At 45.3% G+C, this 71,710-nt stretch overlaps 2 protein-coding genes across 7 annotated transcripts; both read left to right on the top strand.

The window, feature by feature from the left end:
* Positions 1 to 4,267: 4,267 nt before the first annotated feature.
* stard3 (StAR related lipid transfer domain containing 3) lies at positions 4,268 to 30,376 on the top strand. Of its 6 annotated transcripts, none has more exons than XM_060942326.1 (17): positions 5,186 to 5,248; positions 5,893 to 6,348; positions 8,171 to 8,280; positions 8,537 to 8,680; positions 8,812 to 8,889; positions 12,169 to 12,246; positions 12,344 to 12,397; positions 12,516 to 12,633; positions 17,104 to 17,205; positions 18,717 to 18,772; positions 19,103 to 19,195; positions 19,465 to 19,527; positions 19,651 to 19,746; positions 19,823 to 19,899; positions 20,025 to 20,129; positions 28,180 to 28,273; positions 28,389 to 30,376. In XM_060942326.1, the coding sequence occupies exons 3-17, from the start codon at positions 8,203 to 8,205 to the stop codon at positions 28,482 to 28,484; spliced, it is 1,332 nt and encodes a 443-aa protein (XP_060798309.1). In that variant the 5' UTR covers positions 5,186 to 5,248; positions 5,893 to 6,348; positions 8,171 to 8,202; the 3' UTR covers positions 28,485 to 30,376. The 6 variants fall into 6 exon arrangements, with proteins under 6 accessions (XP_060798310.1, XP_060798308.1, XP_060798309.1 ...); XM_060942324.1 differs by having other exon boundaries at positions 5,893 to 6,379; XM_060942327.1 differs by lacking the exons at positions 5,186 to 5,248; positions 5,893 to 6,348 and adding an exon at positions 4,268 to 4,353.
* A 17,965-nt stretch (positions 30,377 to 48,341) lies between these two features.
* mreg (melanoregulin) lies at positions 48,342 to 71,504 on the top strand. The gene is made up of 5 exons (XM_060941944.1): positions 48,342 to 48,451; positions 48,929 to 49,091; positions 50,343 to 50,433; positions 50,584 to 50,747; positions 70,632 to 71,504. Exons 1-5 carry the CDS (start codon positions 48,360 to 48,362, stop codon positions 70,830 to 70,832), a joined length of 711 nt encoding a protein of 236 aa, XP_060797927.1. The 5' UTR covers positions 48,342 to 48,359; the 3' UTR covers positions 70,833 to 71,504.
* The last annotated feature ends 206 nt before the right edge of the window (positions 71,505 to 71,710 follow it).

Raw genomic sequence — 71,710 nt, 5'->3', positions numbered from 1 at the left:
ATTCACTATATATCCAGGACATATAGGAGAATCAAAATGCTGTTTCTCTCTCACCTTAGTTGTAAAAACAGATAAAGATTACAAAATATATATATATATTTATATTAAGAAAAAAAATATATATATATATATATATATATATATATATATATATATATATATATATATATATATATATACATTCTAAAATCAATGTACAAAATAGCAGTAGTGCAATACACTACAATAACCGTAACGGAGGAGGTGCTAGAAGAGCAGCTTATGACGTGAATATGAACAGTAGTGCAAATGAGCAATAGCAGCAGATACAGGTGGTGTGATGTGCAAACGGATGAGGTGTGAATGAATGTGTTACAGTCCAGCGGTAGGAGGTAGGTAGTGGACAGAGTTCAGCATCCTGACAGCCTGGTGGATGAAGATGTTCAGCAGTCTTGTGGAACGGGCCCGGAGGCTCTTTTCCCTGAGGGCAGGAGGCTGAAAGGTGGGAGGTGTCACCAGCAATGCTGATGGCTCTGCGGGTGAGACGGGAGTGATAAATATCCGTAAGTGGGATAGATGTCCCCAGGCGCTCTAGTGTGGCTGCCCACTGCTCTGGGTGTGTGTGCATGTGTCCACTGCTTCAGATGGGTTGCTAACTTTAGGACTGCAGTTGTCATGAACAGTTTTGCACTCAAGTTTCCATTAATGAAGAGTTTATAACATCAACGAAACTGACTTCATGTTAAAACTGTTAATGTTATAGTCATGCTGTCTGTTGTTGCCCAAATGAGGATGGGTTCCCTTTTGAGTCTGGTTCCTCTCGAGGTTTCTTCCTCATGTCATCTGAGGGAGTTTTTCCTTGCCACCGTTGTCACAGGCTTCATCATTGGGGATAGATTAGGGATAAAATTAGCTCATGTCTTGAGTCATTCAGATTCTGTAAAGCTGCTTTGCGACAATGTTTATTGTTAAAAGCGCTGTACAAATAAACTTGACTTGACTTAAATGCAGAGGATGAATTTCACTGTGCTTGAAGTGTGCATGTGACAAATAAAGGTTTCTTCTTCTTCTTCTTCTAAGGGAGGGCTGAGGGGTACCGATGATCTTGCTGGCCGTGTTCACTATGCGTTGCAGAGTCTTCCGGCAGGAGGCATTGCAGCCTCCGTACCACGCAGTGATGCAGCCAGTGAGGACACTCTCAATGGTGCCCCTGTAGAATGAGCACATGCTGGGGGGTGGGACTCATGCACTCCTCAGTTTGTGAAGGAAGTAGAGGCGAGTTTGAGCCTTCTTGGCCAGCGATGCAGTGTTGTTGGACCAGGAGAGGTCCTCAGCGATGTGCACCCCTAAGAATTTGGTGCTGCTCACCCTCTCCACTGCAGCACCATCGATGGTCAGAGGGGGATGCTGTGAGTGACCTCTCCTGAAGTCGACTACACTCTCTTAGGTCTTCTCCATGTTCAGGAAGAGATTGTTGTCTTTACTCCACTAGACCAGTTGGCTCACCTCATTCCTGTAGTTGGCTTCATCATTGTTAGTGATGAGGCCCACCACAGTCATGTCATCTGCAAACTTGATGATGTGGTTGGTGCTGTAGATTGGTACACAGTCAGCAGGGTGAAGAGCAGCGGGCTGAGCACACACCCTTGTGGGGCCCCTGTGCTCAGCATGATGGTCCTGGAGGTGTTACTGCTGACCCGAACGTTCTGTGGCCTCCCTGTAAGAAAGTCCAGCACCCAGTTACAAAGAGAGGTGTTAGTTGAGTCCCAAATGTCCGAGTTTTTGTATTAGCTGCTGGGAAATGATTGTGTTGAATGCCGAACTGTAATCCAAGAACAGCATTCGCACATAGGTGTTCTTTGAGTCCAGGTGAGTGAGGGCTGGGTGGAGAGCAGTGGAGATAGCGTCCTCTATGGACCTGTTTGACCTATATGCAAACTGGAATGGGTCATGAGAGGGAGGGAGAATGGACTTGATGTTCTGCATGACCAGTCGCTCAAAGCACTTCATGATGATGGAAGTCAGTGCTACAGGCTGATAGTCATTATAGCTGGATGGGAGGGGCTTCTTTGGCACTGGTATTATGGTTGTAGCTTTGAAACACGTGGGGACAACGGCTTGGTTCAGGGAGATGTTAAAGATGTCAGCGAGGACATCCCTGAGCTCCATGGCACAGTCCTTCAGAACACGACCAGGTATGTTGTCTGGTCCAGCTGCCTTACGTGGGTTGATCCTGGAGAGGGTCCTCTCCACGCTGGCTGGATCCAGACATACGGCCTGTTCATCCAGGGGAGGAGTGGTCTTCTGTGCTGGTGTGTTTTGTGTTTCACAGTGTCCAAAGAAGTCATTTAGGCAGTTTAGCAATGTGATGTCACTCTCACAGGTCCGTGGTGGATAAAGAGAACCCAGTTAAACAAAGGAGACAAAAATATTATACTTGGTCATTTATTTATTGAGGAAAATGATCCAATATTACATATCTGTGAGTGGCAAAAGTATGTGAACCTCTAGGATTAGCAGTTAATTTGAAGGTGAAATTAGAGTCAGGTGTTTTCAGTCAATGGGATGACAATCAGGTGTGAGTGGGCACCCTGTTTTATTTAAAGAACAGGAATCTATCAAAGTCTGATCTTCACAACACGTATTTGTGGAAGTGTATCATGGCACGAAGAAAGGAGATTTCTGAGGACCTCAGAAAAAGCGTTGTTGATGCTCATCAGGCTGGAAAAGGTTACAAAACCATCTCTAAAGAGTTTGGACTCCACCAATCCACAGTCAGACAGATTGTGTACAAATGGAGGGAATTCAAGACCATTGTTACCCTCCCCAGGAGTGGTCGACCAATAAAGATCACCCCAAGAGCAAGGCGTGTAATAGTCTGCGAGGTCACAAAGGACCCCAGGGTAACTTCTAAAAACTGAAGGCCTCTCTCACATTGGCTAATGTTAATGTTCATGAGTCCACCATCAGGAGAACACTGAACAACAATGGTGTGCATGGCAGGGTTGCAAGGAGAAAGCCACTGCTCTCCAAAAAGAATATTGCTGCTCGTCTGCAGTTTGCTAAAGATCACGTGGACAAGCCAGAAGGCTATTGGAAAAATGTTTTGTGGACGGATGAGACCAAAATAGAACTTTTTGGTTTAAATGAGAAGCGTTATGTTTGGAGAAAGGAAAACACTGCATTCCAGCATAAGAACCTTATCCCATCTGTGAAACATGGTGGTGGTAGTATCATGGTTTGGGCCTGTTTTGCTGCATCTGGGCCAGGACGGCTTGCCATCATTGATGGAACAATGAATTCTGAATTATACCAGCAAATTCTAAAGGAAAATGTCAGGACATCTGTCCATGAACTGAATCTCAAGAGAAGGTGGGTCATGCAGCAAGACAACGACCCTAAGCACACAAGTCGTTCTACCAAAGAATGGTTAAAGAAGAATAAAGTGAATGTTTTGGAATGGCCAAGTCAAAGTCCTGACCTTAATCCAATGGAAATGTTGTGGAAGGACCTGAAGCGAGCAGTTCATGTGAGGAAACCCACCAACATCCCAGAGTTGAAGCTGTTCTGTACGGAGGAACGGGCTAAAATTCCTCCAAGCCGGTGTGCAGGACTGATCAACAGTTACCGCAAACGTTTAGTTGCAGTTATTGCTGCACAAGGGGGTCACACCAGATACTGAAAGCAAAGGGTCACATACTTTTGCCACTCACAGATATGTAATATTGGATCATTTTCCTCAATAAATAAATGACCAAGTATAATATTATTGTCTCATTTGTTTAACTGGGTTCTCTTTATCTACTTTTAGGACTTGTGTGAAAATCTGATGATGTTTTAGGTCATATTTATGCAGAAATATAGAAAATTCTAAAGGGTTCACAAACTTTCAAGCACCACTGTAGCTGCTGTAACGTCAGTGAGAACAGGAAGTAGCTCATTCCACAAAATTTAATGTAACTATAAATGGATAAAAAGTAAAACATTCCTGTGGTGTGAGAGGAATAAAACACTCAGGGTTGTGCTGTTAGAGGAAATTAATCAGCTTCAGGCTGTAACAGTGACTCTGCTTCATCACACCACCCTGTTGTTGATAATTTTCCAACCCCCCCCCCCCACACACACACAGTGTGTTACTCTTTCTGAAGCCTGTAACTACTGGGTTTATAAAGTGAATAAGAGCAGCAGCTGAGAGACTCAGCAGAGCTTCACTTCCTCTTTACACACTCAGTCTTCATGACTTTATTTATACATCTGCACTGATGTGTGGTTTCACTGAAACTCACCCTGTGTGTGTGTGTGTGTGTGTGTGTGTGTGAGGAAACTCCTGACCTTCTCACCGGTGTCTCGTGAACAGCTGCTGGAATCTCTGAGGTTTGTTTCGGTTTATTTGAATCAGATTCTTCATTTTCTGTTTCAGAAGAATTTAATTCCATATAAAGGTTGGATTAAATACTGGTTTAATAAATATGAGATATTTCTATAGAGGGATGATTATTATATCATTCCTGCACAGTTCAGTTTCCAGTTCGACTGTTTATTAATGTTATGGATGGTTTTGTTTTCTCCTCACCTCGACTTTATTCTTATTTAACTCAGTGTTTTGTAGAAGTGAAGAGTTTCACCTCAAATTTGATCATTTTTGTGTACAAACCTCAGTGTCACAACAAACTTCAATCGAAATCAGTAATCCACTGTTTTACTGTATTTTTATTAAAGCCACGAATTATTTCTAGTTATCTAGTAAATAAATAGATAGTAAAAACATTATTTTTGAATGAATTAATGAATGAGTTCTAATTACAACTATAAACAAACAAACAAATAATGTGGCAGAAAACCAGGAGGATTTTTCAAAAACCTACATTTATAGCTGAGATTTTTATTTAGTAAATAAGATTTTAATTCCTAAAACCAAATTTAATATTTATTTTTTGAAATTTAGTTCATTCCAGTATATTTATTTTAATAACATGTATTTATGTAATTATTAATATTATTAAATATAATTATTACTTAATAAATGTTAATTAATTTAATCGCATCAATACGTAATAAAAATACTTTCAGTAATTTGATTAAGTTCCAACCTCCCCTCGTGACTTGGTCTAACCAGCCAATCAGCACACAGGAGGAGGTCGTGTGAATCTAGCCATCCAATCATAGCTCGGGGGGCGGGGGTTGTCGGTATGAGAGAGGAAAATAAGGCGGAACTAGCGCGCGGAGGCTAACAGTCGGACAAAACAATGGCTTTATTAGGCTAATTCCGGTGAGTATGTTGTTTGTTTAAAGTGTTTTACGTGTTATAGGCAAACTTTCTGAGCGCGTTTAGGAATAAATGAGTTTCGTGCTGGTTGATGAACAGTATAAAGTCGGTTCGGGCGGGTTTGTTCCTCTCAGCCTGCCTGTGTGTTCGGAGCTTCGGCTCGAGCCGGCGCGCGCAGCCTCTCATTCTGACGTCACTGGTACCGGAAGTGGTAATGCGGTTCTGTGACCCGTGTCGCTGACGGTTCCGCGGTTTGTTTCGGTTCCGCGCTGTTCACGCTGCTGCTCGGCTCAGTGCGGCGTCACTCGGCTCATCAGCCGAGTCTGAAGGGCTGCAGAGAAAGCCCGGCACTGACTCGGGCAAAGTGCACTAGATAGGGTGCAGGAAGTGGAGTTTGTGCCCTCAGTAGGGAGCAGCCGGAAGTCTGGGATGTTTTTCAGAATTTCGACACCATCATGTGAACCACACGTGCTGAGGTTCTATTCCCTCTGATCGCTGAGGGAGTTTCTTCAGAATGTGTTTATTTATGCAAATGAGGCTCCATTAAAGCTCGTTAATTATGCATATTCATATTTTTAAAATACTTGAAATGAAAAGTGGTGGATTTTATGAATGAGTGAGTGATAATTCACGTGACTTTGTTCCAGTCGTGTCGCGAGTGACGTCACGGCGTGCAGTTGGCCTGCAGTGACGTCATACCGCGTGTGGCAGTGTGGAGGAGGTCTGAGTGAAGTCGGCTCTGGAGCACTCTAGTGTTTATTAGCATCTAAAAAAAGAACCCTTTATTCGTCACCTGCACACTTCAAGCACAGCAAGATTCATCCTCTGCATGTAACCCATCTGAAGCAGTGAACACACACACACACACACCCAGAGCAGTGGGCAGCCACGCCAGAGCGCCCGGGGAGCAGTCAGGGGTTCGGTACCTCACTCAAGGGCACCTCAGCCCAAGGCCGCCCCACGTCAACCTAACTGCATGTCTTTGGACTGTGGGGGAAACCGGAGCACCTGGAGGAAACCCACGCGGACACGGGGAGAACATGCAAACTCCGCACAGAAAGGCCCTCGCCAGCCATGGGGCTCGAACCCGGAACCTTCTTGCTGTGAGGCGACAGTGTGAACCATTACACCACCGTGTGTGTGGTTTTTGATTCTCATCATGTGCTGTCTGTTATTTCCCCTTTAAACACACTGTTTGATCACAGACTGTTTTTAAAGATTTATTACTGTATTGTCTCATGTTGTACTTCCTGTGTGTGTGTGTGAGAGAGAGAGATCAGGAGACTTGCCTCATGTTGTTAAAGGTTTATAAAGCCTGCAGTCAGGTTGCCAGGTCTGTGTTTTTCCTGTGATTGAGTTGTTAGTGATGTTTTCTCTCGTTACACTGAACCTCTTCGTGGTTTACACTCCCATCAGTGAATGAGGTTTAATTTAATGTAAATAACCAGTTACCTGTTACTCGTGCACATGAAGTGAACTCATGCTGGTTTGGTTTGAGTCCCCGCTCTTCTTTTTATCCTGTTGATTTGATTGTTTGGCTCGAGTCAGTTCTTTTGTTTTCATTTGTTTTGGATTCTTTTGGAAACTTCCAGTACGGTCTGAGTCATTTCTGTTTCTTACCTCTGAGTCATTGTTTGGTTTTTCACTATCAGGGTTTCTGGGTCGTCTCTATCACAGCGACAACTAGAGGGAACAGGAAGGAGGCAGAACAGAACTGAGGTCATGTGATAAATGAGGCAGAGGTGACAGGATGTGGAAGCGGAAGTGATCAAATCCCAGGACTCTGACTGTAACTGTTCATTTTCATCAGCACTGATTTAGACTTGTTTTCATGCCTCTGCCACCGTGCGTGCGTCCATCCCGAAACCTTGTGAACACGATATCTCAAAGGCTAATAAAAGGAATTTCACCAAACTTTCACCATTTGTGCGCTTTGGGACAAACATGAACTGATTAGATTTTGAGGTTAAAAGGTCACACGTCAAGATTACTGTGAGGTCAAATGTCCGTCCCCAAACTTTGTGAACACCATATCTCAAAGACTAATGAAAGGAATTTCACCAAACTTTCACTATTTGTGCACTTTGGGACCAAGATGAAATGATTAGATTTTGAGATCAAAAGGTCTAAGGTCAAGGTCACTGTGAGGTCAAATGTCTGTCCGAAAACCTTGTGAACACAATATCTCCAAGGCTAATGAAAGGAATTTCACCAAACTTTCACTATTTGTGCATTTGGGGACGAACATGAACTGATTAGATTTTGAGGTTAAAAGGTCACAGGTCAAGATTACTGTGAGGTCAAATGTCCATCCCCAAATCACAACTTAATAAGGCGTGTAGTCTACCGGGCGGAGGCGTTGGCATCGAGTTCTATCTAGTTTCATGTATGATACAGGACTCTCCACACGAATGTGTGTGTGTGTGTGTGTGTGTTTGGGAACAAAGAGCACTTGAAGAGACAAGTGTACCATGTGACTGATTTACTGAAACAGTGTGTGAACAGTGTTAAAGCTTTGAGCGCAGCTCCTTCCATCACCGCAACATCAACAACCAACAAAATAAATCCTCAACCAAACCTTTAATAATATTTACCAGTTTCCCCAGTGACGTCTGCACTGAGGTACAGAAAGGCAGAATTTAAACCAGTTGATTTGGTTCCGTTTCTCTGCAGCAGCTCTGCGGGGTTTTTAACTGTAAATGAAGACGATGGGGGAAGCACTGTTCACTGCTAAGTTAAGAGTGGGATTAAGATCAGTTTTGGGGTGGGGTTAAGGGAAGAGCAGATTTAGGGTGGGGGTAAGAGTGGGTTTGTGGGTGGGGCTAAGTGCTAGGTTACATTTTGTACCATTTCTAAAGGTTTAGTTTGGTGATGAGTTTCATTGTGTCACTCTGATTGTATAGGATATTTAAATTTTTTCCCCAGAATTCCTTGTGGTGTTGTTGCCGTGGTGAGGAATGCCGAGCGGTGTGGAGTACGGAGAGTTGGGGGAGAGTCTGCCTGCCATCTCCTCTCTCAACGCCTCATACTCACAAGTAACCACGCCCCCAAGGAGCACATTTATTATTCTTCATCATCATGGTGTAGCATTTCATCACCATTCATAAGATTATCATAACACTTACATTAATGTGTAACAGTATGAATTTAATAAATAAAAATAAACATTAAAAATAAATAAACAAGAAGTAAATGTGTGTAATAACACTGCTGATCCATAACCACACTCCCTGTTATATCATCGCTATACTGTATAACGCTGTGTGTGTGTGTGTGTGTGTGTCGGAGCAGGCGTCTCTGTCAGCTCACTCGAGTCGTTACCTCCCTCTGCCCCCCACTGAGAGGAGAAACATCTCGGACGTCCGCCGCACCTTCTGCCTCTTCGTGACCTTTGATCTCCTCTTCGTGTCTCTGCTCTGGATCATCGAGCTGAATGTGAGAGTTTTATAGCGATGTGGAAATAATTTCACAATGACTGACTGATTTACTCACATGCGTTCAGCCTGCTGTGTGTTTGTTCATAAGCGCTACCGTGTGTGTGTGTGTGTGTGTGTGTGTGTGTGTAGATTCATAAGAGTATCTGGCTGAATCTGGAGAGGGAAGTCGTTGACTACAATTTCAGATCCTCCTTCTTTGATATCTTTGTAAGTAAATTTATAGAAACTGTTTATTTTTTGTATTTTAATAAATAAACCCTGAAAGTGTTTCTGAAGCCGTAGTGCTGATATCGCTGGAGTGACTCCCGAAGGATGACTGACTGATCTAAAGCTCGTGAGTGTGGACCCGCCCGTTTTTCCCTGCAGTGTGTTGGCGCTCTGGGCTTCGAGCCTACAGGGTTACAGCTGAGATCCTGTGAAACTCATCTCCCTCTGTCCCAAATACAGACCACAGCTCAGCGTGTCCCACTGAATGACTGACAGGTGTTAACTAATCCCCTGGAAGCTCCGCCCCTTTCCCCTCTCTCAGCCTGACTTTCCTGCGCTGATGCGGCGTCCTCGCCGTCTCTCGCGCAGCGTGGAGAATGGTTTGAGTTCACTGTGAAATGAAGTCCATCAGTCACACGTGTGAGAGACGATATACAGCGAGTCGGTCGTTATAGTGAAATAAACCCCTGCAGCGTGAAGCAGTGTGATGCTGAGGGGCGGAGAATCAGCCTCGAAAGGTGTCGCTATGGCAACCGTCTCACTGTACATCACACTCAGTACATGGCGGATTACTACACAAATCAATCATTTGACGCAAAATATTGTTTTAAAAAAACTAGTTAATTGCTCACACGGGGAAAAAAATGGTTAGATTCTACAGTTGGAACTGTGTCCATGGCAACGTAAACTCTATCCGTTTTAAGATGACTCACTCAGCGTTTATAACTTGTGTTAAACTGAACATTAAAATTAACATTATTAAAATCTTCCATGAGTGGCACGGTGGTGTAGTGGTTAGCGCTGTCGCCTCACAGCAAGAAGGTCCTGGGTTCGAGCCCCGTGGCCGGCGAGGGCCTTTCTGTGCGGAGTTTGCATGTTCTCCCCGTGTCCGCGTGGGTTTCCTCCGGGTGCTCCGGTTTCCCCCACAGTCCAAAGACATGCAGGTTAGGTTAACTGGTGACTCTAAATTGAGCGTAGGTGTGAATGTGAGTGTGAATGGTTGTCTGTGTCTATGTGTCAGCCCTGTGATGACCTGGCGACTTGTCCAGGGTGTACCCCGCCTTTCGCCTGTAGTCAGCTGGGATAGGATCCAGCTCGCCTGCGACCCTGTAGAAGGATAAAGCGGCTACAGATAATGAGATGAGATGAAAATCTTCCATGGTGTTTTCTGATAGAGTAACAGTGATAATTTGATTGTTAAAGCAACAAAACTGATCAGACTTCTTCCTGTAGATTGATGTGATCGAGTCTGAAGGACTGCATCTACTGATCAGAACTGTTTCCATAGTGACGGAATGTAGAATGCTGTAATTGACCAATCAGAATTGAGTAATCAGCAAAGCTGTATAATAAGTGCAGATAACCTGAGGGACGTCACTCAGTGATGATCACAGAGGCAGGAAAGTCTCTAAAAAAAATCCAGACTGAACACGATGACAAGAAAGTACCAGGTCCATCATGCGTCCCAGTGCTGGTTACAGCGTCTGCGGTCCGGTATCAAATCATGGAATTGATGAAGGACGTGAAGACGAGTGATGTGTAAAAGAACATCGTGGGAAACATCCAGCTTTTACCTCTGCTCTGTTTCACTCACCTCACTCTGAGCACTTTAATTACAACCCCGATTCCAAAAAAGTTGGGACAAAGTACAAATTGTAAATAAAAACGGAATGCAATAATTTACAAATCTCAAAAACTGATATTGTATTCACAATAGAACATAGACAACATATCAAATGTCGAAAGTGAGACATTTTGAAATTTCATGCCAAATATTGGCTCATTTGAAATTTCATGACAGCAACACATCTCAAAAAAGTTGGGACAGGGGCAATAAGAGGCTGGAAAAGTTAAAGGTACAAAAAAGGAACAGCTGGAGGACCAAATTGCAACTCATTAGGTCAATTGGCAATAGGTCATTAACATGACTGGGTATAAAAAGAGCATCTTGGAGTGGCAGCGGCTCTCAGAAGTAAAGATGGGAAGAGGATCACCAATCCCCCTAATTCTGCGCCGACAAATAGTGGAGCAATATCAGAAAGGAGTTCGACAGTGTAAAATTGCAAAGAGTTTGAACATATCATCATCTACAGTGCATAATATCATCAAAAGATTCAGAGAATCTGGAAGAATCTCTGTGCGTAAGGGTCAAGGCCGGAAAACCATACTGGGTGCCCGTGATCTTCGGGCCCTTAGACGGCACTGCATCACATACAGGCATGCTTCTGTATTGGAAATCACAAAATGGGCTCAGGAATATTTCCAGAGAACATTATCTGTGAACACAATTCACCGTGCCATCCGCCGTTGCCAGCTAAAACTCTATAGTTCAAAGAAGAAGCCGTATCTAAACACGATCCAGAAGCGCAGACGTCTTCTCTGGGCCAAGGCTCATTTAAAATGGACTGTGGCAAAGTGGAAAACTGTTCTGTGGTCAGACGAATCAAAATTTGAAGTTCTTTATGGAAATCAGGGACGCCGTGTCATTCGGACTAAAGAGGAGAAGGACGACCCGAGTTGTTATCAGCGCTCAGTTCAGAAGCCTGCATCTCTGATGGTATGGGGTTGCATTAGTGTGTGTGGCATGGGCAGCTTACACATCTGGAAAGACCCCATCAATGCTGAAAGGTATATCCAGGTTCTAGAGCAACATATGCTCCCATCCAGACGACGTCTCTTTCAGGGAAGACCTTGCATTTTCCAACACGACAATGCCAAACCACATACTGCATCAATTACAGCATCATGGCTGCGTAGAAGAAGGGTCCGGGTACTGAACTGGCCAGCCTGCAGTCCAGATCTTTCACCCATAGAAAACATTTGGCGCATCATAAAACGGAAGATACGACAAAAAAGACCTAAGACAGTTGAGCAACTAGAATCCTACATTAGACAAGAATGGGTTAACATTCCTCTCCCTAAACTTGAGCAACTTGTCTCCTCAGTCCCCAGACGTTTACAGACTGTTGTAAAGAGAAAAGGGGATGTCTCACAGTGGGAAACATGGCCTTGTCCCAACTTTGAGATGTGTTGTTGTCATGAAATTTAAAATCACCTAATTTTTCTCTTTAAATGATACATTTTCTCAGTTTAAACATTTGATATGTCATCTATGTTCTATTCTGAATAAAATATGGAATTTTGAAACTTCCACATCATTGCATTCCGTTTTTATTTACAATTTGTACTTTGTCCCAATTTTTTGGAATCGGGGTTTGTACACTAATAAAACACGTGTGTGTGTGTGTGTGTGTGTGTGTGTGTGTGTGTGTGTTTCAGCTGTTGGCAGTCTTCAGGTTTTTGTGTTTACAGATTGCATACGCTGCTTTCAAACTGAGACATTGGTGGGTCATCGCGGTAAGAGAGAGAGACACACACACACACACACACACAGTTATATAATATATATATACTAATAATAGTGCATGTGTGTTGATGTTTGGTCTCTCTGTAGATCACGACTCTGGTGACGAGCGCCTTCCTTATTACCAAAGTCATCATTTCAGATGTGAGTGGGGTTTAAACATTCAGTCACAGTCAGGGGTTCCAGCTGTTTTTATACAGTAAACCATAATACTGATCAGATCTCTTTCTCTCTCTCTCTCTCTCTCTCTCTCTCTCTGTAGTTATTTACAGAGAATGCGTTCGGGTATGTTCTCCCCATCACCTCCTTCATTATTGCCTGGCTGGAAACCTGGTTCCTCGACTTCAAGGTGCTCACTCAGGAGGCGGAGGATGAGAGAGGTGAGACAGACAGACAGACAGACAGGTTATAGTACTGTTAGACCTGTGCTGGGAACAGAATCCTCTTATTTGGGTGACTGTGTATAAAATAACCCTGGTGAAGGTTAAACCGGGGTCGGGGTAACCGGGGTAACTGCTGTGGTGGGTCCCCCCCCCCTTTGTTTTTCCTTTAATTGCTTTCCCACCTGTTCGCTAATAATCACTGCACAGACAGCTGCAGGCAGCGATTTAAGGGGTCCAAGCATTTTTATCCCCGCCCCTTAGTGATGGAGGAAGACAGGAAGCCTGAGGGCCCGTCGGGTTTGTCCCCAGGGTAGAGCGCCATGCTGTTGCTGAGGGACGTGACCTCACTTCCTGTTTCAGTAGTTGAGAATGAAGTTGAGGTTTGTTAACGGTAGGGTGTATTGGTAAACGCATGTGACGACAAGTTTGGTGTTGATGCATCAAAGTGTTGCTGAGAAATCTGTTCACTTCATGGCCCACGGACACGCTGAGAGAGGGGAGGGGAAGTGGGCGTGTCTCAGTGCTCGCAGTAGTGAAGTGCTCACTCTTGACTGCACACTCGCTTCACCATGCACAGGCCTCAGTACTAGACTCTACAGTCTGTGTGTGTAAAATAATGTGGTGTTCAGTGTGTGTGTGTGTGTGTGTGTGTGTAATTATAATATTTTCTCAACAAACCACCCAAACTCCTCCTGTTTTCGACTGCTGCGTGACTAACAGCAGGTTAACGCTGTGTGTGCGAAGTGAGAGTAACAGTGCGTGTGTGATGAGAGTAACGCTTGTGGTGTGTGTGTGTGTGTGTGAGGAGAGTAACGCTCGCTGTGTGTGTGTGAGAGAGTGAGAGTAACTTTGTGTGTGTGTGTGATAGTAACGCTCGCTGTGTGTGTGATAGTAACGCTCGCTGTGTGTGTGATAGTAACGCTCGCTGTGTGTGTGTGAGAGACGGTGAGAGTAATGCTTGCTGTGTGTGAGAGAGAGAGAGAGAGAGAGAGTAACTGGTGTGTGTGATAGTAACGCTCGCTCTGTGTGTGTGTGTGATGAGAGTAGTGTGTGTGTGTGTGTGTGTGTGTGTGTGAGAGAGAGAGAGTAACGGCGGGGTGTGTTCACTCTGTAAGGGTTAGACACGTCAGCCACTCGCTCCGCCCCTCTGAAGAAGAACACCACCCTGAAGGCTGATATCCACTTAAACAGCTTCCATCCTGTGTCCAGAAGCTCCTCCATCACCACCGACGATCGCCTCATCTAGAAAACTAACTAACGCTTCACCTAACTAACTACTGCGCTAGGTCTCACAGCGCCCCCTACCTGTCATCCTCTCACTCGCACATGTAGGCATGTGCCCTTCATCGACTTTATATACATCACTGTACTACACTCTGTGTTGGAGCGACAGACAGACAGTCAGAGAGACAGACAGGCAGGCAGTGGGGCAGAGATAAACAGTGAGAGTCAGGCCCTGTCCACACGGCAACGGATTCAGGTGAATCCGATACAATTGTTTATCGTTTTGGCCTGGCGTCCACACGGCACCGGCGTTTTGGGTGCCCCAAAACAAAATCTTTTGAGAACGGGTTCCAGAGTGGAAAGATCTGGCAACGGCGCCGTTGCGAAGTTGTCTGGATGAGTAGAACGGATTTGTTTACGATGACGTCACAACCACATGACTGTGAGTGCTTCACGCCGGGTAGAAGTGTAACGAACTCAATGCAAGTTGTCAACAAATCCTATAACTTGGTTCATGAAACGCGCTTACAAAATATTTTCACTGTGAATATTTATTGTGTAATGCTGCAAAGTGAGAGAGAGAGAGAGAGAGAGAATAGCCCTTAGGGCAGAGTCAATCCCGCCAGCAAAAATAGAGAAAAAAGGAGCGATCTCACCTCTTCAGATGTTGGTTTAAGTCCTACAATCCATTCCTCAAAAAGGGCGTAGAAGAACAAATTAATCCATCAATGTGTAGCATTCAATTTATTCCGGACCATTAAAGACGCCGCCTTCCGTGTAGAATCATACGTCATCCTCGCCGCCATATTGGATGGGTCAAAGCGGAGAATAAAGATGCCTCATTCATGTGCTGCGTTTAACTGTACCAACAGGTTTACCGTCCAAACGAGATCACATGGGATTACCTTTCACAGGTGAGACTGGAAAAATACTTTTCATTGTATTTGGTCATTATAATGTAATTTTACAAACAGATTTTCCTGACTTTGTGGCTAATATGAAGTCTCGCGCATAATAGTTTATGCGCATGCGTCCTTACTTCTATTGTTCTGGTGTCTCCGAAGGGACCGTCTTACAGCGCCCCTAGAGGTGTGGCATGTGTATTGCATCGTTTTCAGCAAGCGTTGCGTTGCCATATGGACCTGATATTTTACTGATTGTTGCCCATGTGGACACGATATTTTTTTAATAACATCTCGTTGTCGTGTGGATGTAGCCTCAGACTGAGACAATGAGAGGGTCAGACAGACAGACAGACGGTGAGTGAGAGAGACAGTTCGATGTATATGGTTATGTCCTGCTCGGTGATTAACCGTGAAACTCTCGGCACATGTATACGTGTGAAAATGTAAAAATAGTCTGAGTGACTCGATCCAGACTAATTTCCATAACCACCTCATTAATATTCATTAATGAAAGGGTGTGGCCGGCGTCCAGCGTCACCGTTTGTGATGTCATCAGATGGCGAATCTCCAGTGAGGAAAGAGAGAGAAGACTCTCAAAGACACAATTAATATATAACACACTGGATTAACTTTATTTTTCCTGGAATGTTTATATAAAATGTTATGTAATGAGTGAACAGTGATGATCCATGATTAATGTAGTAATTAACATAGCGGTGTTAATCCACTCCTCTACAGTCTGAGCGCTGTGATGGACCTGTTAATTATATGTTAATAAATATATCCTTATAAACTGATAAAATATTAATCTTTTTTAATTAAATATTTTGTGTGTGTGTGTGCGCTTCAGTTTAGTATGGATGACTTTATAATTGTCTTTATAATGTAATAAAACGTTTCCATCATGAGGAGTGTGTTTGGTGTTTATTGTGTGTTGGGGTGTGTTTACATTCGGACTCTAAATGCACAGTTGTGTGACTTGTGATGCAGATCTGATTTTTCGTCCCGTCTGTTTACATGTACGCAATATTTACATTAGTAATGTAATGTTTACCTCATTGTTTACATCCATAATATTTGCCGTGTTTAGGTATGTAATGTTGCTGTAACAGTATCAGCTCTGTGTCAGGAAAAACAGTGTTGGAGATCAGATTTCACGCGTATTCTCAGAGGATTCATGTGTGATGATGATGAAGAATCCTCAGTGTCTGAGTAATTTTGTTCAGTCGCTCCACCTGAATAAGCAGCGCTGAGGGTTCAGTACTGAGACCGATCTATCGTCTGAGCTCCGTGAGCTCCAGTCACACTGAAGGAACAGAGACGTGCTGGTGTGTGTTCTCGTCCTCATAAACGTGTAGAATGTGTGAGTTGGTGATTAAATCTTGTCTGAGGAATCGATTTCTGAGTGAAACTCGACATCACTGAAAATCTGACAGCAGAGTTCAGAGTAATTCGATGCTGTTGCATCATCAGCTCGAAGCCGGTTGAGTTGAGGCCCGTGCCTAATATTTGTTTTGATATAATGTGGATTTCCTGATGAAGCTCAGTGTTTGATCCTGATGTCTCCACGTCGGAGACGACTGCGTCCTGAGGCGGCAGCGTGTCCGTACAGCGTGTCCGTACAGCCAGGTCTGGTCAACGCAATACCTCAAGAACGCCTTGAGGGAATTTCTTCAAATTTGGTAGAACCATTGAATGGGCAGCAAAGATGAACGGAGTAGAATTTGGTGTTCAAAGGTCAAAGTTCACTGTGAGCTCATGTTCTGGGGAACACAATATACACCACGAGGGAATCTGAAACTGAACTGATTCACTGAGGCGTAAAACCACGGATCAGTGATACGTCGTCTTTATAAAGACTAGTGTGTGTGCGCGCACGCTATGAGTGTCCAGCCCACGCCTCGCTCGGCGCTGATGACACAGAGGAGGCTTTGATTATCATCACGTCACTGGGATGCAGAAACAAGTGACTAAACTGAGAACAGAGAAACGTAGGAGTCATGAAACAGAGGGTGCATTGATGTGTGTGTACACACACACACACACACACAACCCAAGTGATGGATGTACGAATTTATTTATTTATTTATTTATTTATCTTTTTTTTGTTTTGTTTTGTCTTTATCGGTCATGCCTGCACTTTAGTTGTTTGTTTATATCACATATTTAATGTCCTACTTTGTGTGTTTTATTGCACATATTAACCCTTTTAATGTTACAGTCCGCTGCATGAACCCAGTATCATGAGTGACAAATGTAAACCTTTGTGATTTACATTTCATTACATTTAATTCTTTTTTTTTTTTTAAATCGTTGTTTCTCTGTGTGTGTGGAGCAGCATACCTGGCAGCGGTGAATGCAGCGTGCGAGAGCGGCCGCCTGATTTACCCCAGAGCCCTCTCAGAGGGACAGTTTTACTCCCCACCAGAGTCACTCGCAGGTATGACATCACTTCCTGTCTTAGCTAATGAACTTCCTGCTGGAGACACAGCGGATTACAGTCTTAAAATCGCAGCAGGTTTTTCCCTAAAAGTGTTTCATCTCCGAGTGAGCTCCAGGTACACCCTCTTCAGGGCAGTGGACCCGTTAACCTGAGCACCACAACAACGACACTTTTCTGTAGCTTTATAAAAACTCAGGGTCGTTGGGTAAATTATGATTCATATATAGAAATGTGTGAGAAAAATATTTTAAGAACAAAGAAGACAGAAAAAAGTGAGAAACAGGACAGAAAATGATGAGCAGTAAGGCGGTAAGAAGAAGAACAGATACAGAAAAAAAAATCAGACAGACGAGGAGGACGGCGGGATCTGTGACGATAAAGAAAAGTTTAAGTTTTGTTTTTAAATGTAGAGATATGAGGATGAAAGAAGGAATGAACAGATTGAATATAAAATAGACATTAAAATTGTTCTTTTTGTATGAATTTAAAAATAATTTTTTGATATTATTATTATTATTAAGGATAATGTGTGAATATTTAATACATTAATGTGTTAAAATAAAATTATAATAACTGGACTATAAAGCAGTTATAATATTGTAGTTATGAACTTAAAGGAACAGCCCACCGTATTTCCATAATGAAATATGCTCTTATCTGAATTGAGACGAGCTGCTCCGTACCTCTCCGAGCTTTGTGCGACCTCCCAGTCAGTCAGACGCAGTCAGACGCGCTGTCACTCCTGTTAGCAATGTAGCTAGGCTCAGCATGGCCAATGGTATTTTTTGGGGTTGTAGTTAGATGCGACCAAACTCTTCCGCGTTTTTCCTGTTTACATAGGTTTATACCTGTATGAGCAGTGATATGAAACAAGTTCAGTTACACAAATTGAAACGTGGCGATTTTCTATGCTATGGAAAGTGCGCACTATAATGATAGGCGTACTAACACCTTCTGCGCGCTTCGGCAGCGCACTGATATCTGAGCTCCGTATCGATGCGCTGCCGAAGCGCGCAGAAGGTGTTAGTACGCCTCTCATTATAGTGCGCACTTTCCATAGCATAGAAAATCGCCACGTTTCAATTTGTGTAACTGAACTTGTTTCATATCACTGGTCATATAAACCTATGTAAACAGGAAAAACACGGAAGAGTTTGGTCGCATCTAACTACAGCCCCAAAAAATACCATTGGCCATGCTGAGCCTAGCTACATTGCTAACAGGAGTGACAGCGCGTCTGACTGAGTCTGACTGACTGGGAGGTCGCGCAAAGCTCGGAGAGGTACGGAGCAGCTCGTCTCAATTCAGGTAAGAGCATATTTCATTATGGAAGTACGGTGGGCTGTTCCTTTAAGTTCATAACCACAATATTTATTTTATAACTAAATAGTTACTATAATTTGGAATTTTTAGTGATTTCAACATTTTTGTTCAGTGTAATTTTAATATTCTTACTGGAGAGGAATTGTGTGTGTGTGTGTGTGTGTGTGTGTGTGTGTGTGTGTCAGGTTCTGATGATGATCTTGATGAAGAAGGTCTCGGTAGAAGAGCAGTGACTGCACAGGTGTCTCATATAATCAGCTCTCTACAGTATACATGATATTTATATTTCTTTCTGTTCTTCCACACATCCATATCACTCATGTTTAATCTCAGAATGAGCTCTTATAGTTGCTGAGTGATTCTAGATTTTATAGTACGAATAATTTTATTATAAGGGTGGGAATTTGTTTTATTATCAGTAACATGGTTTCTGTTTGCTGTGAATCAAATGAGTCAAAGCTCAGAGTTCAGTTCAGTTAAATGAGTTGAATCAGTGAATCATCAGATGTACAATTCCTCTGTTAAATAAAGCTGACTGGACTGTGTGTGTGTGTGTGTGTGTGTGTCTCAGGAGAGGGAGTTTGTGCGACAGGGCCGGGAGGCGATGGCGATAGTGGAGCAGATCCTCACACAGGAGGAGAACTGGAAATTCGAGAAGAATAATGTGAGTGGTGTTACTCTCAGTTCACAACAATAATTATTATTGTTCTCATTATTATTATTATTATTATTATTATTATTATTATTATTATTATTGGACACATTAAACATATTTTCAGAGTTTGTAAATGTTTTGATTTGAGTGAAAGATAATTTGGAGAATAGAAGAGTTTTAATATCCAACAGTACACACACATCATATAGTAATGATGGGACTCTCTCTGTGTGTGTGTGTGTGTGTGTGTGTGTGTGTGTGTGTGTGTGTGTGTGTAGAGTATGGGTGACTGCGTGTACACACTGGAAATTCCTTTTCATGGAAAAACCTTCATTCTAAAGGTACCACACTGCTGAGGCTTCTCATCATACTTCAGTCACAATAATTTGATAATTATATTTGTTTTTATTTTGTGATTGCTTATGTGTGTGTGTGTGTGTGTGTGTGTGTGTGTGTGTGTGTAGGCGTTACTGCAGTGTTCAGCTGAGTTGGTGTATCAGGAAGTGATTCTGCAGCCAGAGAAGATGGTGCAGTGGAACAGAACGATCTCAGCGTGTCAGGTTCACACCCAGACCACCACACTGTTCACTAACGTTCACACACTGTTTTTATATTTATAATATTCTCTCCCTGTAGATATTACAGAGGGTTGATGATAACACGAGTGTGTCATATGATGTGTCCTCGGGAGCAGCAGGAGTCGTGTCTCCCAGGTACGTACACACACGCTTTCTCTGTGTCTGAGTCAGTTACAGGATGTAGCCACAAGAGAGTGCTGACCCTGTGTCTGAAGTCCAGGATTAATCCAATCTTTCTTTTCTATCTTGTACTTTTTCAGGGATTTTGTGAACGTACGCAGAGTGGAGAGGAAACGAGATCGCTACGTATCTGCTGGAATGTCGACTGTTCACGCTTCCAAACCCCCTCACCCTCGCTACGTCCGGTAATCGCATTACTCGCAGCTCTAAACCCCCCTCACCCTTGCTACGTCCGGTAATCGCATTACTCGCAGCTCTAAACCCCCCTCACCCTCGCTGCGTCCGGTAATCGCATTACTCGCAGCTCTAAACCCCCCTCACCCTCGCTGCGTCCGGTAATCGCATTACTCGCAGCTCTAAACCCCCCTCACCCTCGCTGCGTCCGGTAATCGCATTACTCGCAGCTCTAAACCCCCCTCACCCTCGCTGCGTCCGGTAATCGCATTACTCGCAGCTCTAAACCCCCCTCACCCTCGCTGCGTCCGGTAATCGCATTACTCGCAGCTCTAAACCCCCCTCACCCTCGCTGCGTCCGGTAATCGCATTACTCGCAGCTCTAAACCCCCCTCACCCTCGCTGCGTCCGGTAATCGCATTACTCGCAGCTCTAAACCCCCCTCACCCTCGCTGCGTCCGGTAATCGCATTACTCGCAGCTCTAAACCCCCCTCACCCTCGCTGCGTCCGGTAATCGCATTACTCGCAGCTCTAAACCCCCCTCACCCTCGCTGCGTCCGGTAATCGCATTACTCGCAGCTCTAAACCCCCCTCACCCTCGCTGCGTCCGGTAATCGCATTACTCGCAGCTCTAAACCCCCCTCACCCTCGCTGCGTCCGGTAATCGCATTACTCGCAGCTCTAAACCCCCCTCACCCTCGCTGCGTCCGGTAATCGCATTAATCGCAGCTCTAAACCCCCCTCACCCTCGCTGCGTCCGGTAATCGCATTACTCGCAGCTCTAAACCCCCCTCACCCTCGCTGCGTCCGGTAATCGCATTAATCGCAGCTCTAAACCCCCCTCACCCTCGCTACGTCCGGTAATCGCATTAATCGCAGCTCTAAACCCCCTCACCCTGGCTGCGTCCGGTAATCGCATTACTCGCAGCTCTAAACCCCCGCTCCCCCTCGCTGCGTCCGGTAATCGCATTACTCGCAGCTCTAAACCCCCGCTCCCCCTCGCTGCGTCCGGTAATCGCATTACTCGCAGCTCTAAACCCCCGCTCCCCCTCGCTGCGTCCGGTAATCGCATTACTCGCAGCTCTAAACCCCCCTCACCTTCGCTGCGTCCGGTAATCGCATTACTCGCAGCTCTAAACCCCCCTCACCCTCGCTGCGTCCGGTAATCGCATTACTCGCAGCTCTAAACCCCCCTCACCCTCGCTGCGTCCGGTAATCGCATTACTCGCAGCTCTAAACCCCCCTCACCCTCGCTGCGTCCGGTAATCGCATTACTCGCAGCTCTAAACCCCCCTCACCCTCGCTGCGTCCGGTAATCGCATTACTCGCAGCTCTAAACCCCCCTCACCCTCGCTGCGTCCGGTAATCGCATTACTCGCAGCTCTAAACCCCCGCTCCCCCTCGCTGCGTCCGGTAATCGCATTACTCGCAGCTCTAAACCCCCCTCACCCTCGCTACGTCCGGTAATCGCATTACTCGCAGCTCTAAACCCCCCTCACCCTCGCTGCGTCCGGTAATCGCATTACTCGCAGCTCTAAACCCCCCTCACCCTCGCTGCGTCCGGTAATCGCATTACTCGCAGCTCTAAACCCCCCTCACCCTCGCTGCGTCCGGTAATCGCATTACTCGCAGCTCTAAACCCCCCTCACCCTCGCTGCGTCCGGTAATCGCATTACTCGCAGCTCTAAACCCCCCTCACCCTCGCTGCGTCCGGTAATCGCATTACTCGCAGCTCTAAACCCCCCTCACCCTCGCTACGTCCGGTAATCGCATTACTCGCAGCTCTAAACCCCCCTCACCCTCGCTGCGTCCGGTAATCGCATTACTCGCAGCTCTAAACCCCCTCACCCTCGCTGCGTCCGGTAATCGCATTACTCGCAGCTCTAAACCCCCCTCACCCTCGCTGCGTCCGGTAATCGCATTACTCGCAGCTCTAAACCCCCCTCACCCTCGCTGCGTCCGGTAATCGCATTACTCGCAGCTCTAAACCCCCGCTCCCCCTCGCTGCGTCCGGTAATCGCATTACTCGCAGCTCTAAACCCCCCTCACCTTCGCTGCGTCCGGTAATCGCATTACTCGCAGCTCTAAACCCCCCTCACCCTCGCTGCGTCCGGTAATCGCATTACTTGCAGCTCTAAACCCCCCTCACCCTCGCTGCGTCCGGTAATCGCATTACTCGCAGCTCTAAACCCCCCTCACCCTCGCTGCGTCCGGTAATCGCATTACTCGCAGCTCTAAACCCCCCTCACCCTCCCTGCGTCCGGTAATCGCATTACTCGCAGCTCTAAACCCCCCTCACCCTCGCTGCGTCCGGTAATCGCATTACTCGCAGCTCTAAACCCCCCTCACCCTCGCTGCGTCCGGTAATCGCATTACTCGCAGCTCTAAACCCCCCTCACCCTCGCTGCGTCCGGTAATCGCATTACTCGCAGCTCTAAACCCCCCTCACCCTCGCTGCGTCCGGTAATCGCATTACTCGCAGCTCTAAACCCCCCTCACCCTCGCTGCGTCCGGTAATCGCATTACTCGCAGCTCTAAACCCCCCTCACCCTCGCTGCGTCCGGTAATCGCATTACTCGCAGCTCTAAACCCCCCTCACCCTCGCTGCGTCCGGTAATCGCATTACTCGCAGCTCTAAACCCCCCTCACCCTCGCTGCGTCCGGTAATCGCATTACTCGCAGCTCTAAACCCCCCTCACCCTCGCTGCGTCCGGTAATCGCATTACTCGCAGCTCTAAACCCCCCTCACCCTCGCTGCGTCCGGTAATCGCATTACTCGCAGCTCTAAACCCCCCTCACCCTCGCTGCGTCCGGTAATCGCATTACTCGCAGCTCTAAACCCCCCTCACCCTCGCTGCGTCCGGTAATCGCATTACTCGCAGCTCTAAACCCCCCTCACCCTCGCTGCGTCCGGTAATCGCATTACTCGCAGCTCTAAACCCCCCTCACCCTCGCTGCGTCCGGTAATCGCATTACTCGCAGCTCTAAACCCCCCTCACCCTCGCTGCGTCCGGTAATCGCATTACTCGCAGCTCTAAACCCCCCTCACCCTCGCTGCGTCCGGTAATCGCATTACTCGCAGCTCTAAACCCCCCTCACCCTCGCTGCGTCCGGTAATCGCATTACTCGCAGCTCTAAACCCCCCTCACCCTCGCTGCGTCCGGTAATCGCATTACTCGCAGCTCTAAACCCCCCTCACCCTCGCTGCGTCCGGTAATCGCATTACTCGCAGCTCTAAACCCCCCTCACCCTCGCTGCGTCCGGTAATCGCATTACTCGCAGCTCTAAACCCCCCTCACCCTCGCTGCGTCCGGTAATCGCATTACTCGCAGCTCTAAACCCCCCTCACCCTCGCTGCGTCCGGTAATCGCATTACTCGCAGCTCTAAACCCCCCTCACCCTCGCTGCGTCCGGTAATCGCATTACTCGCAGCTCTAAACCCCCCTCACCCTCGCTGCGTCCGGTAATCGCATTACTCGCAGCTCTAAACCCCCCTCACCCTCGCTGCGTCCGGTAATCGCATTACTCGCAGCTCTAAACCCCCCTCACCCTCGCTGCGTCCGGTAATCGCATTACTCGCAGCTCTAAACCCCCCTCACCCTCGCTGCGTCCGGTAATCGCATTACTCGCAGCTCTAAACCCCCCTCACCCTCGCTGCGTCCGGTAATCGCATTACTCGCAGCTCTAAACCCCCCTCACCCTCGCTGCGTCCGGTAATCGCATTACTCGCAGCTCTAAACCCCCCTCACCCTCGCTGCGTCCGGTAATCGCATTACTCGCAGCTCTAAACCCCCCTCACCTTCGCTGCGTCCGGTAATCGCATTACTCGCAGCTCTAAACCCCCCTCACCCTCGCTGCGTCCGGTAATCGCATTACTCGCAGCTCTAAACCCCCCTCACCCTCGCTGCGTCCGGTAATCGCATTACTCGCAGCTCTAAACCCCCCTCACCCTCGCTGCGTCCGGTAATCGCATTACTCGCAGCTCTAAACCCCCCTCACCCTCGCTGCGTCCGGTAATCGCATTACTCGCAGCTCTAAACCCCCCTCACCCTCGCTGCGTCCGGTAATCGCATTACTCGCAGCTCTAAACCCCCCTCACCCTCGCTGCGTCCGGTAATCGCATTACTCGCAGCTCTAAACCCCCCTCACCCTCGCTGCGTCCGGTAATCGCATTACTCGCAGCTCTAAACCCCCCTCACCCTCGCTGCGTCCGGTAATCGCATTACTCGCAGCTCTAAACCCCCCTCACCCTCGCTGCGTCCGGTAATCGCATTACTCGCAGCTCTAAACCCCCCTCACCCTCGCTGCGTCCGGTAATCGCATTACTCGCAGCTCTAAACCCCCCTCACCCTCGCTGCGTCCGGTAATCGCATTACTCGCAGCTCTAAACCCCCCTCACCCTCGCTGCGTCCGGTAATCGCATTACTCGCAGCTCTAAACCCCCCTCACCCTCGCTGCGTCCGGTAATCGCATTACTCGCAGCTCTAAACCCCCCTCACCCTCGCTGCGTCCGGTAATCGCATTACTCGCAGCTCTAAACCCCCCTCACCCTCGCTGCGTCCGGTAATCGCATTACTCGCAGCTCTAAACCCCCCTCACCCTCGCTGCGTCCGGTAATCGCATTACTCGCAGCTCTAAACCCCCCTCACCCTCGCTGCGTCCGGTAATCGCATTACTCGCAGCTCTAAACCCCCCTCACCCTCGCTGCGTCCGGTAATCGCATTACTCGCAGCTCTAAACCCCCCTCACCCTCGCTGCGTCCGGTAATCGCATTACTCGCAGCTCTAAACCCCCCTCACCCTCGCTGCGTCCGGTAATCGCATTACTCGCAGCTCTAAACCCCCCTCACCCTCGCTGCGTCCGGTAATCGCATTACTCGCAGCTCTAAACCCCCCTCACCCTCGCTGCGTCCGGTAATCGCATTACTCGCAGCTCTAAACCCCCCTCACCCTCGCTGCGTCCGGTAATCGCATTACTCGCAGCTCTAAACCCCCCTCACCCTCGCTGCGTCCGGTAATCGCATTACTCGCAGCTCTAAACCCCCCTCACCCTCGCTGCGTCCGGTAATCGCATTACTCGCAGCTCTAAACCCCCCTCACCCTCGCTGCGTCCGGTAATCGCATTACTCGCAGCTCTAAACCCCCCTCACCCTCGCTGCGTCCGGTAATCGCATTACTCGCAGCTCTAAACCCCCCTCACCCTCGCTGCGTCCGGTAATCGCATTACTCGCAGCTCTAAACCCCCCTCACCCTCGCTGCGTCCGGTAATCGCATTACTCGCAGCTCTAAACCCCCCTCACCCTCGCTGCGTCCGGTAATCGCATTACTCGCAGCTCTAAACCCCCCTCACCCTCGCTGCGTCCGGTAATCGCATTACTCGCAGCTCTAAACCCCCGCTCCCCCTCGCTGCGTCCGGTAATCGCATTACTCGCAGCTCTAAACCCCCCTCACCCTCGCTGCGTCCGGTAATCGCATTACTCGCAGCTCTAAACCCCCCTCACCCTCGCTGCGTCCGGTAATCGCATTAATCGCAGCTCTAAACCCCCTCACCCTGGCTGCGTCCGGTAATCGCATTACTCGCAGCTCTAAACCCCCCTCACCCTCGCTGCGTCCGGTAATCGCATTACTCGCAGCTCTAAACCCCCCTCACCCTCGCTGCGTCCGGTAATCGCATTAATCGCAGCTCTAAACCCCCCTCACCCTCGCTGCGTCCGGTAATCGCATTACTCGCAGCTCTAAACCCCCCTCACCCTCGCTGCGTCCGGTAATCGCATTACTCGCAGCTCTAAACCCCCCTCACCCTCGCTGCGTCCGGTAATCGCATTAATCGCAGCTCTAAACCCCCTCACCCTGGCTGCGTCCGGTAATCGCATTACTCGCAGCTCTAAACCCCCCTCACCCTCGCTGCGTCCGGTAATCGCATTAATCGCAGCTCTAAACCCCCCTCACCCTCGCTGCGTCCGGTAATCGCATTACTCGCAGCTCTAAACCCCCCTCACCCTCGCTGCGTCCGGTAATCGCATTACTCGCAGCTCTAAACCCCCCTCACCCTCGCTGCGTCCGGTAATCGCATTACTCGCAGCTCTAAACCCCCCTCACCCTCGCTGCGTCCGGTAATCGCATTACTCGCAGCTCTAAACCCCCCTCACCCTCGCTGCGTCCGGTAATCGCATTACTCGCAGCTCTAAACCCCCCTCACCCTCGCTGCGTCCGGTAATCGCATTACTCGCAGCTCTAAACCCCCCTCACCCTCGCTGCGTCCGGTAATCGCATTACTCGCAGCTCTAAACCCCCCTCACCCTCGCTGCGTCCGGTAATCGCATTACTCGCAGCTCTAAACCCCCCTCACCCTCGCTGCGTCCGGTAATCGCATTACTCGCAGCTCTAAACCCCCCTCACCCTCGCTGCGTCCGGTAATCGCATTAATCGCAGCTCTAAACCCCCTCACCCTGGCTGCGTCCGGTAATCGCATTACTCGCAGCTCTAAACCCCCCTCACCCTCGCTGCGTCCGGTAATCGCATTAATCGCAGCTCTAAACCCCCCTCACCCTCGCTGCGTCCGGTAATCGCATTACTCGCAGCTCTAAACCCCCCTCACCCTCGCTGCGTCCGGTAATCGCATTACTCGCAGCTCTAAACCCCCCTCACCCTCGCTGCGTCCGGTAATCGCATTACTCGCAGCTCTAAACCCCCCTCACCCTCGCTGCGTCCGGTAATCGCATTAATCGCAGCTCTAAACCCCCTCACCCTGGCTGCGTCCGGTAATCGCATTACTCGCAGCTCTAAACCCCCCTCACCCTCGCTGCGTCCGGTAATCGCATTAATCGCAGCTCTAAACCCCCCTCACCCTCGCTGCGTCCGGTAATCGCATTACTCGCAGCTCTAAACCCCCCTCACCCTCGCTGCGTCCGGTAATCGCATTACTCGCAGCTCTAAACCCCCCTCACCCTCGCTGCGTCCGGTAATCGCATTACTCGCAGCTCTAAACCCCCCTCACCCTCGCTGCGTCCGGTAATCGCATTACTCGCAGCTCTAAACCCCCCTCACCCTCGCTGCGTCCGGTAATCGCATTACTCGCAGCTCTAAACCCCCCTCACCCTCGCTGCGTCCGGTAATCGCATTACTCGCAGCTCTAAACCCCCCTCACCCTCGCTGCGTCCGGTAATCGCATTACTCGCAGCTCTAAACCCCCCTCACCCTCGCTGCGTCCGGTAATCGCATTACTCGCAGCTCTAAACCCCCCTCACCCTCGCTGCGTCCGGTAATCGCATTAATCGCAGCTCTAAACCCCCTCACCCTGGCTGCGTCCGGTAATCGCATTACTCGCAGCTCTAAACCCCCCTCACCCTCGCTGCGTCCGGTAATCGCATTACTCGCAGCTCTAAACCCCCCTCACCCTCGCTGCGTCCGGTAATCGCATTAATCGCAGCTCTAAACCCCCCTCACCCTCGCTGCGTCCGGTAATCGCATTACTCGCAGCTCTAAACCCCCCTCACCCTCGCTGCGTCCGGTAATCGCATTACTCGCAGCTCTAAACCCCCCTCACCCTCGCTGCGTCCGGTAATCGCATTACTCGCAGCTCTAAACCCCCCTCACCCTCGCTGCGTCCGGTAATCGCATTAATCGCAGCTCTAAACCCCCCTCACCCTCGCTGCGTCCGGTAATCGCATTACTCGCAGCTCTAAACCCCCCTCACCCTCGCTGCGTCCGGTAATCGCATTAATCGCAGCTCTAAACCCCCTCACCCTGGCTGCGTCCGGTAATCGCATTACTCGCAGCTCTAAACCCCCCTCACCCTCGCTGCGTCCGGTAATCGCATTACTCGCAGCTCTAAACCCCCCTCACCCTCGCTGCGTCCGGTAATCGCATTAATCGCAGCTCTAAACCCCCCTCACCCTCGCTGCGTCCGGTAATCGCATTACTCGCAGCTCTAAACCCCCCTCACCCTCGCTGCGTCCGGTAATCGCATTACTCGCAGCTCTAAACCCCCCTCACCCTCGCTGCGTCCGGTAATTGGAGTCTGTGTTTGTGTGTGTGTGTGTGTGTGTGTGTGTGTTCTAGAGGTGAAAATGGCCCCGGTGGGTTCGTGGTGTTGAAGTCCAGCTCTAATCCCTCAGTCTGTACCTTCATCTGGGTTCTGAACACAGACCTCAAGGTTCATTTCCCTTTTTGTGTTCTAACATTTATTCACTCTTAATTAACTTCATTTGTTTGTTAATTAAACTTCTTTAAAAGGTAACGCGCGCACTTTGTGTGTTTCTCTGTCTCAGGGTCGACTCCCTCGTTATCTGATCCATCAGTCTCTGTCTGCCACCATGTTTGAGTTCATGTCTCACCTCCGTCAGCGCATCGCTATTTTCCACTGAACTGGGAGGTGTGGCCATGACGGGATATGCCCTGCCCATTCTGTGTGAGGAAGATGTGCTGCTCCCCTCAGGCTGGGAGGGGGAAACACACACGCACGCGCACAGATTTTAATGAAGGTAAAAACTGTGAAGACTGCATATGAGCATGAAGTAATGTTTTTCTTCATCCTATTTTCTTAAATCCTATTCCTGCTGTGTGTGTGTGTGTGTGTGTGTGCTGTGAGAAACTTATGGTTACTGCATGCACACAGGGAGAGTCCCAATTAACAGTGCTGCAAGAAAGACCATGTCTATTATTATTATTATTATGATTATGATGTAGTCTTCAGGAGACAGCTTTTTAAAAATAATTACCTAGTAATTATGGAAACAACAATCACGTAATGCCTGTTAAAGAATTTTTCCCCGCTCAGGATAAAGTTAACTCTGTAGTTACAGGGGAAAATTTATTAATTGATTTATATTTAACGTTTCATCTTCATGTTTTTTTGTCAATTTTTTTAAAATTGCAATAATTTTTAATAGTAATAAAAGTGCATAGTCTCTGTATGTCCATATATAATTATACTTTTTAATTTTTTTTTGTTGCTTATTTTTATGTATTTTTCTTATTGATGCGTTTGTCTTTAATTCAGTTGTAAATGAGTGTAATGTACTGATGCTAAATTATTTCAAAGTTATCAAAGTTTATATTCAGTCATGTGCCTGTAATTCAGTTATCTTGTAATTTCTTTTTTTAATTTTTATTATTTTTTTTAAATTTGTATACGGTTTAAACGGCATCCTGACCTCGCCTCGTCCTCATTGACTGACTGAAACGTGCACTTTATATCCTCTTTTTGTAATAAACTGCTTGTGGAATATACTGGAGAATGAGAAAAGCGTAATCCTCAGTAAAATATGTGTAACAGGCCACACCCCCTGAGGCGAACGCTACAGGACTGCCTCCTCCCAGGATGCGGGGTGAGAACTGGCGGGAGATGAACAGTGCCTTATCTGAGTTCGATGTTTTAATTAGATGATTAGAGGAGCTGATTATCGTTAAAGTTCCAGCTCAGATCAATGAAAACATCTAAAGATATAAAAAGCGCATCAACAAGATCGGATTCCGTTCCATCAGTCATCAAACCCTGATAAACACACGGAGTCCCTCACTCCAGAGGAACATGATTCAGTGTGTGCTGATTGGCTGAGAGCAGCAGGGAGGATCAGGATCAGGAGGGACCTCTGCGTTCGCTCTGCTGTTTCAGTTCGTCATCAGTCATGAGCGCTTCTCAGAATTTATTCTCCTTGTGTTTGATGATGAACGCAGTGGCTGTTTATCACACAGGAATGAAGCAGGACTCGGATCCACTTCAGCACTGACACTGTGCCACTGAGTGAAACGGCAGATTGGTGTTCGATAGCAGATCAAAATAAAAGCCGTTCTTGCTGTAAAATTCCTCGACACTAGAAACTGAACCGTTGATGTGTTTCCTCACAGGACTGTTATATACATGATGTAGAATCCTGCACTCTGTGGGGGGTTGGTGGTGTTTACTGTGTATATTTTGTGCCTTTTCATGCTGAAATCTCTCTCTCTCTCACACACACAGCACAATTATAGTTTTTTTCCTTTAATGTTTACCCACATCACTCATTTTATTTTTTTTTTAATTTAAACTCGGGGTTTGCTTGTTTATAGTGTAGTTTACTGTGTACTTATAGACAGTATATGATGAAACCAAATGCTGAACAACTGTAATATCGGAGAAATTAATTTTTTTTTTTCCAAATTAAATGAAGAAGCACTTGGACTGAACTGTACTGCTAAAGAAATTAACATAGTAAAAACTCTCCCAGTTTGTTGTCTCTGTGTGAGTGCTGATGAATAAAAACCATTCTGAATGAAACTGGTCTATGAGTTAAGGGGTTAGCATTTAGGGGTAAAGGTTAGGGGTTGAGGTTAAATGTCTTAGGCAAGGGTCGGAGGTGAAACGGAGAATATCAACTTTATTGTCTAGAAGATCGACCCAAAAAATGAATTCAATCTTCTTAGTGTCTAATTTGCACCCTACAATTGAATAAAACGGTTAAAATATATTGTTTTGCCCAATTTCTGAAGGTTTCTTTACATCTCACTTATGCGCACTTTCACCGCCAGGGGCCCGTCGTCGTGACGTCATTTAAGCCAAACAGACCGGGAGCAGCTCTGTGTTTACCTGCGAACCAAGCACACGTGTACGGACTTTAGTCGTGAGAGGTTGTGTAAAATGTCTGAAAGCGATTTTGAAGTAGGAACTCTCCAAATTGAATATCGAGAGGTGAAACCGTATCTGTATGAACCTATGGTCGTTGTGAAGCAATCGGTGAATGTGGCTCACTGGTTTGACCGTGCGGCCTCGGAATCGGACAGCGACTCGGCCGACTCTGATCGCGGCGACCCCGGACCTCAACAAGACTCGCGCCCAAACGATTTATCCTGGTAGTTATGATAAATTCCTACTTTCATCGTAATACTAAATAAGAGCCCTTTTGAAGAATAATTAAACCGCCTCCCTAGTGGATACAGGGAACGATTACTGGACAGTGCGCCGGTAGGCCACATTAGCCTGCCATCCGCGGCATTATACTATTTATAGCCGACTCTAAGCGAGGAAATCTCCCTTTGTCTCATTTCCACAGTGATTGTACAGGATCCCTCAGGATTCTTGACTTGGGGGGCGTCGTGGCTCAGGTGGATAAGGTGCCATACCATAAATCTGCGGACCCGGGTTTGATTCCGACCCGAGGTCATTTCCCAATCCCTCCCTGTCTCTCTCATTTCCTGTCTCTACACTGTCCTATCCAATAATAAAAGTGAAAAAAGCCCCAAAAAAGGATTCTTGACTTGTCAATTGCAAGTAAAAATATTTCCCTCCAATCTTCTCCTTTTTGCTTGAGTGTTGCTGCTCCATTTCTTCTTTGACTGCTTGATTTTGTTTCACACCCACAATCCACTCTCTCTGCCTCGTCTCCTCCTCCGGAAAAAAACAACCCTCTGGCTTCACACGCACAACCCTCTCGCTCCGCCTCTTCTCCTTTTTTGGAAAAAGCCAGCCCTCTCACTCCACCTCTTCTCCTCTCTCGGAAAAAGGTAAAAGCTTCTTCCTGAACCGGTCCCGTTGTTACAGTTCACTGCACAACGATAAGGCATGGGGTTTTTTTCTTTGGAAATTCCTGAACGCACGTCTGCACTCAAGCCGAACGGCAATGTAAGTAACCGGAAGTGGACTCAACTCAAGCGGTTTGTCTTAAATGACGTCACGCCGAGTGGTCACGAAAATTGCAGAACAGAAATTCGCTGCGATCCGTGATAACTTATTTTAATTATTACTTATTAACAATACTTCTTGGGACCAGAAGAAAATTACAGAGGGTTTTTTAACATATAAAGTTTCAAATGTGCATAAAATAAAAAACCGTTGCCTATGAGCTTTAAGGGTAGGGGTTGGAGTTAAATGTTGAGTATAAAAGGGGTTAAGGGTTGAGGTTAAGGGTTAGGTTTAGGGATTGGGGTTAGATGTCAGGTGTTAAAGTATTGAGTGTTTCATGTTTAATTCTACAGACGTAGAGAAATGTCATTCAACAAATCCCAAACCCTAAACCTTTGATTTTCAGTGATTAGTCCTGAACAGTCGTGGATTTTATATGACGGGGTTTTGAGCAGATGGAGTAAAACAAACCTTACTTGTTACTTGTGTTCAGAAAATCAGTTTAAGTGTTGAGTTTATGGCTGCGTTGTTCCAGATAAGGACTCGACCATCTCAGTCTGAGCCTTTAAAACACTTCAAGGAGGTGGTGGGACCGACTCTGCGACACCGCTGTGTAAACACAGCTGAGAGAAAAAGTTTGTGAACCCTTTGGAATGACCAGAGTTTTGCACTGATTTCTGATAAAATGTGACAAAACTAATCACAGGTACAATCTGGAGTAATCACTCAGAGTGCAGCCTGGGAAAAGTAAGTGAACCCCTGTGCTTACGTGTGCTTTAGCCTTTCAATAAAGACAAACAAAATCCTGTTAGTGATAAGTCAAGTCAACTTTATTGTCAAATAAATCTGTTCTTCTCGAAAACAATTGATTGGTGTGACCCAAGCCTCGATCCCATCAACGTTCACAGAACCTCAGAGATCCATTATCACACACACACAGCTGAAAAAGGCTACAGAAGCATTTCTAAACCCCTTGGTGTTCATTAATCCACAGCGAGATAAACTCTACAAAGAGCTGAAGTTCAGGACTGTTGGTCGTTTCCTGAGGAGCGAGCGTCCTGCAAAGAGCACAACAGGCAATCCTGAAAAGCATGCAAATGAACCCAAGAGTAACCGGAAAAGACCTGCCTTATGGAATATAAACACCAAGTCCATACAGGTCCATAAGTATTTGGACACTGGATTTGAAATGAAGCCATCAAGATGTGATTGAAGTTTCGACTTTCAGTTTTACTTCAAGGTCTTTAACAAAAATATTTCATTAACCATTTAGGAATTACAGCCATTTTTTAGACAGTCCTCCATTTTCACAGGCTCAAAAGTAATTGGCCAGTTGTGACCTGTTTCCTCATTATCTCATCTCATTATCTGTAGCCGCTTTATCCTGTTCTACAGGGTCGCAGGCGAGCTGGAGCCTATCCCAGCTGACTACGGGCGAAAGGCGGGGTTCACCCTGGACAAGTCGCCAGGTCATCACAGGGCTGCACATAGACACAGACAACCATTCACACTCACATTCACACCTACGCTCAATTTAGAGTCACCAGTTAACCTAACCTGCATGTCTTTGGACTGTGGGGGAAACCGGAGCACCTGGAGGAAACCCACGCGGACACGGGGAGAACATGCAAACTCCGCACAGAAAGGCCCTCGCCGGCCACAGGGCTCGAACCCGGACCTTCTTGCTGTGAGGCGACAGCGCTAACCACTACACCACCGTGCCGCCTGTTTCCTCATTATGTCACAACAAATTAAGGAGATAAAAGGTCTGGATTTGATTCCAGGTGTTGAATTTGCAGCTGTTCAGGGGAACTCTTAATATGCAGGTCAGAGGTGCTCAAGCGAAGGAGGTCATCATTAGGCTGAAAAAAGATAACAGACCTATCAGAGATCGAACAGAAACTTTAGAAGTGACCACATCAACAGTGCAGTACGTTCTTAAAGAGAAGGAAAGCACTGCTGAGCTCAGCAACACCAAAGGACCTGGAAGACCACAGAATTGGTAAATAAAAAAACCCTTCACAACATCTAGCCAAGTGAAGAACACTCTCAAGGTCGGACTACCACCGTCAAAGTGGACAATCAACAGACGCCTTCATGACTGTAAACACAGAGTGGAACAGAGTGTTTGTCGGCGCCACAAGGGGAAAAACACAGATGCCTCCAAGTTCATCTTTTCAGAACAACAAATTAGCCAGCGAGCTTGCGATGCTGTGTTTACTGTTGATGTTGTGAGCAGATATTTTGTTTTGACATCACTTCAAATCAGAGCTCATGACACTGTCTCTGAGGTAAGGAGAGTCTGAGTGCAAATATCAACAACAACAAAACATTATGACAAAATTATCAAAGGAAAAATACTGACAGTTCTTCAGTTGTAGCTTAGAGTTGTGAGTTTAGATCTGAGACTGAGCAGAAATCAGTTCAGTAAAACAACCTTTACTGAGCACATAAACAGCAAACATGAATCAGAATTACAGAACAGAAACCGGAGTGAATTTTGTAAATAAGCTGTTGTTTTGAGAAGATCAGTATTAAAGGGTAAGGGTCAGGATTTCAGGGTGAGGTTTTAGAGTTAGGGGTCAAATTGTGAAATTTAATTCAATTTAATTCAATTTTCTTCCCTAAATTCCCTTACAAAAAAACCCTGACGCTTAAAACCCAGCAATAGTGGCCTTCACACCCCGACTACCAGGGAATACACACGAGGGGTCGATGTTATTTACAATCTACAGCACTGTGATTATTTACAGAATGTAAATCAGCCAAAACACAATGACGAGCTCAAACTCAGGAGAGATACGGTTCAAACCCAGCATCAGTGAAGGTGGCGACTGATGGATGTAAGTGTAGAAAGACTTGATTTACAAACAGGCAAACTACACGAAACCAGAAGGCGAAGGTCATTTGAACAGAGTAAGAGAGATAAAGCAAAAGGCAGAGACCAAATCAACAAAACAAAGTAAAAAACCAGAGCAGCGTAAACACAACAAGGCGAGGGGACGTGGGGCGCTAACGGTAAAATCTGTGTACAATCAATCAATCAACAATTTTATTAAAGTGTCAAACTTATTGCTGGCCACAAGTAGCCTACTAATTGGGGACCCTAGCTATAAATAAAAATATGAATATAATCTGAAATATAAATGATAAATCTTAAATGGGCGGCACGGTGGTGTAGTGGTTAGCGCTGTCGCCTCACAGCAAGAAGGTCCAGGTTCAAGCCCTGTGTCCAGCGAGGGCCTTTCTGTGTGGAGTTTGCATGTTCTCCCCGTGTCCGCGTGGGTTTCCTCCGGGTGCTCCGGTTTCCCCCACAGTCCAAAGACATGCACGTTAGGTTAACTGGTGACTCTAAATTGAGCGTAGGTGTGAATGTGAGTGTGAATGGTTGTCTGTGTCTATGTGTCAGCCCTGTGATGACCTGGCGACTTGTCCAGGGTGAACCCCGCCTTTCGCCCGTAGTCAGCTGGGATAGGCTCCAGCTTACCTGCGACCCTGTAGAACAGGATAAAGCGGCTACAGATAATGAGATGAATGAGAAATCTTAAATGTATACTATAAAACTTAGAAAGAAAATCCTAACTCTGACATGCTAAGCATGAGGCACAGCTGCCTTGTACTATAGCTCCTCTGAAAAGGAAAATGATCAGAGAGAAAAAATTAGCACCCTTTTACAACCCCGATTCCAAAAAAGTTGTGACAAAGTACAAATTGTAAATAAAAACGGAATGCAATAATTTACAAATCTCAAAAACTGATATTGTATTCACAATAGAACATAGACAACATATCAAATGTCGAAAGTGAGAGATTTTGAAATTTCATGCCAAATATTGGCTCATTTGAAATTTCATGACAGCAACACATCTCAAAAAAGTTGGGACAGGGGCAATAAGAGGCTGGAAAAGTTAAAAGTACAAAAAAGGAACAGCTGGAGGACCAAATTGCAACTCATTAGGTCAATTGGCAATAGGTCATTAACATGACTGGGTATAAAAAGAGCATCTTGGAGTGGCAGCGGCTCTCAGAAGTAAAGATGGGAAGAGGATCACCAATCCCCCTAATTCTGCGCCGACAAATAGTGGAGCAATATCAGAAAGGAGTTCGACAGTGTAAAATTGCAAAGAGTTTGAACATATCATCATCTACAGTGCATAATATCATCAAAAGATTCAGAGAATCTGGAAGAATCTCTGTGCGTAAGGGTCAAGGCCGGAAAACCATACTGGGTGCCCGTGATCTTCGGGCCCTTAGACGGCACTGCGTCACATACAGGCATGCTTCTGTATTGGAAATCACAAAATGGGCTCAGGAATATTTCCAGAGAACATTATCTGTGAACACAATTCACCGTGCCATCTGCCGTTGCCAGCTAAAACTCTATAGTTCAAAGAAGAAGCCGTATCTAAACATGATCCAGAAGCGCAGACGTCTTCTCTGGGCCAAGGCTCATTTAAAATGGACTGTGGCAAAGTGGAAAACTGTTCTGTGGTCAGACGAATCAAAATTTGAAGTTCTTTATGGAAATCAGGGACGCCATGTCATTCGGACTAAAGAGGAGAAGGACGACCCGAGTTGTTATCAGCGCTCAGTTCAGAAGCCTGCATCTCTGATGGTATGGGGTTGCATTAGTGCGTGTGGCATGGGCAGCTTACACATCTGGAAAGACACCATCAATGCTGAAAGGTATATCCAGGTTCTAGAGCAACATATGCTCCCATCCAGACGACGTCTCTTTCAGGGAAGACCTTGCATTTTCCAACATGACAATGCCAAACCACACACTGCATCAATTACAGCATCATGGCTGCGTAGAAGAAGGGTCTGGGTACTGAACTGGCCAGCCTGCAGTCCAGATCTTTCACCCATAGAAAACATTTGGCGCATCATAAAACGGAAGATACGACAAAAAAGACCTAAGACAGTTGAGCAACTAGAATCCTACATTAGACAAGAATGGGTTAACATTCCTATCCCTAAACTTGAGCAACTTGTCTCCTCAGTCCCCAGACGTTTACAGACTGTTGTAAAGAGAAAAGGGGATGTCTCACAGTGGGAAACATGGCCTTGTCCCAACTTTTTTGAGATGTGTTGTTGTCATGAAATTTAAAATCACCTAATTTTTCTCTTTAAATGATACATTTTCTCAGTTTAAACATTTGATATGTCATCTATGTTCTATTCTGAATAAAATATGGAATTTCGAAACTTCCACATCATTGCATTCCGTTTTTATTTACAATTTGTACTTTGTCCCAACTTTTTTGGAATCGGGGTTGTATAATGATGACACTCGCACTTTAAAACAGACCACTCGAAAATTGGAACGTAAATGGCATCAAACAAAATTGGTAGCGTTCAAATTAGCGTGGAAGGAGAGCTTCCTGAAGTATAGAAAAGCTCTTAGTGCTGCGAGATCAACATATTTCTCCTCCCTAATAGAAGATAACAAAAATAATCCTAGATTCCTATTTAATACTGTAGCAAAATTAACCAGGAATAAGTCCACTATAGACACATGCACACCTGCAGTATGTACTAGCAACGACTTCATGAATTTTTTTAATGACAAAATTGAGAATATCCGACAAAAAATTCAAACTACTAATTTAAGGTCAGACAATGTAAGTGACCCTGTAGTTAACAATATAACTGTATCAGATCAGCAATTAGAATGTTTTACTCCCCTTAAAGAAACTGAATTACTTTCAATAATCTCGGCATCAAAAGCCTCAACTTGCGTACTAGATCCCTTACCGACACATCTATTCAAACAGATAATGCCTGAAGTAATTAAACCGCTTCTAAAAATAATAAATTCTTCTCTTAGGATTGGCTATGTACCCAAATCCTTTAAACTAGCAGTTATCAAACCCCTGATTAAAAAACCTGACCTTGATCCCTGTCAGCTGTCCAATTATCGGCCAATATCAAACCTCCCCTTTATTTCCAAGATCGTTGAAAAAGCTGTGGCACAGCAGTTATGCTCATATTTACATAGGAATAACATCCATGAAATGTATCAGTCAGGATTTAGACCCCATCATAGCACAGAGACAGCACTGGTTAAAGTAGTAAACGACCTATTATTGGCTTCTGATCAGGGCTGTGTCTCGCTGCTTGTGTTGCTTGACCTTAGTGCAGCATTTGATACCATTGATCATTCCATCCCAGATAGCAGAGGGACGTTGAAACGGCGCCGATTCTTGGTCAGAATGGTCGGTTTCCGTCGTAAGTCAGAAAATCAACGCTGAAACGGCGCCGTGAAACGTCGATTTCTCTGCCATCGGAGAAGGTCAATTTATCACTGTTGAATCACCGTGGGTAAAGGTTGATCTGTCGACCGTCAGAGAAGGTCGAATATACGATGTTGAACCATCGTCACTTTTGCCGGCCAGTTTTCAACATTGGTAGGAACTAATTCTGGCCCGTAGCCAGGGGGGATCGGAGGGTTCGTTCGATCCCCCCCCGCGACACCGCGCCCCGGACACACACGCCCCTCAAGATTACTCAAGATTTATTCATTTGTTCATGTCCGATGAATATACATTGATTCACATTTAAATTTACAATATCAAATCCAGACTAATCAAAAAAGAAAAGTAGACTAAGTGAGGACGAGTTAGAAAAACGGGTTCATTTCTCCTATGTTTATGTTTACACGTTTTGTTCAGACTGCTTTACACCCCAATCCAGTGGGTGGCGGTAATGCCCCCATTAGACCCCTTTCACTGACGTCACCCGAAACCGGAAGTAAACAAACCCTGCGCCACATTGGAAGACCAACAAACTCGTGATTAGGGGGAAATAACGGCAGCGCGCGGTCTGTGAACCCACGAGGCACTTGGTTCATCATAAACCTACAATGGTAAACTTTTGTGCTGTGTTAGGGTTCTAACAAAGCTGATGGGAAAGGTGAAAAGAAGTCTTTCTACAGAATACCAGCTGTGATTGAGACACAAGCAAACCAAGCAGCTTTCTGCCAGGAGACAGAGAGAGGATTTAGCTGCTTTATGCAGAGCGGATCTGAATACTTCAAGTCTATTTTGTTACTGGTAAGTCACTAGGCTAGAGTGTTGTAGAACATTTTTTTAAATGTTTACTGAATAAAAACATCCTTAATTTTATCAAATATTCTCTACTCTATATTTCATTTCTTTCTTTTGTTTTAATTTTCCTCCCTCCATCCCTCTTTGGATTTTAAATATAGTTTTTCCCCATGTCCAAATAATGAGGTAGGGTGGCATTTAGAAACCCATAGCCTACTGCTGACTTTCTTTATCAATGCTGCATCAAATTAATTTTGGTTATGTTTTTCTGTTTCCATGTACAGGTGTCTGCGCCGCAGGAGGAATAGGCCACAATTATAAATTATAAATAAATCATAAAATGTTTCTAAGAACTTGTTCAAGTGTGTTCTGTTCCTTATAAATGTTAAAAGTTATGCCTCATTAGATAGCTTGACAAACATTAGGAGAGGTGCATTGTTGCATGCATTTTTATATCCTGTTGTACATTAAACAGGACGTAGCCTACGCACATTGATATAAATTAAGTTTCATTTTCATGGTTGAAGTCTGCATGTGTGTGTTCATCCTAGGCAAGAGCCCCGATGCTTTATTGTTAGCTAGTTTAATTTAGCCTGTTTTGCTTAATTTGTAGCCTTCCTGTTGTACATAAAACAGGAAGTAAAGTTGGATGAATCATCGCCGAAAATTAAACTATAAATCGACCGAAATCCGTAGTTGAATAAAGGGTGAAAGGGGGTCTATTCTCTGTCGGCCACCATCCACTTTTCAACGTCGTTTCAACGCAAACTCGTATGAGCAAAGCGGTGTTGAATCAACGCCGGTGATCCACGATGATTCGACGGCGTATGGTCGAAGAACATGCCCATGATTCCCCGTCGAATCAACGCCCTTTTGCTATCTGGGATTCTTCTGGATAGACTAGAAAATGTTGTGGGAGTTAAGGGAACGGCCCTCTCCTGGCTCAGCTCTTATTTTACTGATTGCTATCAGTATGTTGATGTAAATGGTGAGTTTTCTAGACGTACTGAGGTAAAGTTTGGTGTTCCACAAGGTTCTGTCTTGGGTCCACTGCTTTTTTCTTTATATATGTTACTGTCATGCTCCGCCCTGGACTTCCACTCCAGAGATTACCTATCTCCTAGGTCAGTGATAATCCGGATCCGGGACGGGAATTCCATCTAGCCTGCATTTCACTTCCTGGTTCTCTCTACTGTGTATAAATAAGCCGTTCTCAGACCTTGACTTTGCCAGAACATCTTGTTTCGCTATTCTAGCCGTTTCTGTACCTTTATTGCATTTCATGGTTTTTGCTCAAGCTATTTTTCTAGTTCATGGTTTTTGCACTAAGGGTTTTTTCTAGTTCATGTTTTTTGCACTTAGGGTTTTTTCTTGTTTATGGTTTTTTTTGCTCTAGCATTTTGGTCTTTGCCTGTCTCGTGTTTTTGTCGTTTTTTGTCTCTTTTTACCTGGACTATTTTTGCCATTTGTTTTTGTCCTGTTTTTGCCACGCCCTTTTCCCTGGATTAAAGCACCTTATCTATTGGATTACTGCCTGTGTTCTGCTTGTGGATCCTTATGTCACCACACCTCCACCACCCCTAACAGTACGTTCTGGCCAACATGGATCCAGCAGAACTCACCCATCTGAGAACGGCCATCCAGCAGCAAGGGACTCTCCTCGGGACCCATCAACAAGACCTCCAGCAGATCACCCAGAACCTTGCCACCCTGTCCAACTCACTCAATCTCCTCACCACACAGATGCAGCGCTATCAAGCCATGCCTACCCCTGCCCAGCCACCTCCTACTTCAGCTCCTCTCCGTGAACCCAGATTTCCAGCGCCTCAGCCTTATGATGGAGAACCAGGTACTTGTAGATCGTTCCTATCTCAATGCGCTTTGATCCTAGAGCTGCAACCTCTGGCCTTCCCCACAGAACGCTCCTGGGTAGCATATACAATCACGCTCCTCACCGGCAAGGCCAGAGAGTGGGGAACAGCGGTCTGGGACGCCGATGTACCCTTTTGTTCCTGTTCCAAGGATTTCTCCGAGGAGATGAGGCAAACTTTCGACCGCTCTCTGTCAGGCCGGGAGGCGGCTAGAGAGCTCATGGAGCTGCGGCAGGGGTCCCGGTCTACCTCGGACTATGCCATCGAGTTCCGGACATTGGCGGCATCGTGCGGTTGGAACTAGAGCACCCAGGTCAACGCATTCCTGCATGGTTTGTCCGATGCCACTAAGGATGAACTGGTATCGCGGGAACTGCTGTCGGACCTTTCCAGTCTCACGGGCCTTGCCAACCGTATCAACGCCTGGTTCCAGCAATGGAGGAGAGAGAAGACCCGCCCCAGCTTCACCTCCTCTCCACCTCCCGCCTCGTCTGTTGGACCCATGCAGGTAGACTGGGCACGGGTGTCAGAGGAGGAATGACAGTGCCGGAACGACAGTGCCGGCAGAGCACAGGGGCCTGTTTCTACTGCGGTCAGCAAAGACACATCTGCCGAGCCTGCCCACTAAAGGGAACGAGACCACCAGTTAATTGATGGGCCCTGGTGGGCAACACTCAGAAGCAGCCCCTCGCTGATTGACCATTACTCCCTGTCATCATCATCCACAACAACCAGCATCACCATCTCCAGGCCCTCGTTGACTCAGGGGCGGACAGGAACCTGATCTGCTCCGCCACCGCCAAGCATCTGTGAATTCCACTACTCACCCTCGATGTCCCTCTCACAGTCCTGACACTCAATGGCACCGGCTTGACCACCATCACCCACCTTACCACCCTGCTCACCCTGAGGATTTCCGGTAATCATTCTGAAACCATCCAACTCTACATCATGAACAACCCCCACGTACCCATCATCCTAGGATTACCCTGGTTAATGCAGCACAACCCCCACCTAAACTGGGCCGATAATACCATCCTAGGCTGGAGCCATTCCTACCTAGCTTCCTGCCTGAACTCCGCTCTGCCTCCCACCAAACCACCGCAGCCTTCAGCCAGCGAGTTTCCCGACCTCTCTCACGTGCCTCTGGAATACCTGGACTTAAGATTTGTTTTCAGCAAGACCCAAGCAGTGTCCTTCCCTCCTCACAGACCCTATGACTGTGGAATCAACCTCCTGCCCGGGACGGCGCCATCCAAAGGGCGACACTACTCTCTTTCTCCCATGAAAAGACAAGCCATAGAGAAGTACATCTCCAAGTCTCTGGCAGCTGGGCTCATCTGCCCTTCCTCCTCCCCAGCAGGGGCAGGATTTTTCTTTGTGGAAAAGGACAAGTCGCTCTGCCCCTGCATTGACTATCGAGGTCTCAACGCCATCACAGTCAAGAACCACTACCCCTTACCGCTCATGACTACGACCTTTGAACTACTCCAGGGAGCCAAGACATTCACCAAGTTGGACTTACACAATGCCTACCATCTCGTCAGGACCAGGGAGGGGGACGAGTGGAAGATGGCCTTTAACACCACCACTGGCCACTACGAGTACCTCGTGGTCCCTTTCGGCCTGACCAACACGCCCGCAGTCTTCCAGGCACTTGTCAACGACGTCCTAAGGGACTTTCTTAACATCTTCGTTTTCATGTACCTGGATGACATCTTGATCTTCTCTCACTCCCTGGAGGAACATCAGGGCCACGTCCAGCAGGTCCTCCAGCGCCTGCTAGAAAACAAGCTGTTTGTCAAGGTGGAAAAGACCGAATTCCACCAGAGCTCTGTCTCGTTTCTGGGGTTCATCATCTCCCCAGCTAGGATCCAGATGGACCCCCTCAAGCTTGAGGCAGTCACAGACTGGCCTACCTCATCTTTGCGACGAGAGCTCCAGCGTTTCCTGGGATTCGCTAATTTCTACAGGCGCTTCATCCGCGACTTCAGCACGGTGGCCGGACCTCTCTCAGCCCTGACCTCAACCAAGACCTCGTTCAAGTGGGGGGAGGAAGCAGAGAAAGCCTTCTTCATGCTCAAGCGCAAGTTCACCACAGCACCCATTCTCACCATACCCGACCTGACCAAACAGTTCATCATGGAGGTCAATGCTTCCGAGTCCGGGGTCGGAGCCATTCTCTCCCAGAGGGCCAGTGATAACAAGGTCCACCCTTGCTCCTTCTCTCGCTGGCTGTCCCCTGCTGAACGTAATTACGACATTGGTGACAGAGAGTTGTTGCCCATCAAGCTAGCCTTGGAGGAGTGGAGGCACTGGCTCGAGGGGTCGGATCTCCCCTTCCTAGTCTGGACTGACCATAAAAACCTGGAGTACCTCAAGTCTGCCAAACATCTCAATTCCCATCAAGCCCATTGGTCTCGCTTCTTCTCCCAGTTCAACTCCACGCTCTCCTACTGCCCAGGCTCCAAGAATGGCAAACCCGATGCCCTGTCCAGGATGTTCTCCTCCCACCAAGAGGAGTCCAAGCCACCTGAGACCATCCTTCCTCCATGCTGCCTGGTGGGAGCCACCATTCTAGAGGTTGAGACACTCGTGCAGAAGGCCCTGGAGCAGGACCCCAGTGAAGGTAATTCAAGCAACACACCACCGAATCATCTGTTTGTTCCCTGCTCTGTGCGAACCCAGGTGCTGCAGTGGGGTCATGGCTCCAAGTTGGCTTGTCATCCGGGAGCTGCTCGAACCCTGGCACTCATCCAGCAGCGCTTTTGGTGGCCATCCATCAAGGAGGACATCCAGGAGTTCGTGGCAGCCTGTGACACATGCTCCCGGAACAAGACAGCCAATTGACCCCCTGCCGGCTTGCTAAGACCCCTCCCAACTCCACATCGACCTTGGTCTCACATCACCCTGGACTTTGTCACAGGACTCCCCAACTCAGGTGGCAACACATGCATCCTCACTGTTATTGACCATTTTTCTAAGACCGTTCATTTCATTTCTCTGCCCAAGCTTCCCTCAGCCAAAGAGACCACAGAACTACTCATCCACCACGTTTTACGCTTACATGGTCTGCCTACCGACATAGTTTCTGACCAGGGTCCTCAGTTCACTGCACAGTTCTGGAGAGCCTTCTGCAAACTCATCGGGGCCACCTGTAGTCTCTCCTCAGGCTTCCACCCACAAACCAACAGCCAGGCAGAACGGGCTTACCAGGCTTTGGAGGTTGCACTCAGGTGCATGGCGTCCAGGGATGCCAGTTCTTGGAGCAAGTACCTACCTTGGATCGAATACGCACATAACACTCTCCCTTCCTCTGCCACAGGTCTCTCTCCATTCCAGTGCTCACTAGGGTACCAACCACCACTGTTCCCCAGCCAGGAGGAGGTCGCCATACCCTCAGCCCAGATCTTCATACGCCGCTGCAGGAGGACGTGGGCAATGGCCCAGAGAAGACTCATTCGCTCCACCCTAGCATCCAAGAGGCAGGCCAACAAACACCGCTCTAAGGTGCCCATCTACCAGGTGGGGCAACGAGTCATGCTCTCCACACACCACCTGCCACTCAGAACCATCTCCCGCAAGCTGGCTCCCAGGTACCTAGGACCTTTCCTCATCAGCAAGGTAATCAATCCATGTTCCGTCAGACTGGCTTTACCACCATGCGACATGTTCACCCCACCTTTCACGCATCACAGCTTAAACCCCTGGTCTCCAGTCCTTTGCTCTAACAAGTTCCAGTTAGTTCAAAATGCAACAGCAAGAGTCCTTACTAGAATTAGAAAATATGACCCCATCACCCCTGTCTTATCCACACTGCATTGGCTCCCAATCAAATTTCATATTGATTATAAAATACTACTATTGACCTTTAAAGCACTGAATGGTCTCGCACCACAGTACCTGAGTGAACTTCTGCTCCTTTATGACCCACCACACCTACTTAGATCAAAAGGTGCAGGCTATCTGCTAGTACCTTGGATAGTGAAGGCTACATCAGGGGTGGAGCCTTTTCTTACAAAGCCCAACAGTTATGGAACAGCCTTCCAAGTAGTGTTCGGGAATTGGACACAGTCTCAGTGTTTAAGTCTCCACTGAAAACATATCTGTTTAGTCAAGCCTTTTGCTAATAGTATTTATGAGGTAAAGGTGTAGATCTGGAGGGTCCTCAGACAGAGTGTTTTGGTAAACTGGGATGTATGGATGCTGTCAGTCCCCCACTCGCTTGCTCATTCAAGTTTGTTGACAGTGTAGTGGCTGCTGCTTTATGTCCCGGGGCTCCCTCATGCCTGTGTTACCTTCTGGCTCTCCCCTTTTAGTTATGCTGTCATAGTCAGTCTCTCTGGAGTCTCTGCTTGCACTCAGCACAAAATGTACATTGTTCTTACTCATCAGGTGACAGTGGGCATACCTAACAACCTGTGCCTCCCCCCCAATCTGTCCCTCTGAATTACATGTCAATCCTGAGATCGAGATGCTGACCTCTTCTGCTCCTCGGACCTGCCTGATCCATCCTGGTGCCCTGTGTCTGGTTGGAGTCTCATCACATCGCTCCTGTGGAGGACGGCCCCATGTGGACAGCTGAAAGTCACAGTTGGATGATGCTCTGGACTCTTACAGTAATGCTTTTATGGCTGAGGACTACAGTTGTCATGAACAGTTTGGCACTCAAGTTTCCATCAGTGAAGAGTTTATAACATCAACGAAACTGACTTCATGTTAAAACTGTTAATGTTATTGTCATGTTGTCTGTTATCACCCAGATGAGGATGGGTTCCCTTTTGAGTCTGGTTCCTCTCAAGGTTTCTTCCTCATGCCGTCTGAGGGAGTTTTTCCTTGCCACTGTCGCCACAGGCTTCATCATTGGGGATAGATTAGGGATAAAATTAGCTCATGTTTAAAGTCATTAAAATTCTGGAAAGCTGCTTTGTGACAATGTTTATTGTTAAAAGTGCTATACAAATAAACTTGACTTGACTATAGATGTAAGATCCTTCTTTCTTATGCGTGATTTAAAGGACGATACAGAATTTGCTTTCCTATCATTGACCACAAATTTGGGCCAAAGTATCTAAGTGAATCATTATATGTGCACACTGTGATTCCCCTCTAATCTGGAACAGGGGCATATTAATTAGTCCTTGCGACACTGCATACTCAGAACACAAACACGCATGGACTTGACAATCAGAAATATTATTACATTAACGGAATGTAGCAGACGCTTTTATCCAGAGCAACATACAGCAGCCTGGGGAGCAGTGGGGGTTCGGTGCCTTGCTCAAGGGTCCTTCAGCCGTTCCTGCTGGTCCAGGGAATCAAACCGGCAACCTTCTGGTCCCAAAGCTGCTTCTCTAACCATTAGACACACAAACAGCCAGGTGACCAACAACAAATTGAACCTGAAGGCACTGACTTCCATCGCAGCTAAAGATAAAACTATATACATTATACACAAAATATCCTCAGTTCCAGTCAAAAGTTTGTGCACCCCTACTCTACTCATTCACAGGTGTTTCTGTATTGTGACTATTCTCTACAGCGTAGAACAAAACTGAAGACATCAAAACTCTGAAATAACATCTGGAACATACACTATATTGCCAAAAGTATTTGCTCACCCATCCAAATTATCGGAATCAGGTGTTCCAATCACTTCCATGGCCACAGGTGTATAAAATCAAGCACCTCGGCATGCAGACTGTTTTTACAGTTTGGAGCTGGCCCCTTCCTCTTCCAACATGACCGTGCACCAGTGCACAAAGCAAAGTCCATAAAGACATGGATGACAGAGTCTGGTGTGGATGAACTTGACTGGCCTGCACAGAGTCCTGACCTCAACCCGATAGAACACCTTTGGGATGAATTAGAGCGGAGACTGAGAGCCAGGCCTTCTCGTCCAACATCAGTGTGTGACCTCACAAATGCGCTTCTGGAAGAATGGTCAAAAATTCCCATAAACACACTCCTAAACCTTGTGGACAGCCTTCCCAGAAGAGTTGAAGCTGTTCTAGCTGCAAAGGGTGGACTGACGTCATATTGAACCCTATGGATTAGGAATATGTGAGTCAAGGCAGGTGAGCAAATACCTTTGGCAATATAGTGTATCTGGAATTATGTGGTAAATAAAAAAAGTGTTAAAAAACGTGTTTAATATTTTAGATTCTTCAGCATATCCAGTTTTTCCCTTGATTACGCTTTACATGCTATTGGCATTCTCTTAACCAGCTTCATGAGGGAGTCACATGGAATACTTTTCAATTTACAGGTGCCTCGTCAAACATTAATTAGTGGACGAGTTTCTCGCCTTCTTAATGCATTTGAGATCAAACAGTAAATAGTAAATAATAACAATACTATAAATAAATAACCCTATTCAACACCACAACTGTAGTAATCCATATTATGTCAAGAACCGAATAACTAAGTAAAGAGAAACGACATCCATCATTACTTTAAGACGTGAAGTGACTTTTAACTCATAAAAATTAAGAAAAAATACTGAATTAGAAGGCATGTACAAACTTTGACTGGTCAAGGTTTGTACAAGGTGTAGGTTTATGGTGATGTTATTTGTGGGTGACAGATCAGGTGGAGCAGGAAGGTCCTGAGTGGAGCAGGAAAGTCCTGAGAGGAGTCTTGACACAACAAAATGAACCCAAACATCACGAGCCATAACAAGAGTTATTCCAGTGTAATGGACATTCTGGTGTAAAAGTTATTACAGTGTAGAGAGATAGGGAGCAGGGTAGGAGTTCGAACTTACCCCAGGACAGAACACACACCCCACCACCACCACCACCACACACACACACACACACACAGTTTGTTGTATTTTATTTGGTAACGAGCCTGAGGCTGGTGAAGACTTGTAGTCATGCTGTCTCACATGATTACTGCGTTATCAAACCCTCCGTCTCTCTCTCTCTGTGATCAGTTTAACTAGATGAAGGGACTGAGTTCTTTACTGTCACTTGGTTGACAGACGGATCAAACGATGGATATTTCATTAACGCTAGAAGGGAGGTGTGTGTGTCTCAGCTGATAAACACTCAAGTTCAGAATGAGAAGAAGAATATGTGCTCCAAGAGAGAACTGCAATGCAAATGATTGAACAGAGCATGGATGTGGGGCCGGGGTCAATGATAGGGTTTAGCTCCAATCTCACTGTGCTTTAGGGTTTGTGTTTGATGACGAGTCTGAGGGCTTGAGGAAGATCAGTTGCTCCACATGACTGCACTGTGACTCTGTTCACATGGAGTGTGTGTGTGCGTTCCTGGATTCCTCTGACTCATCTCTTTTGAATCATTTGAGTGAACAGATCAATCATCAGATGCTCTGATCAAATAAACTTCCACAGATTCGTTACGTTTTAATTTGACACTGATGTGAAATTTCTCAGGGCTTTTTATCGTATGTTCACATCTAAATAAAGGAAACAGACTGTGTTCTAGAATCTACAGATAAACTTGAGCATGGTGAGTTTTTAGATCGTCTCATTACTGTCATGGGAAAAAAGGATGAGATGATGATGATGATGATGATGATAATGAAGAAATCCTCTACTTGACCACTTTAAGGTTTACTACAGGACCGAGATGAATGTAAAGACGACACACTGGGAGATCAGGACAGTCCCACCTCTTCTCAGGCCACACCCCTCTCTCCCTCCTTTCTTTTTTCTTTTTCTCTTCATTCCTCCATTGGTGTCACTGGGTGAGGATGGGTGCGGCCTTCAGAAGGTTCTGCACTCGATTCTGCTGTTGCTGCTGCATCAGTGATGAGGACGAAGAAGAAAAGAGGCCGATATTCAGGTATTTATCTCACACACACACACACCTGAGGGAGTCACTGTTACACCCTGAGGTTGATTGTTTTCCTCTAACAGCATGTCCCCAAGTGTTTTATTCCTCTTACACCACAGCAATTTACCAACAATTATAATTTTGTAAACATGTCGGAATGACAGCTTGTAGTTTTTAACCATTTACAGCTTCACGTCTGACTGATACACAGCACTGACACTGGAGACTCCTTCCAGAAACATCACACAAACACATTTCAACTGACAGAAAACTTCACCATATGAATGTTTTTCTTCTGTTTATTATCAGTGGAGCATCTGTGAATGAGTTGTTACGAAAAATAACGTATTAGAACGAGTGCATTCATATGAACCTGCACTACTGTCAGATCTGCTGTTAGAGAGAATTAATCAACACCTTCTGACCAATCAAAGTCCAGAACTGAGCAGTTGTGTGTGTGTGTGTGTGTGTGTGTGTGTGTGTCAGTAATGAGACATTGGAGTATTTTGACCGTGAGGCAAAAAAGAGACGAGATCAGGAGACGAACCTGTGGAGTGAACCTGGAGATCCATCACACTCAGAGAGAGACGATGACCGAGCACTTTATAACCTCCTGCAGAGCCGAGCTAAAACACGCAGGGGCTCACAGGTACACACACACACACACACACACACACACACGCACACACACACACACAGCTTGTAGAATAAGTAGCTCATTTGCAGGTTGTTACGGAGCCGTAGAGGGGACATGGTGAATAAAAAAATAAAGCGTGGGAACGACTTATAAGGCATGCGCACGAGATATTAATGTGCGCGCACAAGTTATAACCCGTGCGCACGGTTTGCGTTAAGGCGTGCGCTCGGGTAGTTAAAAGTGAGGGGACGAGTTACAAATCGTTCCCTCGCTTTCATTAAGGCGTGTGCACGAGATATTAATACGTGCACTCGAGTTATTAAAAAGTGAGGGAACGTCTTAAAACGCCTTCCCTCGGTTTATATCCAAGGCGTGGGAATGATATCCTATGTCGTTCCCTCGACTTATTAAAATATTCCCACAATATCCTTGTTTTCGTTGATCTCGTTGCCTACACACATACACGTGTACACAGGCTGTAGCTCACCATGGTAGCTCCGGAAATACTAGACGCTATTTTATTATATTTTAATACTGGACTCAGATACACAGAAATCCTCGATGCACTTGCATCCCAACATGGCTTTATTATAAGTCTGAGACACCTCAAGAGAGTTCTGAGAGAGAATGGGCTTCGCCGGGAGGTGTCTCAGACTTATAATAAAGCCATGTTGGGATGCAAGTGCATCGAGGATTTCTGTGTATCTGAGTCCAATATTAAAATAGAATAAAATAGCGTCTAGTATTTCCGGAGCTACCATGGTGAGCTACAGCCTGTGTGTACGTGTGTGTGTGTGTGTAGGCAACGAGATCAACGAAAACAAGGATATTGTGGGAATATTTTAATAAGTCGAGGGAACGACATAGGATATCATTCCCACGCCTTGGATATAAACCGAGGGAAGGCGTTTTAAGACGTTCCCTCACTTATTAATAACCCGTGCGCACGCCTTTATAACTCGAGTGCACGTATTAATATCTCGTGCACACGCCTTAATGAAAGCGAGGGAACGATTTGTAACTCGTCCCCTCACTTTTAACTACCCGAGCGCACGCCTTAACGCAAAGTGTGCGCACGGGTTATAACTCGTGCGCGCGCATTAATATCTCGTGCACACGCCTTATAAGTCATTCCCACGCTTTGTTTTTTTTTTATTCACCATGTCCCCTCTACAGCTCCGTAGGTGGTTGTAAAAAAATGAATGAAGAAATTTATCAACCATCACCAAAAAATTTTGTTGTTATTATTATTATTATTATCAGGGATACAGGAGGCTGAGTGTGGATATCGAGGCAATGAGAGAAGTGAGGAGGGAAGTGAGAGACAAGTGGAAGATCATCCTGGAGAATCTAGGTGTGTGTGTGTGGGGGGGGGGGGGGGGGGTGTATGTTTGTGTGTGTGTGTGAGAGAGAGAGACAGAGAGAGAGAGATTTGCTTCTACATGTTACTTTTGGTTTATTTCCTTCAGTGGTCTATTTATTATTTCTCTCTCTGGTTGGTCAGGCTTTATGCAGGAGGCGGAGTCTCTGCTGACAGTCAATGCGAATGCATCATATGACCGAATGAGGAATGCAGTGACGGCCAGGAGCCTGTTACAGACACTTTACTCGGAGACGTCCATCTTTAACAGCAAGGAGGCTCCACCTGAGAGATACCTGTTCATCCTGGTGAGAGAGAGAGAGAGAGTCAGAGAGAGTCTCTGTATGTACTCTAAATAACTGTATCAGTGCAGTAAAGTGAAACCCTAAACACACACACACACACACACACACACTGTTAGCCAGTAGCCTAAAACACTTTACAGCATCAGTAGACTGTCAGAATTACACACACCATCGTCATCGAACAGAAGTGTTGAGTTCTCCTGCTCAATGTCCTCAAGGTGAAAATGCAACAATACACAAAACTCATAAAACACAACCTGATAACCACCAAACAACTCATACGACTGCTTAACAATCAACTACTGCCACAAATTCAACAACAAATCACCTGACTATTCTCTGTCTGTCTGTCTGTCTGTCTGTCTGTCTGTCTGTCTGTGTTATGCTAAGGCCTAGGGGAAACCTGAGCATAGCATAAAAGTGACTTGCCCGTTCCCCACTCCCAAGGATGACCAGTGCCACAGTGTCAGAAACGGCAGGCACTTACAGAAGCAGTCACAGGGGAGAGCGGGTGTGTTGCAAACTGGTAAACAAATCCCAATTGAGAGACAAACTCATAGTCAGGGGAAAGCCAGGAGTCGAGCGATGTACAGACTATAGAAGACTCGATGAATAATCGGAGTCAGAAACAAATGAAACCCGAGTCAGAGTCACAGGAAGTCAATACAATAAACAATGACTCGGTAGGGTCAGGTAGTAACACACTGAGCGATACTTCACACTGATGGGTTGGAGTTAGTCCTTAAGTACTTTAGTTAATTAAAATTCAGTCCTAGGTATGATGTTAAACTGTAACCGGTGGTGAGTCTCAGGATCCAGGAGGACTTGAGTATTGGGGAAAGTGGAGTTACCCCTTAATTACCATTGCTCCCAGGTCTGATCTGACCCGGAGTGGTAGCACCTGCCTGGGTCCCAGCTATGGGTTAAATAGTACATCACCAATAAGGCACTGGCAGCAGGGCACTTTTCAGTGCAATGTGGCAGATGAACCCAACAGGGTCCATGGCACACCACCAGACAGCATGCAGAAGAGCCACTCAAATGGCCAATGGATAGCATCACTTGGCAAGTCAGTCAGCCTGTCACTGCAGGGCAACTTCCATACCCATCAGGTCTGTGGCACTTTTGTGCACCACTTAGCATCAGGTCTAGAGGTCCAGAGAGACAACACGATGGGGGCACAACATCGTTTGTTTTACCTTACTGTGCAAGGCGCTTCGTTAGGAGAGGAGAATAGTATATGAGAGCTCAAGAGGCCAGGCATTCCATAGCAGCTTGGCCGGGCCATTAGTGCCACCGCTGCAGGCAACTCTGTCGTTCTGGTGTGGGCCTCATGGCCCATCTGCATTTCTGCGCATCCTAATGGAGCAGCAATCATCACTAGCGATGGACAGCTGACTATGACTTTAGTTAATGAAGTGTGGGTATGGCGATGATTGATTAGAATTCAGGTGAGGGAGAACCATGAGGTGTTTGGGAGTCGTAGTCCATGGCAGCCACGTTTGGAGGCTGCCACTTTCTTGTCTAGAAGTTCAGCACTTTGTGTACCTGACTTCTGCATTAGTTGTATGTCGTTCTGGATAAAAGTGTCTTATAAATGCTATGTAATGTAATGTTATGCTATGAACTCTGGTTGCTCACACTATGTGTGACAGAACACCCCCTGAGGCGCTCACTCTGGGAGCGTTTCCTATTCTGGGACACCCACATTTTCTGGGTGCTGATTTCTTCAGATGACTGGCGTGGAATTCTTGGGTTAGTAATGGATCCAGGATGTCCTTAGCTTGGACCCAGCTGCATTCCTCAGGTCTGTAGTTCTCTCAGTCTACCAGATACTTGAGGATGCCTTGCCTATGATGGGAGTTGAGAATCTTGTGTACCTGATATACCTGTTGTCCCTCCAGGTCATGTGGTGTGGGTGGTTCTGTGCTCAATATGCTTGTTGCTGATGGACCTGGAATGGCTGGCTTTAGACAAGGTACATGGAACATAGGGGACATGCAGCAGTGTTGAGGGAGTTCTAGTTTGTATGATACCCTGTTTATTTGTTGAAGGTACACTTGAAAGGTCTAGTGTACCTGGCACTAAGTTTCCTGCAGGTGTTGGGATCTCGTAGGTCCCTGGTGGAGACCCAGACACTGTCTCCCGGAGCATACATGGGTGTCTCCCCTCTGTGCTTATCTGCATAGTACGTGTATCTTTGGACCACCTGTTCAAGATGTTGGTGGGCGCGCTCCCATATACGTTCACTTTGCTGGAACCAGGTATCGATGGTTTGATGTTTGTGGGAGAGTCGTCCCAGGGAAATAATGGTGGCTGGTATCCAAGTACACATTGGAATGGGGTGAGCTGTGTGGCTGAGTGTTTGAAGGAGTTCTGGGTGTATTAGACCCATGGGAGAAACTGGGCTCACTCATTTGGATTTTCAAGATAGAATACCCTTGAAAAGTATCCTATTTCCTGGTTTGCTCTTTCCACTTGGCCATTGGATTAGGGGTGGGAGCTGGAGGTTAGGCTTACTGCTACCCCAGCTTGTCCATGAACTTTGACCATAATGTGGATGTAAATTGTGGGCCCCAATCATTCACTATGTCCTCCAGGATGCCAAAGTACTGGAATGCGTGTGAAAATTAATTCTACTGTTTCAAATGCTGTGTGTATGTCACAGTCCGGTCCAGTCCATCCATGCCTTAGATTGTGGGACTTCCATGCTGGCTCCAGGACAGGAATTCAGTCCTGCCTTGCTGAAGGCCATTTCCTGAAGTGGCACTCCCACACCTGCTACCACTCCTCTCCCATCAGCCAGGGCTTTTTAAGAACTGTTTGGAGCTACTCCATTTGCCAGACTGTCTCTTGTAGACTTTTCTTGCCTTGCTACAGCTCATTGGTATTGTGTCTTCTTGAGTCCCCCTCCCTGAATTTTTCCTAGTTTTTTGTTGTTTTTCTGTCCAGTTTTTTATCCCTGTTTTTGCCTGCCTGTCCTTTTGAATTGTGTCGTTTGCTACCTCTGCCTGGATTTCCCTTGTCCCTGTGTTCATCAGTTTTTGTGAAGATTTTTCTGTCCTGTTTTTTTGTCCCTGATCATGTCTACCTGCTCCTCTGTGTTTTTGACCTCCTGGTCTGTTTTTTGACTACCGATTTTCACCTGAGCCCTACCGTACCTTTGCCTTTCTGCTGTCTACTTCATTAAAGAAGTTTTCACTTTACACTGCCTGTTTTCTGAGTCTGCTCTTGGGTCCTCACTTCACCTCAGCTTGCCATTCCTGACAGTGTAAGCCAGACAATGGAATGAGGTGGAGGGTTTTGGAGAATCAGTCAATGATTACCATGATAACTGTGACCCTGTGAATTGGGCAGATTGGTGATGAAATGTATGGCAGTGTGAGACAAAGAGCATTGGGGTGTGGATAGTGGTATGAGCTTGCCTGCTGGCAGGGACTGGGGTACCTTGGCTTGAGTGCATGCAGCACAGGAAGAAATGAATTCATTAATTTCTGAGAGCATGTTCTCTCACCAGTACTTTGTCTCGAATAATTGATGTGTGATGGCTGTTGGTATGTACTGTGACTGGTGACAAGTATGCCCAAGTGATGAGGTGGCCCCGAAGTTGCTGAGGAACAAAAGTTAAACCAGCGGGACAGGTTTTGGGGATGTTGTGGGGTTGGGCTTGAGCCAATTCCTTGTCAAACTCCCAAGCGAGAGCGTTAATAAAACACTGGGTGAGTAGAATGGGTGTGGATACTTGGTTGGAGGAAGTGGAGGAATGAATTCTTGAGAGGGCATCAATTATAGTATTCTTGGATCTGGGTGGGTAGGAGATAGAGAACTGAAAATGAGTAAAGAATAAGGCTCAATGTGCCTGACGAGGATTCAGTCTTTTGACTGAGTTCAGATATTCTAGATTCTTGTGATCTGTGAGAATGACAAAGGGATGTGAGGCTCCCTCGAGCCAGTGTCTCCATTTTTCCAGGGCTAGTTTGACAGCTAAGAGTTCTCTGTTACCAGTGTTGTAATTTTGTTCTGCTGGGGTGAGTTTACTGGAGAAAAACAACACAGAATGCAGTTTGGGTCTTTCTCCAAGGCGTCGAGACAATATGCTGCATACTCCTGACTTGGAGGTGTCAACCTCTACAGTGAATGGTTCTGCAGGGTCTGGGTGCTTGAGGATGAGTGCGGTGGTGAAGACTGACTTGAGCTGGGAAATGGCATCCTTTGCTCCATGGTTCCATTGGAGCCGCGCAGGTCCCTTTTTGAGTAATGTAGTGAGGGGAGTGACTATGGTGCTAAAGCCCTGGATGAACCTCCAATAAAAGTTGGCAAAACCCAGGAACTGTTGAAGCTCCTTTACTGTGGTGGGTGTGGGCCATGTTGTGACTGCGGCTACCTTGTCTGAATCCAGTGTTGTAGTCGGGTCACTAAACCTCGAAATCGAGTCCAGTCTCGAGTCCCCAGTGTTCAAGTCTGAGTCAAGTCCAAGTCATTAAAGAAAATTTCGAGTCGAGTCTGAGTCGAGTCCATTATTGATCCAAATTAAGTCCGAGTCAAGTCCAATACTCCAACCGTACCATTTGACAGTGTTTCAGTGCCATTAACATTAGTTTGTTCCTGAACATGATGTATGAACAAGTGAATGTGCTTCTCTTTGTCAGGGAGTGTGACGTATTCTGTTAGAGATGGTTAGGAGACGGATGTAAGTGTAGAAGGTGTGTTTATTAATACAAGTAAAGACAGGTAAACAATCCAGAATGGCAGGCAAAATTGTAAAATTGTGAAACAGGCAGTACAGTAGTGCTTGAAAATTTGTGAACCCTTTAGAATTTTCTATATTTCTGCATAAATATGACCTAAAACATCATCAGATTTTCACACAAGTCCTAAAAGTAGATAAAGAGAACCCAGTTAAACAAATGAGACAAAAATATTATACTTGGTCATTTATTTATTGAGGAAAATGATCCAATATTACATATCTGTGAGTGGCAAAAGTATGTGAACCTCTAGGATTAGCAGTTAATTTGAAGGTGAAATTAGAGTCAAGTGTTTTCAATCAGTGGGATGACAAATCAGGTGTGAGTGGGCACCCTGTTTTATTTAAAGAACAGGGATCTATCAAAGTCTGATCTTCACAACACACGCTTATGGAAGTGTATCATGGCACGAACAAAGGACCTTCTGAGGACCTCAGAAAAAGCATTGTTGATGCTCATCAGGCTGGAAAAGGTTACAAAACCATCTCTAAAGAGTTTGGACTCCACCAATCCACAGTCAGACAGATTGTGTACAAATGGAGGAAATTCAAGACCATTGTTACCCTCCCCAGGAGTGGTCGACCAACAAAGATCACTCCAAGAGCAAGGCGTGTAATAGTCGGCAAGGTCACAAAGGACCCCAGGGTAACTTCTAAGCAACTGAAGGCCTCTCTCACATTGGCTAATGTTAATGTTCATGACTCCACCATCAGGAGAGCGCTGAACAACAATGGTGTGCATGGCAGGGTTGCAAGGAGAAAGCCACTGCTCTCCAAAAAGAACACTGCTGCTTGTCTGCAGTTTGCTAAAGATCATGTGGACAAGCCAGAAGGCTATTGGAAAAATGTTTTGTGAACGGATGAGACCAAAATAGAACTTTTTGGTTTAAATGGGAAGCGTTATGTTTGGAGAAAGGAAAACACTGCATTCCAGCATAAGAACTTTATCCCATCTGTGAAACATGGTGGTGGTAGTATCATGGTTTGGGCCTGTTTTGCTGCATCTGGGCCAGGACGGCTTGCCGTCATTGATGGAACAATGAATTCTGAATTATACCAGCGAATTCTAAAGGAAAATGTCAGGACATCTGTCCATGAACTGAATTTCAAGAGAAGGTGGGTCATGCAGCAAGACAATGACCCTAAGCATACAAGTTGTTCTACCAAAAAATGGTTAAAGAAGGGGGAGGGGTCACGTGACCCGACAAAGATGGCAACTTAGAAGAGGGGCTCCAGTCAACCATGCACAAAAATCCTTTTATTCCCTGGATAGTGGCTTGGAATTCAGATTTCCCACTTAATGTCAACTATGTCAACATGTCATGCAACAAAGGAATGCAACATTTTTACTTGAGCTCGCAAATCGACCGCTTACAACAAGAAAAAGGCCTCAACACCTGAACGTGTGGAAACCAGTAAGATGGCTGACATAGCAGATGTGCTAACAGAGCTAAAGTCACTCCGCTCTGAGTTTGGACTAAAACTGGACGGCATTAATTACCGTCTTGGAGATGTGAACAATGATATAATAGCACTAGAGGGTAAAGTGGCTGAAGTTAAACAGGACGTGTCAGAACATACTAAACACATCGAAGAAACAGAGGGCCGAGTGAACACGGCAGAGGAAGAACTTAAGAAAGTACAGGCGGAATTAGCTTCATCTTTAAAATGGCTGGCATACCTGGAGACGAAGACTGACGACTTAGAGAACCGTAGGAGAAGGAAGAACCTACGTGCGTTTGGTCTCCAAGAAGATGCCGAGGGTACACAACCACTGCTGGACTTTATCCGGGAAATGTTACCGAAGTGGCTGGGGCTCAGTGCGGACCAGACCCCGGTATTGGAAAGGGTACATCGCACCTTGGCACCGGCGAAGCCTAACCAACACAAGGGCGTTCTTATATGCTTCTGGAAATTCCAGGATAGGGAGACTGTTTATTGTCTTTCATCACAGAAGAATATCCTACACAATGGAAATAAAATCACTTTTGTACAGGACCTTTCAGCAGAAACGATGAGGAAACACCGGGAGTTTAATACGGCCAGAAAGTTGTTCACCGAGATGGGAGCATTCCGGGGATTACAACTGAATCCTTGCAAGATGAGAGTGGTCCATGATGGGAAGATGTTCCTCTTTTCTTCACCGCATGAAGCAGAGGAATTTCACTGTGAAATCAACCTAAAGGATAAACTCTGTTCTTCGCACATACAGTCAGCCTCTGATGACAGGCGACACTGGTAAGATGGGCTAATGGGACTGGCAATGCAAATGCAAATGTTATAAATGACCCAACACACTTCCTTTTATTTTTATATATATAAAATGTATATATTGTTAATAATGAGCAATCTATACAGAGTGTGAACAGGGCCCAGTCTTATTTTGTCCCCCCAGCATTTTGAGTTTGATGTTTGATAAAGTCATCATTATTATAAAGATAAAGTCTAAAACCTTCAGCTAAATTATTTTATTTTATTATGTTTTTATTGAAATTCATTTAGTTTATACAAAATGATAAAGATGTTTGCAAAGGGAGGGGGATAAATTTAAATTTATTTCTTTACATGGACCAATCTGTTCTTTTGAATATCCGGGGGAAATAATTACTAATAATTACTGTTAAGAGATGTGTTGTGCACGATTGGTGATGGGTTAAGATTTCAGTTTAAAGGCTCACGTAGACTAACTGCTCCTCATGTAAATGTGGATTAGTGCTCCTCAGTTATTTAGTGAAATTTTTGGGAACAGCGGGTATAATGTTCAGACTTAAAGCACTTCAGTTTGGGAAGTGCTTGGGGCAAAGGGGAGGGAAGATATCCGGCAAAATTGTATATGTTCATAGTTTTTGTTTTTTTGTGTGTGTGTTTTCAACAGCAGTATCTTTATTTATTTGCTTGGTTTCTGCGACTGGACAGAATTACATCTTATTCACAAAATTAAAACACCAATATGTCTAAAATAAAAATTACCAGTTGGAATGTTAGGGGGCTGAGAGAAATGGCCAAAATTAAGCAGGTTTTAAACAGAATCAGACAACTTAAGTCCCAAATAGTTTTCTTGCAGAAGATACATTTAAGAGCAGCAGAAATTGATAGATTACAAAAAAGATGGCCAGGTCAGGTTTTTTGTGCTCCATCATGCTAGAGGGGTGCTCATACTTATACATAAATCTTTACCGTTCCAAACTGCTAATGTTATTTGTGATCATTATAGTAGATATATCATCATCCAGGGTAGCATATCCACACATAAATTGAAACTGGTTTGCATCTATGGTCCAAATGATGACAACCCAAGATTTTTTCAGAATCTCTTGCTTACTCTGTCTACCCTGCAAGGTATGTACATAATTGGTGGTGATTTTAATCACACTTTAGTGCCCATAAAAGATCACTCTACTAACCTTGACTCTATTCATATGCAGACAAGGAGAATATTGCTGCAGTCTTGTAAAAATTTGAATTTGGTTGAAATATGGAGGGAATTGCACCCAGATAGAGTTGAATACTCCTGTTATTCAAGCACACATGGCACCCACTCGCGAGCTGACTATTTTTTGGTCTCTTTCGGATTTCTTTCAAAAATTAAAGAGTGGTATGATAGCATTGTCATAAGTGATTATCCAGCTGTATCATTAAATTTGCATATAGATACACTTATTTACAATTCTAAGAGATGGAGATTTCCCATTGAGTTGCTGCAGGATGCAGAGTTTATAAAATTTGCCGAAGAACGTATTAATAATTATTTTGAAATCAATCTTGATCAGACTGACACCTGTGTTAGATGGGAGGCGTTTAAAGCATATATTAGAAGGGAAATTATTAGTTATACGAAATCCAAAGCCAAACAACAGCGTATGGAAATGGAAACAATTGAAAATCAAATTAGACTGTTGGAACAAGACTTGTATAATAATTACAACCAGCAGAAAGCAAAGGAATTGCAAATTATGAGAGCAAAATATAATAAGTTATCCATAGAAAAAGTTGCAAAAAGGTTAATGTGGCTAAAACAGTCTTATTATGATCAAGGAGAAAAATGTGGTAAACTACTGGCTTGGCGACTCAAGAAAAAACAGTTAGACAGGGCGATCAATAACATCAAGACACCTGTAGGTGATGTGATTTCAGAACCAGTGGAGATCAATAACATTTTTAGGGATTTTTATGAGTCCTTGTATGCATCAGAGTGTTTAGATGATTTAGAGAGTCAAAATTCTTTTTTTGATCAGTTGAAATTTCAGACCTTGTCAGAAAATGAACAACAGGAATTGGATTGCAGTCTAACAGTGAAAGAATTAGCAGAGGCCATTCAAAGTATGCAGAGTGGGAAAGCACCAGGGCCGGATGGCTTTCCTATTGAATTTTATAAGAGATTTGGGGAGAAACTTCTGGTACCACTATTGGCCATGTATAAGTAATCCTATGCAAAAGGAATACTCCCTCCATCCTTGAGACTTGCAATAATAACCTTAATTCTGAAACCAAACAAACCACCGAACGAGTGCTCTTCTTTCAGACCTATTAGTTTGATAGGGTGTGATATCAAAATACTCTGCAAGACCTTGGCCAGAAGGCTAGAGTTGTATCTTCCGCACCTTGTCGGTAATGATCAAAATGGCTTTATTAAAAATAGACATGGATTTCATAATATCTGGCATGTTCTGAACATATTGTATGAAAAACACAGTTTTGGAGATACAGCCATCTTATCCTTAGACACGCGCCAGGCCTTTGATAGGATCAAGTGGGGCTTCCTTTTTAATGTGCTCCCACGGTTTGGAATTGGTGTAAATTTTTTGAGGTGGATAAAGCTCTTGTACACAAGCCCAACTGCCGAAATATTGACCAATAATAATGTCTCTAAACCATTTACTCTCCAACGATCAACCAGACAAGGGTGTCCATTATCGCCTTTGCTATTTGTGTTGGCTATTGAGCCCTTGTCTATGGCCATTAGAACTCATGAAGGCATCACGGGTATAACTATTGGTGGCTATGAACATCACATAGCTTTGTATGCGGATGACATAATTATTTTCCTAACAAACTTAAAAGATCGTATTCCCCAATTAGTGAATTTAATTGAAACCTTTGGAAATATATCAGGGTATAAAATAATTCCAAATCGGCACTAATGTTTTTGAATGAAAATGAAAGACTGCAGCCTATTGTAAATACACCATTTGCAACCACAAAAGAAGGTTTTACATATTTAGGGGTTAAAATTAGTCCTGATGTGAAACAAATAGTTTCTTTAAATTATGATCCCTTGGTGGACAGAGTGAGGGAGATGCTAAACCGATGGACACAAATGCCAATATCTATGATTGGTCGCATAAACATAATTAAAATGCTAGTCTTACCAAAGTTTTTGTATCTTTTTCAGTCACTTCCGCTTCCTTTACCTGACACTTTCTTTCACAACATTAATGATTTGTTGAATCAGTTCATCTGGAATAATAAAAAGGCCAGACTACAACTAAGGCTATTATATTTTCCATATGAAAGAGGGAGGCTTCAGCTCCCCAATCTAAAATTGTATTACTGGGCTGCCCAGCTAAGGTCAGCAATGTATTATTTTTCAGTAGCTCCCCTCCCAGCATGGGTGACTATAGAGCAGATATCAACATCAGGGCTTCCTCTCAAGCTTTATTTATATTCAACAAGTGTCAAAAGCCTAGTTAAACAGACAAAGAATCCCTTTCTTCATAATACCATCTCAGTGTGGTACTCCGCACACCAACATGGTGGAGACACACCAGCATTATCCCAGTTTTCCCCTATATGGGGCAATAATTGTTTTATACCGGGGAGAGCAGATGGTGGATTTAAGATGTGGTTTAACAAAGGTGTTGCGAAAATTTCAGATCTATGCGCAGAGGGCAACTTAATGTCATATAATCAGCTGTGTGAGAAATATGATATTCCAAGAAAACATTTCTTTAAATTCTTGCAGCTGAAACATTTTATCTTATCCACATATAAACAACTGTTGTCTATACCTCCATTGTCTAAGATTGAGGAACTGACTCTATCCCACATGAATAGGAGAGGACAGTTCTCATTGTTCTATGAGTTAATATTAACTTATTCAAAAGAGTCATTTTCCAAAAAGCTGGAGGCATGGAGAATTGACATAAAGGAGGATATTCATGAAGCTGATTGGGAAAGGGCTTGTTCTAAGGCTCAGACCCAGTCTATTAACAAAAAATATGTTATTACAATGAAAATGGTTGATGCGTACCTATCTTACACTGAGTAGGTTAAATCACATATTCCCTAATGTCCCTGATATTTGTGTGAAGTGCAGAGAGGAAAAAGGTACATTAATTCATCATTTATGGGAGTGTACAAGGATACAACGATTCTGGAAGAGTGTAACAGAATGTATAGGTGTTGTAGTTGGAAGGGAGATTCCTTTGCGAGCCAAACTCTGTATACTGGGAATATACCCTGAAGACTTTGTTGTGAACCAACAACAGTTGCTGCTTATCGACTTTGGACTTTTACAACCCAGAAGGATAATCACATTGTTATGGAAAAGTGTGGATGCACCTTCTACTGGAATGTGGACAAAGGAACTGATGGCCTGTCTAGCTCTGGAGAGACTAACATATATTGTAAAAAAGAAAGAAAAGAACTTTGCTCACTTGTGGAGGCCTTACATAGATTTTTTGGAAACTCATGATTTTGAAATGTGATTAATTTAAAATGTTCTGTAATTTATGCACTGCTGTGAACTTTTTTCTTTCTTTTTTTGCCAGATTGGGGGGGGGGGATAATGTATTCATTTTATTTGTTAAAATGTTCATGTTTAAGGTCAATATGAAAATCTCAATAAAAATATGTCTAAAAAAAAGAATGGTTAAAGAAGAATAAAGTTAATGTTTTGGAGTGGCCAAGTCAAAGTCCTGACCTTAATCCAGACGAAATGTTGTGGAAGGACCTGACGCGAGCAGTTCATGTGAGGAAACCCACCAACATCCCAGACTTGAAGCTGTTCTGTAAGGAGGAACGGGCTAAAATTCCTCCAAGCCGGTGTGCAGGACTGATCAACAGTTACCGCAAACGTTTAGTTGCAGTTATTGCTGTACAAGGGGGTCACACCAGATTCTGAAAGCAAAGGGTCACATACTTTTGCCACTCACAGATATGTAATATTGGATCATTTTCCTCAATAAATAAATGACCAAAGTATAATATTTTTGTCTCGTTTGTTTAACTGGGTTCTCTTTATCTACTTTTAAGACTTGTGTGAAAATCTGATGATGTTTTGGGTCATATTTATGCAGAAATATAGAAAATTCTAAAGGGTTCACAAACTTTCAAGCACCACTGTAAGTCAAGCAAGGCACAAACAGGCTATCGTAGACTCGGCAGGATCAAAGATTAGAAACAGGAAATCAGGGATCAGGAAACCAAACAAGGAAATAAGGCTTGGTAATGTGTCAGCAACGCAACTCAATACTTTGCAAAGTGTGCTTTCACAGTTTTTATATCGGCATGCTGTTTGTGCCTTAATCCTGTGTAGGTGTGAGTCATTTACAGAGCACACCCGAGTCTATCTGATGCACGCGTCAAGGCGGGCAGGTATGACACTGTTACATGAAATTAGTACAAAAATTAATGTAGATATAAATATATTATGCCAAATTATTATGGCATGTTAAAAAAAATAAAGAAAAAATCTGAGTCCTCATCTCCAATTTATGAGTCCAAGTCCAAGTCATCAGTGCTCAAGTCCAAGTCAAGTCACGAGTCCTTAAAATTAGGGCACAAGTCGGACTCGAGTCCGAGCCCTGGACTCGAGTACTACAAGCCTATCTGAGTCCATACTAACTCCCTTTGCATTGATCTCATAACCCAGGAATGAGATCTGTGAAGCATGGAATTTGCATTTTTCTGCCTTCACGTACAAGTGGTTGTCAAGGAGCCGGGAGAGCACAGTTCTAACTTGTTTCACATGACTTTCCTTGTCTGGGGAGTATATTAGGATGTCATCAATATAAGCAATGATGTAGCAGCCCAGCATGTCTCTAAGAACATCATTGATGAAACATTGAAATACTCTGGGTGCACAAGATAGCCCATATGGCATTACACAGTACTCAAAGTGCCCGGAAGAGGTGCTGAATGTTATCTTCCATTCATCCCCCTCACGGATATGCATCAGGTTGTAGGTGCTCCTAAGGTCCAGTTTCATGAAGATACAGGCTGATCAGAGCTGTTCTAGAGCCAATCGTACCAGTGGCAGTGGATATGAATACTTAACAGTGATTTGATTGAGTCCTCTTCAGTCAATGCAGGGCCTGAGGGCCCCCCCCCATTTCTTCTCTACAAAGAAGAATCCTGCAGATGCAGGTAATGTGGAAGGTCAGATATAGTCTTGTTGTAAGGCCTCCTGTACATACTCCTCTATAGCATTCTGTTCAGTGAGGGACAGGGGGTAGATGCAACAGCGTAGTGGTGTGGTGCCTGCACAATCGTAAGGTCTGTGGGGAGGCAGCCCATTGGTCTTTCCCTTACTGAAGACCTCCTTGAACTTGAACTCATGGTAGCAGGTAGGGATGTATTCAGTGCCACCTCGTGCCGGGCTTTCCATGGAGGTGGAGGCTAGGGTAATCCGGGGTAGGTGAAGGCAGTGCTGTTGACAGGTGGGTGACCAATGGAGGATTTCTCTGTGCTCCCAGGAAATGAGAGGGTCATGTAGTTGTAACCAGGGAAACCCCAGTATGATGGCTTGGTCCTTGGTACAAGTCACGAACAGGGATATAGTTTCTTTATGCTAGGCACCCACCTGAATCTCCAGGGGTACTGTACAGATGGTGACAAACTCCTCCCCAATGGGTCTGTCATCAGTGGCCTGGAGGCCTATGGGTTGTGGGAGTTCATGCATGGGCAGCTGGAGTCTTTGAACGACCTCACAGTCAATGAAACTGCCCATGGCCCTGGAGTCTATCAGAGCAGAGAGAGTATGGCAGGACTCTAAGAGATTTAATAACACTTTTAGCTTGAGGAATAGGTGTGGTAAAAAGGTTTTGGAAATCACTGGGGAAGTGGTGGTGTTGGTTGAGTGCCTCCCACTGTTGTCATGTCTCTGGGGATTTGGAGATCGGATAGGGCAGTGAGCCAGGAGGTGACCAGATCCTCCACAGTAGTAGCATAGCCCCTCTCTGTATTTTCTCTCTTGTTCAGACCATGGCATGCATGTGTTGGAAACCTCCATGGGCTTGGGAGGCGGGGTAAGTTGGGTGCTGCCCGGAGAAGTTTGTAAGAATGGCTCGTTATGGAGGAAATTGTCCAAACTGATGGCCAGGTTGATAAGAGAGTCAAGGGTCTGCTGGTTATCATGGCACGCTAACTCGGTGAGTTTGAATGGGTCTAAGCCTTGGCGGAACACAGCTTTCAAAGTCAGTTCATTCCAGCTGCTCCCTGTGGTGAGTGTGTGTAACTTGAGTGCATATTCTCCCTTTCATCTTTCTCCCTGTTGAATAGTCAGGAGTTTTTCATCAACCTTTACACCCTCAGGCTGATGATTGAACACTCTCTTAAATAGTTCAATGAAGCGGTCATATGAGGCTGTGAGCTCGCCGACTCTCTCCCACATGGTGGTGGCTCAGTTAAGCACTTTTCCATAGAGCAGGTTAATGAATTGGGAGATCTTTTGCTGTTTGGTGGTGCCAGATTGTGCCGTGAAAAAGAGCGAACACTGGAGTAGGAACCCCTTACATTCCAAAACTTCTCTGGAGAATTTATTTGGCTGGGGCATGAATGTAGATGGGTTGAGAGTGGGCGCGGAACATGTTAGGAGGGCCTGCAATACACCAACGGTGAGTTGGGATATACAGATGTCCAAATCACTCAACATCTGCTGATGTTCATCTGACAATCATCCCTGCAGTGAGAGAGCAGTTTGTTTCGCCTCCTCTGCTGTGTCCATGATGTAGGTGAAGTATCCTGTCAGAAACAGCAGGAACTTACAGAAGCAGTCGCAGGGGAGAGCAGCGGGTACATCGCAAAATGGTAAACAAATCCGAATTGAGAGGCAAACTTGTAGTCGGGGAAAGCCAGGGGTTGAGTGATGTGCAGACAGACTATAGAAGATTAGACAAATAATCGGAGGCAGAAACAAATGAAACCAGTGTCAGAGTCACAGGAAGTCAACACAATGAACAATGGCTCAGTAGGGTCAGGTAGTAAAATGCTGAGCAATACTTCACACTGATGAGTTGGAGTTAGAGTCTTTAAGTACTTTATCTAATGAAGTGCAGGTGTGGTGATGATTAGAATTCCAGAGAGGGAGTACCATGAGGTGTTTGGGAGTTGTCGTCCATGGTGGCCATGTTTGGAGGCTGCAACAAACTCTGGTCGCTAGCACTATGTGTGACACACAACCGACTGCAGTCCAAAACACAACTTGTTTATTTCAGCACAGATAAAATCGGCATCAGTGTGAGCACGGCCCGAAATAATAAACAAAACAGTCTATTTAAATGTCCACTAACTTACCTGGACAATAAAAGAAAAAAAAATAAAATACAGGGATCTTAGAATAGAATAGAATGCCTTTATTGTCACTATACACGTACAATGAGATTAAAGCATCCAATAACAGTGCAAAACAGTGTGTAGAGTGAGAGAGAGAGAGAGAGAGAGAGAGAAAGAAAAAAGGGGGGGTGTAAGGGGGGTAAGGTGCACAGTCCTGAGGTGAATGTGTTGCGTTTCACATTATGGAATGAGGTATTGCACATTATAAAAGTAATTGCACAGAGAGAATCACCTTATAAACCTTACTAAACTCCCTAACATCATAAGTCCTTCCCACAGCAGAATTTGACGGTTCAGACAGTCTCTCGTCCCAGTACTAACCAGGCCCTTAAGGTGCATTGGACGGCACCGATCTCCATTTCCATAGCCCTTGGCCTCTCGCCTGTACAGCTAGGGTTACAGTGGGGGCAGGTCCTCTGGTAACTGCGAGAGTTTGACTCCTCACTCACATGTATTGCAGTGTGCCTTGCCAGACAGCAGTAGGCACCATTTTTATGATGGTCTTTGGTATGAGCCGACCATGAGTAGAACTTGCGATCTCCCACTCGAGAGGCGGACAGTTACCCAGACTGCTTTTAGGGAATTATTTACACTGTTTACAACTCAAACACTTTAATCAGTCAACAACAACAAGGCACGGTCCAGTTAGGAGTCAAGAGAAAGTGAAGCGCATCAATCTTCACCAAAAAAAAAATTCAAGATGGGGCCGGTGTGTGTGGCTGGCTGTCTACCTCTGTCACTTTTGTTTGTTTTCTTGTTGGTTTTAATTCTTGACACTAAACAGATCAAGTCTCTGCTGGTGTATGATCACCAAACACTCTTGGATCTCTGGTTTTCTGTCAAAAATCAAGTAGTTGATCATGGTGGACAGAAAACTTTGCCCCCATTGCTAATGGAGATCCCAACTTACCTTCACCGGACCTTGGTCTCATGCCCCCGGCGGAAGCATCACCGTCGCCGCGGCAAGCGCAGTGGTCGGCTGATAAAACTCAAGGATTGTTTGAGGTGTTTGTCCTCCATTCCCTGGACAGAGTATGGGTTGCGTCTTCGTTTGTCTGTATGTCGGCACTCCCTGGATCCCATCGACGCCTGTCTGGTACCTGTGTTCGGCTTAGTTGAGGAATCCCGGCCAAGACGTCCCTGCTCCCCCCGGATTCACCTGCGCAGGGTAAACCGCCAGAACTTGTGGCCACTGAACCTGGCTCCCCATCCTGCTGGACCACAGACCCCGACTCTTACCAGGATTGCTCTGATAAATGCCAGATCACTGGCAAACAAAACTTTTATCCTTAGGGATTTTTTTGGCTCCCACTGTCTGGATTTCCTCTATGTGACAGAGACATGGCTGGGTGTTGGTCAGTCCGATGCTCTTTCTGAACTTCTGCCAGCAGTCAGTTGTTATTTTAACTCCCCACGGACATCAGGTCGAGGAGGAGGAACGGCGACTGTTTACAAAAATGAGTACAAATGTAAGCAGTGCTTTCCTTCTTTTTCATTCTCCAGCTTTGAGATGACTTTGTTTGAGGTGGGCCGTTCTGACCCGGTTCTGTGTGCTGTCATCTACTGACCCCCCAAATATAATAAGGATTTTATAAATGATTTTATTACCTTTTTAGCCGGAATCATGCCTGATTACGACCGCGTTCTCATTATTGGAGATTTTAATATCCATGTGTGCTGTCCTGCCCTGTGATGATCTGGTGACTTGTCCAGGGTGTACCCCGCCTTTCGCCCGTAGTCAGCTGGGATAGGCTCCAGCTCGCCTGCGACCCTGTAGAACAGGATAAAGCGGCTAGAGATAATGAGATGAGATGAGCTGTCCTGATAAGCCACTAGTGAAGGAGTTTTTGAGCCTTACTGATTCTTTTAACTTGTTACAGTCTGTGTCTGGTTTCATGCACAAACTTGGGCAAACATTAGATCTCATTCTCTCACATGGTTTGTCTTTGTTCAACCTGGAGATCTGTGAAAATGTGTTTTCTGACCATATGTCTGTATTATTTGAGGTCAGTTTTTCTTGTGCTGAAGCTAAAACTCACGCTCCTGCTCGGAGCTGTCGGACTTTTAACCCTTCCACTGCTGGTCAGTTCTCTGCTGCTTTTCATCAGCTCTGTGTCATGGATGATTTCATGTCTTTTAATATGGAGGAGCTTAGTTCCTGGTTTCACTCCTCCTGTCAAACAATCCTGGACTCTGTAGCTCCATTTAAACTCAAGCACTTCAAAGCTAAACCTGAGCCTTGGTTTAATGAGAGAACTCATGCAGTCCGACGGGAATGCCGAAAAGCTGAACGCAGGTGGAAGAAGGACAAGCTGCAGGTGTCTCTGAATATTTTAAAGGCCTGCTGGCGTCATTACCAGAATACTGTTAAAGAGGCCAGAAGAGAACACCTGTCTAACATTATTTTATCAAATCATCATAATCCACGGGTATTATTTAAAACCATTGATTCTGTTCTAAATGCCTCTCAAACCAGCAGCTTGGAACCCTTTTCTGAGTTATGTGAAATTTTTCTGAATTTTTTTATTGATAAGGTAGCCACCACAAGGGCTATGATCTCAGCTCCTGCCTCTGACCCTTCTGTTCTTGTTTCTTGTTCTGCTGTCTTTGATAGTTTGAACCTGTGACTATGTCAGTGTTAGAGAAGGTGGTAAACCACATTAAGCCTTCAGGTTCCCCCATGATGCTGTCCCTCCTAAGTTTTTTAAGAGGTTTTTCCAAGTATAAGTCAGTCAGTTCTTGCCATTATCAACACCAGTCTGTCTTCTGGTGTGGTTCCTGTGGATTTTAAACACGCAGTTGTGCAACCATTAATTAAGAAATCTGGTCTGGATCCCTCTGTGTTGGCCAATTATAGACCTGTATCCAAACTACCATTCCTTTCAAAAATTCTGGAAAAGGTTGTTTTTGCTCAATTAAAATCATTTTTGGATGAGCATATTATCATGGAGATCTTCCAGTCAGGTTTCAAAACCCTTCATAGCACAGAGTCAGCTTTGTTAAGAGTTTTTAATGACATCCTTGTAGCATCAGATTCTGGGGATCATGTGATTCTTGTCCTGCTTGACTTAACTGCAGCCTTCGATGTTGTGGACTACAACATTTTATTATATCATTTACAGCATCTTGTGGGCATTTGTGGTTCTGCTCTGGACTGGTTGAGGTCCTATCTGTCAGATAGAACCATGAGCATAAACATTTTGGATTCTGAGTCCTCCTCCGCTCCCCTGGTATGTGGAGTTCCACAGGGCTCAATCTTAGGGCCCCTGCTTTTTTCACTTTATTTACTTCCTCTGGGCTCTATTCTCAGAAAGCACGGTATCTCTTTTCATTGTTATGCTGATGACAGCCAAATTTATGTACCACAGAAATGAAAGGATGACTACTCAATTAGACCCCTACTTGAATGTCTCAATGATGTCAAATCCTGGATGGCCCTTAATTTTTTAAATTTTAATGACAAAAAAACAAGTGATGGTGTCTGGTCCCAGTGGCTCCTGTGAGTGCCCCCCTATAGACCTGGGTCCCTTGGCACTGCATCGAAAGCCCACAGTCACCAACCTGGGCTTTAAGATTGACAGTGACTTTAAGCTGGACCATCAAATTGTTAATGTCGTGAGGTCCAGCTTTTTTCATCTTAGGCAGCTGGCGAAAGTAAAGCTTATTCTTTCCAGAGAGCACTTTGAGACTGTAATCCATGCCTTTATTACATCTCGGCTGGATTACTGTAATTCACTCTATCTTGGAGTTAGCCAGTCATCCCTCTCACGTCTTCAGCTGGTTCAGAATGCAGCTGTGCGTCTTTTAACTGGTTCACGTATGAGAGATAGCATAACACCCATCCTGGCTTCGCTTCACTGGCTCCCTGTGTTTTTTAGAGTTCATTTTAAACTTCTTTTGTTTTTAAATCCTTACATGGTCTTGCTCTGCCTTACCTTTCAGAGCTGCTTCAAGTGTATGTTCCTGCTCGGTCGCTCAGGTCAGCTGATCAGTTGCTCCTGGTGGTACCAAAATCAAAGCAGAGGCTTAGAGGGGACAGAGCGTTTTCAGTTTCTGCCCCTAAGATGTGGAACAGTCTGCCTCTGTATATCAGACAGGCTTCTTCTGTGTCCACTTTTAAAACGTATCTTAAAACCTACTTTTACTCACTGGCTTTCAACCCAACCTGAGATACTGATTTGATCTTACTTGTTTTGTTTGTTATTATTTATTTATTTTATTTTTTGTGGTCTTGTTTTAGCTGTATTTTATTGTCTTACCTGTTTTTATGTTTTATGTTTTAAATCATACTCTTCATGTACAGCACTTTGTTTTCAACTGTGGTTGAGTGAAAGCGCTTATAAATAAAGATGGTATGGATATGGTATGGGAATCTTCTCCAGAAAGCAATTTAAAGCAGGTGCCATCAACCACAGTCCAATCAGCTGCTGCTACCTACAACTGAAAATCCCGAAAGAAAAATCACAGGAACAGGTGAAAAGCACCCCCCTCAGGCAGGGAAGGAGAACAGCAACAACAGAAAGAAATCAATATTAATACAGATTATGACCCAGGGTCATAACAGTCTCTCTCTCTCTCTCTCTCAGGACCGCTTGATTTATCTGGATGCTGCAGAAGACTTTGTGGCAAAAGCTCGCCGTTTTTATCCTCCTAGGGATGAAGATGACGAAGAGGAGGATAATACGATAAACCTGCCCCTGCTGCTGTCACGCGTTAATCAGCACCTGAATGCAGGAGAGGAGGATGATGATGGTGATGGAGGAGACAGGAGTGGACAGGATGATTAACTGCACTGTACTCACTGCACACTCACCACAGCACACTGTGTGTTTAAAGGTTAGAATGGAGCTCACAGCAGTTCACTGGGAGTTAAAGGCTGAGGAATGTCATTTATATACAGTAGTATAAACACTTCTAAGGGATTTGGGGTGAAGAGTCACATTACAGGATTAGGGCGAGGCTGATTTTAATGTTTAAGTTCAACTAGATTTAGGACGTAGTGTAAGGTGAACGTGAGGGTTCAGTGAGTGTGAGGGTTTATTCTGAGGGTTCAGTGAGGGTTTATTCTGAGGGTTTAGGGAGTGTGAGGGTTTATTCTGAGGGTTCAGGGAGTGTTTATTCTGAGGGTTCAGTGAGTGTTTATTCTGAGGGTTTAGTGAGTGTGAGGGTTTATTCTGAGGGTTCAATGAGTGTGAGGGTTTATTCTGAGGGTTCAGTGAGTATGAGGGTTTATTCTGAGGGTTCAGTGAGTGTGAGGGTTTAGTATCTGTGGTCCAGTTGTAAAGCTCAGAGCTGATGAATGACTGATTGGAATATTTTTAAGGTGAAACAGCTTTAAATTTCAACCTCATGTAGTTCAACCACCTTTCACTTTTATAATAACAAACCAAAGTAAATACAAAATATAAATAAAGTGTGTTTGTGTGTGTAAACCAGTAAATAAAATAATCTTAACCAAATGTGTTTTCTGGGACTGTCATGTGTTCATATTTTCAAAATTTTCTCCTTAATTTAAATTTTAAAACACCAAAAACATTACATAATGTGCTTCAATTAACAATACAAACAAACAAACAATGTCTTATACAACCCCGATTCCAAAAAAGTTGGGACAAAGTACAAATTGTAAATAAAAACGGAATGCAATGATGTGGAAGTTTTGAAA

Source organism: Neoarius graeffei, chromosome 16 (genome assembly GCF_027579695.1).
Source record: "Neoarius graeffei isolate fNeoGra1 chromosome 16, fNeoGra1.pri, whole genome shotgun sequence".
NCBI classification, from domain to species: Eukaryota; Metazoa; Chordata; class Actinopteri; order Siluriformes; family Ariidae; genus Neoarius; species Neoarius graeffei.
The sequence above is the reverse complement of the archived record's forward strand: the minus strand, read 5'-3'. Positions and strand labels throughout refer to the sequence as shown.

Excerpts from the sequence above, each read along its gene's own strand:
- stard3 (XM_060942327.1), top strand. The coding sequence starts at position 8,203 with ATGCCGAGCGGTGTGGAGTACGGAGAGTTGGGGGAGAGTCTGCCTGCC. Across the intron at positions 8,681-8,811 it reads TCTGGATCATCGAGCTGAAT|ATTCATAAGAGTATCTGGCT; the intron begins GTGAGAGTTTTA and ends GTGTGTGTGTAG. Across the intron at positions 19,196-19,464 it reads GGAAATTCGAGAAGAATAAT|AGTATGGGTGACTGCGTGTA; the intron begins GTGAGTGGTGTT and ends GTGTGTGTGTAG.
- mreg (XM_060941944.1), top strand. The coding sequence starts at position 48,360 with ATGGGTGCGGCCTTCAGAAGGTTCTGCACTCGATTCTGCTGTTGCTGC. Across the intron at positions 50,434-50,583 it reads GATCATCCTGGAGAATCTAG|GCTTTATGCAGGAGGCGGAG; the intron begins GTGTGTGTGTGT and ends CTGGTTGGTCAG. Across the intron at positions 50,748-70,631 it reads AGAGATACCTGTTCATCCTG|GACCGCTTGATTTATCTGGA; the intron begins GTGAGAGAGAGA and ends TCTCTCTCTCAG.